Genomic DNA, 72089 nt, shown 5'->3' with positions numbered 1-72089 from the left:
CCAGAAGTAGTGCCAATGAGATCAACAACATCCGAAAGGACCATTTCTGTCTTGAGAACCATCTTCGCCAGGAATGGCCTGCCTGAGCAAATTGTGAGTGACAATGGCCCACAGTATACTTCTGAAGAGTTTCAAGATTTCATGAAAAAGAATGGTATCAAACATTTCAAGTCAGCACCTCACCATCCAGCAACAAATGGTTTAGCAGAACGGTTCATACAAACATTCAAAAAGTCCATAAAAGCAATGACAAAAGAAGACATCTCGCTTCAACACAAAATTGACAATTTCCTTCTGGTATACCGCAATTCTGTCCATACAACAACCAATCAGACACCTGCAATGCTGTTTATGAACAGACAGCTGAGATCTCGCATTGACCTTCTGAAGCCAAACTTGAGGAGAGAAGTGCAGAACAAACAGTTTAGCGGCGTTTCGAGTGGAACATCAAGAAGCTTCGATGTGGGACAGCAGGTACTGGCACGTGATTACCGAGGGGACAAGTGGATGCCTGGAAAGATAGTCACTAGGAGCGGCCCTCTGATGTATGAAGTGGACACTGGCAAGCATACATGGAGACATTATGTGGATCAGCTGTTGAATGCTCAACCAGAAACACCGGAGCAACCAGTACGCCCACCTGATCCTGGAACCAGCTCCCACCATAGTACAGTGACACCCGCAGTTACAGAGGAAGTGCCCCCTACAGAGAGCACTCCACAGGTTCCGAGGCGTAACCCTGAATGACTCAGGGCACCACCGAAAAGATTGGATTTGTGAAGTTCAAAAGAAAAAAAAAAAGTTTCAACATATGTCAACAAGTGTTGCACGGTATACCGATACTAGAGTAGTATCGCGATACTTCGTCATTAAAAACGGTACTATACCCAATTTGCTTAGTATCGGTGCTATAGGACTGAGTGTGTTTTTTTTTTAGAGCAGTATTTCCAAAGAGTGCCACACGGGGGCAGTGTGCACGTACAGCAGTGCAGCGCTTGCCTCCTCTCTGCAGAATAAGAAGAAAACATGTACGATGGCTGCTAATACAAGCAATATTGTGGACCGTCCTCAGCTTGTTGAAAAACTACACGCACGAAGCAAAATATGGAATTATTTTGCATACATTTCAGACAGTCATGGTAACCCCGTGGACACGTCAAAACCGATCTGCAAACGGTGCTTTAAAGCTGTACCAACCAAAGGAGCCAATCGATTCTTTTTACATAAAATGCGCTTTCGTTTGACGCACCCAAGCTGCCGTAATGCACAGAACAGTTTGTAATGCTAAAATGGCAGCTAAAGCAAATGCAGTGTGTTCGAAGTGTGGAAATACTTTGGATTCGAATGACCGTAGCGTGCGCATCAGCACACCTCACTCGACCCTGCTCGAACTGTCTGATCATACTACAATGGATCAATCATCTATGAATACTGAACTCTACTCTAATACTGAAGTTTTAGTTACTTAAAGAGTTAAATTTACTTAAAAGTTGTTTAAAGTATACTTAAAATACACTTTTTGCACTAGCCTTTTTTAACTTCTAAATGTTAATTCCAGAGTGCACTACTATTATTTATGGTAATTTATATTAATGTGCAATTATTTATTTTTCTGTTTTAATGTGGTAGGGACTACACCTTTTATTTATTTGACATTTGTGAAACAAAAAGCCTTTAAAACGAAAATGAGCACAGTATTGGCGCATTTCCACACGGGCCTACTTGGCGTGGTACGGTTCGATATGGATCGATTCGCAACGGAGCGGTACGGTCGCGTTGTGTTTCCATTACAATGGTGGACCACCACAATGTGGGTGGAATCGCTGTTGGCGTGCGAATTGTAGTGTCGTGACATTATTTGTATGCGTCCACAACACCGTACAACAATGGACGAGATGGCGATAGCGGAGGAGTCACTCTCCTGTGACGCAACCTGTGATGACACTCCCTGGCCAATCAGTGTCATGCTGTTCCTCCACGTCACAGAAGTTTTCCGCTTTGGAATGGTTAGAACCTCGAGCGAGTAGGTACGAAAAAAGTACCTGAAGGTATCGGCAAACTTGTACCTGGTACTAATGGAAACACTCACAAACCGTCGCGAATCGAACCATACCGCACCAAGCAGGCCCGTGTGGAAATGCACCATATTTGACTTTGGTATCGAAAATCATATCGAATTTCAATACTTTTTAAAGTATCGTATCGAAGTTGTAATTCTTAGTATTGTGACAACACTAATGTCAACTGAGTAACAGATTGTGTTAAATGCATTGGCAATGTTATGTGTTACTTTAGTTATGTAGCATTAATCTAAAAGTGGAGAAGTGTAGTATATTAAGTGAATCTATTTACTTCAGCGGAACCATTCCCCTAGCTACCTAGTTTACCTATAGTTTATCTGCCAGTGCAGTGATATGTGTAAAAATTGAGACTACCGTTAAGCTAAGTAAAGTCGTGTTCGTTATACCTCTGAGTTGAATCATTTATTTACTATGTTGGAGTATAGACACAACAGGCATATTTTATTTAAAATATTTTTGACATTTTGCACAGTGCCTGTCTGACAGTTCGATATGCGCAATGCGCACTGACGGTTAATGTTCTCTAACTTTTCATTAAAAAATTAATAAGTAAATAAATAAAAGCTGAATAAAGCCAACCCACCGTGTTTATTCATTTATCTGAGTGTTTTAGGTTTTTACTTTGAAGAGGAAAACGTCCTGAATGAGAACGGGATCCCGTTTAAGGTGCTCTAAATAAAAATTAAAAAAAAAAAACCCGATTTGACTATTAGTCGACTAAAGGGAAAAGCTGACGAATCAGATTCGACTATGAAAATCCTTAGTTGAATACACCCCTAGTTTCTACCACTTGCAGCTGTGATACAACACACACACTCACAGAGTTTATAAATTACAAATACACACACATACACACACACACACACACACAGAGTTTATAAATTACAAATACATACACACACAAACACAGACACACTCATAAACAAGTTTATTTTTACATCCTTGGATAGTGTATGTCTGCAGGGCCTCTGTGGGCTTTCTGTGTGCCCTACTGACATGACGAGAGAGAGAGAGAGAGGATACATTTACATCATAAGAATACATTTCAATTTTGCTCAATGCCTGTATAAAGGTGTCACCTGAGGAAACTGGTGGTTATCCCTGTCAGTCCTCCTACACTAAAAACAAAAACTTGGACACACCTGGACTACCAGACTCCAGGAGCTAAGAGATTCAGTCCTGTCTCTGGGTTCTGGAGTTGCAGTACAATCAGTACAATCATTTCCAATCATGTTTAGTCACAGGCTCTATCTAATCTGGTAAACAGATCCTGGATCAGTTTGACTTTTGAAGGCAATCAGTGTGCAGGACTGTGGAAGAGGTCTGAACAGTTTGGCCTGGTTGTGGGTTTCCTGTCTTAGGGTGACTGATCTTTTATATCTCAGACAGGAAATCAGGAGAAAGGGCGTTGGCTAACAAAACATGTTTCAGTGTACCAGTTAGCACAGAGACTCAGCAGGATTACTAATATTGATCAGTGTAGTGTACAGGTAGCCTGGTAGCTGTTTTAGTGTCCTGAACTGCATGTGTGTGTGTGTGTGTGTGTGTGTGTGTGTGTGTGTGTGTGTGTGTGTGTGTGTGTGTGTGTGTGTGTGTGTGTGTGTGTGTTTGTATGCATACAAATGCATACACACAAACATGCACACACACACACGTGTGTATGCATTTGTGTATGAGATGGTAAGTGTGTGTGTTTGCTTACATGTGCAGTTGTGTACGGGACCGTAATGCCATGCATTTGAGAAAATGTAGGTTTACGCATGTGGATTACTACACATAAGTGAGAATGTGAGTGTGTGCATCTGTGTGTATGTAAACATTCATGTGTTGTTGATTCACAAGTTACTGTATATATATAATGATTATATCAGATCCTGGATCAGTTTGACAACTTTAACAAGGCCCAAAAGACATATCGACCAAGTATGAAACAGATCTGAGATCAGTGATAGAGGACAGTGTGCTGTGCATAAGTATGAAACAGATCTGAGATCAGTGATAGAGGACAGTGTACTGTGCATAAGTATGAAACAGATCTGAGATCAGCAATAGAGGACAGTGTGCTGTGCTCTGGTACTGGTCTGGGCTGCAGGGTCTCAGTGTTGGTTTCCTGTGTTAATTTGCAGGAACTCTGTTGTTCACAAACTTTCTCTCTCTCTCTCTCTCTCTCTCTCTCTCTCTCTCTCTCTCTCTCTCTCTCTCTCTCTCTCTCTGTCATACTGTCCTATATCACTGATCTCAGATCTGATGGGTCTTAAAGTGGTGAAACTGATCCAGGATCTGATGTAAACAAAATAAAAAGTGTGAGTAACCACCACATGAACAGTTGCACAGTTGCTCTGTTTGTTTTATTCCAGGTCAAAGGTCAAGCAATCCAGGTGTGTTTCTATGCAAAACTGGTGACAGAGAGATAATGAAGAATATAGACATCCGGCGCCACGCGAGTGGCAGCAAGTTACAGCAGCTCCTGCTCACCGTGAGCTTTTTCTTTTTTTCTCTCTCTCTTTTTTTTCATTTTCTAGTGCCACCAGTTAAGTTAATAGTACTCTTACACTGTCCGTGCACCATGGACATTAAACTAGGGACGTTTGCGCTTTTGTTTGTTTTGTTTGTTTCACTTATTACACACGTGATCGCGGAGCTGGCCGGCGGTCTCTTTGTTTACAGCCGTGATCAGCTGTTAGCCTTTAGCATAGCAAGATCCCCCGTGAGCTACGGAGGAAGCGCTGGGGGTGCCGTGTGGGGGTTCAGCGCCGGGCGAGGAGGAGACGCTACAAACCGGTTCTTCCTTCTGTCATCATGGGGAATGTAAGATCTCTCCCCAATAAGATGGACGAGTTAGCGGCGCTGACCCGGCACCAGAGGGAATACCGTGAATGTAGCCTGATGCTGTTTACAGAGACATGGCTAACGGCGCTAGCTCCGGACACGGTCGTCTCTCTGGACGGATTCCACCTCATTCGGGCGGACAGGACAGCGGAGAGCGGTAAGAGGACGGGAGGAGGACTGGCAGTGTTTGTGAATGATAGATGGTGTAACTCTGGGCACATCACTATTAAAGAGCAAACCTGCTGCAAAGATATTGAACTGTTAGCTGTTAGCATGAGGCCTTACTATCTCCCTCGGGAGTTCTCGCATACTATCGCGACTGTTATTTCCTCTTTTATTCTGTCGTGAAAAGACATTTCTGCTGCTTTCAAGTCCAACTACGAGTGATTGCGTCTGACGGGAGTCTAAGCCCCGCCCCAAATTCAGGCGAGCGTTCCTATTGGACAGTGATTAGATTTCATTCTGTTACGAATACAGCTTCGCAGAGACACACAGTGGAATACAATGACGTTCAGTCGATTGCATTTCAAGGTGGCTTCTGGCACGAATTCAGCGTTTCTTTCTTTAAATACAAATCCACACACACTGGAGCTTTTACTTTTCATTGTGGCATGTTTTCATCACATCAGTGTTTAAATCAATCTCGTGATCATTACATTTAAAGGAGACATTTATGTCAGAAATACCGTACGGTGAAAAGCAATACCTCGGTGCCGTGATTACATTTCGAGCTGTATTAAATGCAATTCTGGCACAAATTCAGCGTTTTGGTTTTGAATGTAAATTCGTGTGTATTGTTTATCAATAAAGAGATGTGCATTGAAATGTAATGTAATAATGCTTTTGCATTTCATTTTGGCATGTATTCTGCATGTTTGTATGGAAAAGCAATGCATTTTGTGGATTGCATTTCCATTTTTGCCTAGTAGAAATTACATTTCGAATTGGCACTGAATCCTCTCCATACACCTGGACATTCCCACCTGGACATTCTCACCTGGTCCTAGGTGTCTGCAGGAGCTACAGCACTCTGTACTGTCTCAGTGTTCTGGAACTGCAGGACAGTGATATTTTATTACTTTAATCAGATCCTGAATCAGGTTTACTGTCAAAAATGGCCTGAAATGTACATATGTGAAATAGAAAACAGATCTGAGATCAGTGATTGAAGGCAGTCATTGTGCAGGGCTGGGGAAGAGGTTTGAGCCGTTTGTCCTGGTTGTGGGTTTCCTGTGTTATTGTGACTGACCTTTTCATTTCCGAGACAGAGCTGAACAGGAACATTTCAACCCCCCTTCAACACAAATCATATACTGAAACGAAACTACAAAGACAGCCATTTTGAAATGTATGACATCACAAGCACAGCCACATGCCTGCCCATAGGGGGCGATAAGGAAGACCTTTAATACGGACAGCGTGTAATAGAGCTCACCTAGCAGAGGACGTGGGGAGAAAGGAAGTTGACTGACTGGAAATCGGATCCAGACGTTTAGAATCCAGACGTGGAGAATTTAATCTACTAATTCCACAGACATCAGTCATCACGCTCATTTATTATCAGGTCATTAATGGTAGTTCATGTTTTTATTACCCATTTTGATTACATTTTACCAAATTTGTGCTCTGGTAGCTCACCCAGTAAAGCAAGGTTCCAGACATACCATTGCTGTCAGGCTGGGTGTGTACTGGTTATAAATTCACCAGTACTGTGGGTTATTCAGAAATACTGTACATGTAGCTTGTATTTCATTTTCCATTCATCAGAAATTAGACAGGGCTGTGGGTCACCTCATTTCACTTCTGAACATGTGACATGCCAGTTACATTCTCATGTTCTAAACAAACCCAGAGATCCCCACATTCATGTCAGATCCCAGCATTTGAACCCGATCTGTACAGGACCGCAGGGCTTCAGGTGGAGGAGATGGCTGACAGGGAACAGACAGACACAACAATTGAAAAGAGGGCAAGAAAACCAAGAAAACAGGAGAAACCACAGATATCGACTAAGAGCAAGTTTGCACACGTGTAACCTACACCAAGATTCATAAAGACCGGGCTATTGTGAAGCTGCTAAGATAGGGTGAAGCCACCTGAGTGGAATTAGACAAACGAGCCTCTGATTGAATTCTGGCTCTGCAGGTACTGCAAGCCACCTGTTGCACATATGGTGTATTGCCATTTCACAAATATCAGTCTTAAAGGCACATTATACAACATCAATAGCCCCCTCAATTGTAATGGATACACAGAAGTGTAATATGGCCAATGTAAAACACAAAACCAAACGTTAGTGAACCTTTAGAAATATTGTGAAACGGCACAATATGAGTATTATAAAAATCTCCAGAGAACAAAACACAACTGTGAGCAGTAAACAGAGTTGTATAGTAACGAAGTAGAACTACTTCACTACTGTACTTAAGTACTAAAATGCTGTATCTGTACTTTACTGGAGTATTATTTTTTTCTCCTACTTTCACTTTTACTTCACTACATATTTTCCATCAGTTTAATACTTTTACTCCGATACATTTTTTACGTGCTGTATAGTTACTCGTTACAATTATAAACATGTTAGCTGGCGCTGTCACCGGGTCAAGCGATCAGGCTGTCTTATGAGAAAACTGCGCATGCTCCGGTCGCGTCTCGTTTTACTCTGCTGCTGCCTTCACTCAACACTTGAGCTTCGTAATCTAGGTTCACTTGACACGTCGTGACTGCCGCAAGGGTCCGCGCGGCAAAGCAATAGCGGTCGCGTCGCAAGGTTGTGCGCCTCTCGATTTTTGTGCGTGCGAAGTTACAAGGTGGAATTCATGCACTTGTACGGCACTTTGAAGGTCTATTTTCAGTATTTTCCAGCACCTTCAGCTTAATTTACATATTTATACAAATACACATATATTCGAAATTATTCCAAATAATTTGCTTTTTATCTCATTAAAAGAGATGGTACCGTGTTTGGTAACAGACAAGAGAAGAGCAGAAGAGCGCAGTAAGCACTAGTTAGGTTAGATATCTTAGCTAACTAAGCTAATTATGTTCATGGCGTGCTGCAGAATTTACTTAACATTAGCTGGCAATAAAGGCGACGTGCTGACTAATCATGTGTCCATTTTTATAGTGTAGTGTTTTTATAGGGTAAGGGCATTTATTGAGGGTAAACGCAGGGCAGTAGGCTCACCCTTAGAATCCGACGGACGGATTTTACGTCCAAAATACACCTCGTTTTCTCAGCTAAATGAAGGTGAATTTGTACTTCTGCGTCAAACCAACGACATAGTGGGACATAGGTTATCTGTTTTTTGTGTATGAAGTGTTAACCCCAGTTTTTTAAGTACATACAGAACACTTGTATTTGTGATCTTTGACGTCTTTGATTTGTAAGTGATATATAAAAACAATTGATAATCAAAGTTTGATGGCTTTCTTTAATTAATTCAAAACACAAATACTTGTACTTTTTACTTTCAGTACTTGAGTAATAAATTGTAGACTAAACTACTTGCAATACTTAAGTACAAAAAATGCTGAATACTTCTGTACTTCTACTTAAGTAAAGTTTTTAAAGAACACTTCAACTTCTACTTAAGTCAATTTTTTGATAGAGTACTTGTACTTTTACTCAAGTATGGGTCTCTAATACTTTATACAACACTGGCAGTAAATATGAAAATATCCTTGTGTAGGAAAAACAGGAGAGAGTTGTAAATAGAAATGAGTCACCTACAGTTCCACCTGTACATAGAAGAGTTCTCTTAACAAATGACATTTATGTCAAATGACATAAGTCTCTTGCTCTCTTGGTAGGTGTGATAAGCCCTTCTTACCTCCAGTGTTATGTAAATGAGGTGTGTGTCAGCTGTTGCTGTTGACACACCTTTCAATACACACCTTTGACTGCCTCATGAGACTGCAAGCTCTCTTGCAAGAAGTCTGCTCATCTCAGGATATGTTTGAGATTTGATTCGTGAAAGGTTGAATTATTGTGAAATTGACACAAACATAATATTTGAATTATAGTGGCATATAAGTGGCATATTGATTAGTCAAAATAGCTCTGATTTTTTTTTACCTTATTTGAAATACTTTTTTTGTCTTTTGAAAAACTGCCACTAGCTAAACATATGGTTACATAAATTTTTACAAAAAAAATCCTCAGCTACTTGAAATAGAATAATATTCTTGAGCAATTTTAACTTATCAAGATGGTACTTTTTGCAGTGTGCCTCTTCCAAAAACATAACAGCCATAACCAGTATACAAAAAGAGGAAATTTAGGAAATCTTACACTGCAGAAAGTAGCATATTCATTAGTCAAAATAGCTCTGATTACTGCCACTATATGTGCCACTATATCCCATATGTGCAACACTATATCCCATATGTGCAACACTATATCCCATATGTGCAACACTATATCCCATATGTGCAACACTATATCCCATATGTACAACACTATATCCCATATGTGCAACACTATATCCCATATGTGCCACTATATCCCATATGTGCCACTATATCCCATATGTGCAACACCAGGGTTTTTTCTTCTCCATTCCATCTGAGTCAATGGATCTACACAGTTCCCACTATCACCCCCCCCCCCCCCCCGTCTACCTGGAGATGGCTCCATATACATAACAAAGGACAGGCCTGGATGGCCTGGTGCCCAGCACCTCGTCGAGCTCTTGGTAGCTAGTAGGGGAGTATGAAAATGCTTGTAGTCCTAGTGTTAAGAGTGAACAGAATGAACACTCAAGGTTTTCACACCTTCAGCTACTGAAGCACAATCATCTCACACTGTTTCCAGGAAACTGGTCTTTCTCAGTAGTTCTACACTCTAGCAGTTCTGACCTCAGAATAAGTACTGAAATCAGAGTTTTGAATTCTCTTCTTCTTGGAGCGTTTCTGTCCTCCAGTCAGGACGTTCAGTGAGGTGTAACAAACCTCATCTCCTCCAGCCTGCTGTGGTGTTAAAACCAAAGTGTTACAAGGGTTCATAAAAATACTGTAAATGTGTGTGTATCCGCAAGTATTTTTCACAGTACCTCCTCAGTTTGGGGATGTTTCTGGATCTGTGATTGGACATTACACTTCTGTTCAACTTCTGCTGCTGTAACCAGTAAAGAAATAATAACAAATCACACAGTCACATTAAAGGTGCACTCTGGAGTACAGAGACACCCACACTGACACCTATAGTGCTGAATTTACACCATCAGTATTTACAAAACTGGACTGTAAAAGGAACGTGTGAACAGTTACATGACATGAGTGACTGTTTGGAACAACCGTAGACCTATAAAAATACATGAAGTGACATTACATTTGTAAAAGATGAATTAATGTTTTGATAACTTAGTTTGAGGTGAATTGGTGTCAGTAAGACAGAAATGCACACAAATGGAGACTGATTAACTACCTGTATGTCTCTTGTGACAGAAGCAGTAGACACAGGTGGAGGAGAGGAGTGAGGAGAGGAGAACACACACAGGACACACAGTGATCAGTAGCGTCCAGCAGACACCACACTCTTGTACAGGAGGGGTGGAGTTCATGAAGACACTACAGTCTAGTTCAGGGAGGTGTTTAAAATCAAAGAGGAAGAAGTACAAATGCATTATTAAAGTTGGAGAACTTTAAAAATAAGAAGCAGAACTTATAAACAAATGGATTAATTCACCATGTCTAGTTCATGTTAATATTGATATTTAAGAAAATGGTTCTTTTGGTTTTATTCTTAGAAATGTGAAAAAATCTACTAATTCAATAACTAAACTTTGTCATATTTAACCATTTATATAGTAATTGATGCAAAAAATCAGAATTTTTGAAAATGATTTAATAATTATAATAAACAAACAAATAATCATTTGTTTGTCACTGCAGAATCATCAGATCAAACTGAGAAATCTTACCAAGGAGTGAAAGTCGTATAGTTCTGTTTCCATAATAATAAACATCCTTAAGGGTTATAACTCCATTTTCATCTTTAGTAATGTTCCTCACATATATAGCGCAGTAGTACAGACCCAGGACTGACTCACTTATGTTCTTCACCAGCAGGTCATGAGTTTGGTTGGAGGGATTCCACACAAAAGAGTAACGAGGATTCAACCAGTCAGGTGCTGAAATAATCAGAGGAGGATGATTCTCATTTGTGCAGTTTCTAATCCACACTGGATTAAGTCCACTATTCCAAACACAGTCACCGTGGAGAGTTACGTTGTCTCCTCGTCTGACTCTCAGCTCCACGTCTGCTCCAGAGATCTTCTGACTGGAGAACAACACACCTACAGAAACATTTAGTGTAAAACAAGGAAGGAGATCTTCAACAGAAACAGACACAACTGTGTGTAAAGTAATGAGGTACGATACAGTAGGTGAGAAGTTCACGTACACGTGAGGGTGATGAGAACGACTCTTGATCCCTCCATCTCAGAGACTGGTGCTGAGTGGCTGATGGTGGTGAGGGTCTATGATGTGGATGTTTGTTCTGTGATCTGATTGGTCCACGTCAATGGAACATTTTTGTCTACAGTGGGTATGGTGGAAATATGTGGTTTAGGTGAATTGTATCAGTGGAAAACTTCTCTGTTGGACAGGAAACATCATAATGGACACACACACACACATCATAACTCATATCACAATAATCGAAAAAGGTTGAAAAGCCAGTTTTTATTAGAATGCCATCAAGATTTACACAAACTAAATACATGAAACCTGTTGGTTACTGTTACATCTTTGAAGCTTATATGTGACTGGTCAACATCTTGAACTTCTCTGCTCTCAACATTAAACAGTTTTCATTCTCTCATTTGTCACATCACCTTTCACTTTGCTTTCAACTCTGTACAAAGAGTAATTTTTAGTAGCAGCATAAACACCAGGAAATGAAGAACAGTTAAAGTTCCTTGAAGCTTCTTTAGGACCAGTTCACTCAGACCAGAATCTTCTGGCTGAAACCTTCACTTTAAACTCTGAGTCCAACTCCCTGAACCATCAGTATGTCTCACTGAGATGTTGATGTGCAGCTATGAAAGTCTGTTTATTACACTAGCAACAAAACCCTCAGGGTGAAAGCTGCATTACACTCTGCATTTCAGCTGTCTGAGTTGGTTTATTTGGTGGAAACCTCTCTGTTCTGAACAAATGATAAAGCTCATTCATATAGAAGAGGTTGATCTATAGTTAATTGGTGTTAAAATCTGTTGTCTTTGGTGCCCCCTCTGGTGTAGAGGGGAAATACAGCACTCCCCACACTCAACACTGAACTGAGATGTTAATTAAATGGTTATTGCTTAGCATTTACTTATCTCATTGTATTAATGGTTGACATTGTATGACATGTGTATGTGTGTTTGACAGTGTGTGTGTGTGCATGTGTGTGTGTGTGTGGTGGGGAGGGGGCTGTGACAGTGATCAGTGTACAGTGTAGTACAATGTGGCAGTGATTGGTGTAGTGTCCTGTAGTAGTGATTGGTGTAGTGTCCTGTAGTAGTGATTGGTGTAGTGTCCTGTAGCAGTGATCAGTGATGTTAATTAAACTCTGAGTTTTTGTTTAGCATTTCCTTATCTCACTGTATTAATTTAATGGTTGACAGTGCATGTGTGTTTGACAGTGTGTGTGTGTGTGTGTGTGTGTGTGTGTGTGTGTGTGTGTGTGTGTGTGTGTGTGTGTGTGTGTGTGTGTGTGTGTGTCAGGGTTGCCAACTCTCACGCATTGAGCGTGAGACACACGCATTTGACCGTTTTCACACGCTCTCACGCCACACTTCCGATATCTCACGCCGAAAAAAAAAAATCTAGTTTATTTACCTCTGATCCATATCTGTGATTCAATGAGTTACTAGTTCGCTTTGGCGCCAACCACCCGCGATCGATAGATTGCGATATAACACTTAATTTGTGTCCATTTTACGCTCCACCCCCCCCTCCCCGCCCCCCGTCAACAACTTACGCTTGCCACCCCCCCTCCGGGTTCAAATCTCACACAAAGCGATCTTCAAAAGTTGGCAACCCTGGTGTGTGTGTGTGGGTAGTGTCTTGTAACAGTGATCAGTGTCCTGCTATTCTGGTAGCTCTCGTATGCACGGCCTCTCTTTCCTGTTTAAGCATTATTGATGTTTGCTGCTTGTGTGTGTGTGTAAGTATGTATGTCTATGAGTGTGTGTGTGTGGGGGGGGGGGGGGGTGTGCATGTACACATACGTGTGAATGTGTGCTTGTGTGTTTGCATGCATACATGCACATTCATGTGCTGTTTACTCACAAGTTCAATCTAATGTTTAAATCAGATCCTGGGTCAGTTTCAACAATTTAACAAGGACTGAAAGACACATCTATCAAGTATGAAACAGATCTGAGATCAGTGATAGAGGACAAGGAGCTGCAGGGTCTCAGTGTTGGTTTCCTGTGTTAATTTGCAGGAACTCTGTTGTTCACAAACTCTCAGGGTGGGGGAGGGTCACACACCACTGTTAGTGTGCACACACACTTTAATACATTTAGTTATGATTAGTTCATCACTGTCAGTGTGCACACACACTTTAATACATTTAGTTATGATTATTTCACCACTGTCAGTGTGCACACACACTTTAATACATTTAGTTATGATTACTTCATCACTGTCAGTGTGCACACACACTTTAATACATTTAGTTATGATTAGTTCACCACTGTCAGTGTGCACACACACTTTAATACATTTAGTTATGATTACTTCATCACTGTCAGTGTGCACACACACTTTAATAAATTTAGTTATGATTAGTTCATCACTGTCAGTGTGCACACACACTTTAATACATTTAGTTATGATTATTTCACCACTGTCAGTGTGCACACACACTTTAATAAATTTAGTTATGATTAGTTCACCACTGTCAGTGTGCACACACACTTTAATACATTTAGTTATGATTACTTCATCACTGTCAGTGTGCACACACACTTTAATACATTTAGTTATGATTAGTTCATCACTGTCAGTGTGCACACACACTTTAATACATTTAGTTATGATTAGTTCATTGGTAGCTGTGTCTCTAGTGTTGCTTGTTTAACAGTGTAAAATTAGTAGAAAAAACACATTATGATGGTATTCTATTCTTGTCATGTAATTCTATTCTTAGGATGCAACAGTGTTTTATTTTGTTGTCAAACCACTACAATTGTAATGTGGGGGTGCGGGCGGAATGACGAGGCACAGACTCCAGCTCGCACACTCAAGCGTCACTTTAACACAGCGTCACTTTGAGTGTATTAATAGGCGCACACACAACACAAACATGGATGTATGACACTCAAACAAAGACGAACACGGGACACTGCGCGAACGCACATTAAATAGATGAACCACATAAACCCCAAATGATGACGAGACGAGCCACAGGTGAGACTGATAATCACACTCCGACACAACCGCACCCACAAAGATACACAAACGTAGACGACTAGACGCAGACGACATAAACACACGGCCAGCGGGGCGGGGTCGGGAGCTGTACTGTGACAACAGTACTGATGAGTTCTTGTGTTTCTACCAATTGCAGCTGTGATACAGCACACACACACTCACAGAGTTTATAAATTACAAATACACACACACACACAAACACAGACACACTCATAAACAAGTTATTTTTTACATCCTTGGACAGTGTATCTCTGCAGGGCCTCTGTGGGCTTCCTGTGTGCCCTACTGACATGACAAGAGAGAGAGAGAGAGAGAGAGAGAGAGAGAGAGAGAGAGAGAGAGAGAGAGAGAGAAGAAAGAGAGAGAGAGTATACATTTACATCATAAGAATACAGTTCAGTTCTGCTCAATGCCTGTATAAAGGTGTCACCTGAGGAAACTGGTGTCCCTCTCAGTTCTGTTACACTACAAACAAACATCTTTATTCACCTGGACATTCTCACCTGGACACACCTGGACTACCAGACTCCAGGAGCTAAGAGATTCAGTCCTGTCTCTGGGTTCTGGAGTTGCAGTACAATCAGTACAATCATTTCCAATCATGTTTAGTCACAGGTTCAATCTAATCTGGTAAACAGATCCTGGATCAGTTTGACTTTTGAATGTAGTCAGTGTGCAGGACTGTGGAAGATGTCTGAGCTGTTTGGCCTGATTGTGGGTTTCCTGTCTTAGTGTGACTGATCTTTTATATCTCAGACAGGAGATGGGAGAGAGCTTCTTGGCTAACAAAACATGTTTCAGTGTACCAGTTAGCACAGAGACTCAGCAGGACTACTAGGCTAATTAGTGATCAGTGTAACGTCCTGAGCTGCACATGTTCTGTTTAGTGTTCTGAGCTGCACATATGTGTTTGTGTTTGCATTCATACAAATGCATGCATACGTGCATATACACACACTTGTGTATGCATTTGTGTATGAGATGGCATGTGTGTGTTATTTGCTTACATGTGCAGTTGTGTATGAGACGGCAACGGCATGAGTGAGAAAAAAAGTGTAGGTTTATGCATGTGGATTACTGTGCATAAGAGTGTGAGCATTTGTGTGTTTGTGTGTGTATGTGTGTATGCATGTGCACATGTGCATTTGAGCGTGTGTGTGCATGTGTGCTTGCATTTGTGTCTGCAAACATTTGAGTGCTGTTTACTACCAAGTTTAATATAATGCTTACATCAGATCCTTGATCAGTTTGACAACTTTAACAATGCCTGAAAGACATATCCATCAAGTACGAAACAGATCTGAGATCAGTAATAGAGGACAGTGTGCTGTGCTGTGCTCTGGTACTGGTCTGAGCTGCAGGGTCTCAGAGTTGGTTTCCTGTGTTAGTTTGCAGAAACTCTGTTGTTCACAAACTCTCAGTGTGGGGGAGGGTCACACACCACTGTTAGTGTGCACACACACTTTAATACATTTAGTTATGATTAGTTCATCACTGTCAGTGTGCACACACACTTTAATACATTTAGTTATGATTAGTTCATCACTGTCAGTGTGCACATACACTTTAATACATTTAGTTATGATTAGTTCATCACTGTCAGTGTGCACACACACTAAAACATTTAGTTATGATTATAGTTTCATTTATTTTAATGCATTGATATATATAATAATCCAGTAAAAAAACAGTAAGACAGACACACACACACACACACACACACACACACACTAGTTCTGTTCCGCCCTCTTTGCTCAGCATGGAAGAATTATGTCATTTTTTCAGATCCTAGATCAGTTTGACGTTTGAAGGCAGACAGTGTGCAGGACTGTGGAAGAGGTCTGAGCTGTTTGGCCTGGTTGTGGGTTTCCTGTCTTAGTGTGACTGATCTTTTCAGATCTCAGACAGGAGAGCAGGAGAGAGCTTTGTGGCTGTCAACACATGTTTCAGAAATTTTGGTTAAATTTAAAACTTTTCCTGTGCATGCTCCACTGTGTGTGTGTGTGTGTGTGTGTGTGTGTGTGTGTGTGTGTGTGTGTGTGTGTGTGTGTGTGTGTGTGTGTGTGTGTGTGTGTGTGTGTGTGTGTCCCACTATCCCAGGATACGCCATGATTGTGTATGCAGTGATGTAGTAAAGGTGCTGTGCTGGTGAATGTTGGGTTCTGTCCATTTGAGGGATTAACTGCACGTTTGTTCAGTCTAACTAACGCAGGCTGTGAAGAGGCAGACACAATCTCTGAGAGGAGCGTGATTTATTAAAGGGCACTGCGTATTCAGGGTCGTATAGACAGGTCAGGTCCGTAAGATTCACAAAACCGACACAGACATACTTGAACACGAAGAACAAGAACAAACCGTAATCCACACAGAAATACCAAAGTACACAGGAGATAAGAAGCACATTCATACCAACAGTCAACATGAATGATCCGTAAAACCAGAGGTGGAAAGTAACTAATTACATTTACTCACATTACTGTAATTGAGTACTTTTTATGAGTAATTTGTAATTTTCTGAGTAGTTTTTGAAATATGTAATTTTTACTTTTACTTGAGTACATTTTGACCCAAGTAGTTTTACTTCACTACATTTGAACGCCCCCACATTACTGAGTAAAAAAATATTGATGGTGAAAAATTAAATGCGGGCAGAAATTTTAACTTCTGAGTCCCAGAACTGAAGGCTAATTGCATGGCCTTGCCTTGCACACGCCCTTTCCATTGTCTCATAATCAGGTCGTAATCTGGTGCACTTTTTTTCCAAAAGGATTCAATCTATCAGGTTCTGTGGGATCCTGTGGACATTTTATTGTGAAAAGTGGAATCCTGTGGGCACTGTATTTTGAATAGTTGGATCCTATGAGCGTTTTAAATATTGGAATCCTGTGCGCATTTTGTTTTATTTTGAGATGTGGGATCCTGTGGTCATTTTATATTTTATTTTGAGTTGTGACAACCTGTGGGCATTTTATTGTGAATAATGGGATCCGGTGGGCACTGTATTTTGAATAGTTGGATCCTGTGAGCACTTACTTTTAAATTGTGGGATCCTATGATCATTTAAATTTCTTTATTCTTATCATAGTGTTGGCCTTTGGACAATAGGACTGGAAATAGTTTGGACTTTATGGTACAGGTTGTGACTGTCCTTGTTCTGTGAGGTAGTATGTTCCTGAGCCCAGCTGATCTTTTGCAAGTGTGGATGTGCACTTAAATACACTTTGAAATCGATTAAAACTTGTGCTGAATTTGGTTCATGATTCATCCATGCATTAAATAACTGAAAGTAACTAAGTAACTTTTACTCAAATTACATTTTAAATGAAGTAATTTTGTACTTTTACTCAAGTAAATTTTGAGATGGGTAATTTTACTTTTACTCTGAGTAGATTTTAGGCAAAGTAATGATACTTTTACTCAATTACAATTTTTCAGTACTCTTTCCACCTCTGTGTAAAACGCTAGACAATCACAGGTTATATACACTCACATATTCAACAAGAACACCTGAAAACACTAACGAGGGGGAAAGGTTACAAGTCACCAGGTGGGACTACGAAACACACATGGCTAACAAAACATGTTAGCCTACATGTTATGCCATTAAATGTGGGCCATTATGCCAGACAGAGGTGGGTAAGAACGCGTTACATTTACTCCGTTACATTTACTCAAGTAGATTTTTGGACAAAAATGTACTTGTAGGAGTAGTTTTAATATGAAAGACTTCTACTTTTACTTGAGTAAATATGTCGTGAGAAAAACGCAACTTTTACTCCATTACAATCGGATTTGCGCCGCGCGCTACCGTTGCTTTGGTTTTGTAAATAATTCGTCTTTTCAGTGAGAAGACTGACCAACGTCTCGTCACCCGAGTACGAGTGACCAATCAAATGAAGCCGGTCAATCACATGATCACATACGCAAACTTTCTCCACCGTAGTAAGAAAGTGACAGAAAAACCTCCCGAGCATCTCTGACCTCACATACAGCCAATGTTTACATTAAAAACGTGTAAAAAGGACAGCTATATAATGCGCTGCAGGGTTGCCAAGTTTTCAAGATCTCTTTTAGTGAGATTTAAACCGGGGTGGGGGGTGGGGATTTGGGTGGTGAACGTAAATTGTTGACCGGGGGGGGGGGGGGGGGGGGTGTGTGTGTAAAATGGACACAAATTAAGTGTTATATCGCGATCGATCGATCGTCAGTGGTTGGCTGACGTAGGTAGTAACTCATTGAATCATAAATATGGATCAGAGATAAATAAACTAGATTTTTTTCGGCGTGAGAAATCGGATGTGTGGCGTGTAAGCGTGTGAAGACAGTCAAATGCGTGTGTCTCACGCTGCCAATCGTGTCTGCAAACGTGTGGACATTTCAGCCTACAAGAACTCAACATCAAATATGAGGAAACACGATGCGATAAGTTTGCTGTATGTATAATTTTGTGTAATGCTATATCTCTGAGGCATAACGTTTGTATGATGTAATTATTAAATGTAACGCAGTGCAATACTAAAAACCAGTGTATAGAGTGTATACACTAGCAATATATGATGATTAAGTCTGCTACAAATTGATTCAGTTGGTGTCAAGTTGTAGCTACACGTATTGGCTGACAGTTTCATCAGTTAGTGCCTTTGTGGAACACATTAAAGTTACACAGGCCTAATAATTAGGAACAAACAAAAATACATATTATTTATAATAAATAATTTATATACATAGTATTTATTTATAATAAATTAGTTTTATCATTAAAAGTTATTGTTTCCCGTAATTCAATTTCCCATGATGTAATTTACTGACATGAGACAGTACTCATGCATTTACTCACTACTTGAGTAGCTTTTAATCAAAGTACTTTTTAACTTTTACTCAAGTAATTTTTTGGGATGCATACTTTTACTTTTACTTGAGTAACATTTGGTTCAAGTAACAGTACTTTTACTTGAGTAAAATTGTTGAATACTCTACCCACCTCTGATGCCAGATAAATATGCAGTTCTGTCATTCTTTTGCATGAGCTGAGGTATAAAATTATGCACTATGTAAATGTCTGTTTTGTAGCTCAAATTAAAAAACTAGGATATGTTTTAAAAATAATCCCCATGTGGGACCCACTGGGGCCTGCACCTATAACCCAGATGGTCTTTATGTGACACCTGAAGCAATAGGGTGGACACAAATGCTGAAAATTAGATTTATTAAAAGGCTTTTGGGTTTGCTTTAACAGATTCTGACCTCAGTTAACCAGTTTCACTGTCTGTCTATGCAGATGATGTTATTGTGATAGTCAAAACTCAAGCTGATGTTGATCATTTACTTGACACCGTGGAATGTTTTAGTGAACTCAATATAGGCAAATGCTAGGGGCGCCGTCTGTCCAGGGGGGCGCTCGCGTGAATACATTTTTTTTTTTTTTTGTTTTTTTTTTATACAAATGAACAATTAATAAATGTGAAAACAAGCAAAGTCCACATAGTCATAATTTCATTGTTTAATAATATTAGTCAAATTAATAATTTTTATAATAACAACACACGACACCTATCACCCGCGCGCCAACCCGCCCTCCCCCGCGCGCTCTGCGCACCTCGTTACTGTTTCTCTGTGGGGAAAAAGACACCACAGAGTGAGTGACATCTCCCCGTAAAGACGTCAAAAAGGCAGAAGTCCTCTGGTGCCCAGGGTAGTAAAAGGAGAAAAGTGGAAGAAGAAAGGCGACAAAAAACAGGTAATATAATGGTAATATTTAATTTGATAGATATTATTTAATGATAAATATTTTAATTTAATTTGATAGATGTAAATGCACTTTATATAGTGTAACTCTTTACTTTTTTTTTATAAAGATTTGGGATTTGGGCAGCACGGTGGTGTGATGGTTAGCACTGTCGCCTCACAGCAAGGCGGTCTGGGTTCGATTCTCGGTCTGGGCTGCTCTGTGTGGAGTTTGCATGTTCTCCCTGTGCCTGCGTGGGTTTCCTCCGGGTACTCCGGTTTCCTCCCACAGTCCAAATACATGTGTGTTAGGTTGATTGATCACTCTACATTGCCCGTAGGTGTGCGTGCGTGTGGGCCATGTGCTGGACTGGCGACCTGCCCATGGTGTACCCTGCCTTTGCCCGGAGATGCTGGGATTGGCTCCAGCCCCCCTGTGACCCCGACTAGCAGGATTAAGTGGTTCAGATAATGGATGGGATGGATTTGGGATTTTAAAGGATTTTATCCTGCACTGGTCTGTTGATGTGCAATAAATATCAAAAGTTAAACACCTTTCTGACCTACTCATTTCAACTGACTGTGAAAACTGCTTTTTCAAAAAATCCTTATTCATTGGCATATAACTTTTTTTTTACTGTAATGCAAATAGTTACTTTGCCTGGTAACGAGTTACTTTTATTATAGAGTAATTCAGTTACTAACTCAGTTACTTTTTTGTGTGACATTTGGGCGAAGCCAAGGACGAGACAGGAATCCTTGCTTTCACTTTGCCAAACGTGACGTTTATTTGACATATATAGCGCAATAGCACACGGAGAAACTCAGACACGTAAACACAACGTGCAGACTCAGACAACGACGAGCACAAGACACTGTGTGAACGCACATTAAGTAGACAAACCACATTAGTCCCACGTGATGACGAGACGAGCCACAGGTGAGACGGATGATCACAAGACATAACCGCACCCACGGAGATACACAGACGCAGACTAGGAGTCGTAGACGACGTGAACACATGCCCAAAAGGAAGGGGCCAGGGTCCTCAACGTGACAGACTCCCCCACCAAGGGCACTACCAATCCCGGGATGCCAACAGGACCGAGTGCGACCGAGTGCCCCAAACCCACATCGATGAGCGGATCCGAAGCGCTCAGTCCCGCGCCTGGGAGGTGACCGCCCTCGGCGAAGAGTCCGCCACGAACCGCCTAGAACACCCTCCCTGGGAAGACTGGGGAAAACACGTTAGACACACTCAATGGCACGTTCACAAACACACAAACTGGTACATTAACACACAGAGGCACAAAAGGGAAAAAGGGATTAGGCACACATACGGGAAGACATACGAACACCGGAACAGACACACATGTAACAGGCGCCAGGCTACGCACCAGGAGGAGAGCTGCCAGTGGGGAGAACCCGGGAGCTGCGGGAGCTGCAGGCGCTGCGGTGGGCGGTCCTCTCCCCGCCCTCGCCGCAAACCCTCCACCGGGTGCAGCGCAACTGGTGGATGCGTCAGGTGCAGCGCGGCTGGTTTCACCAGTAGCCCCCGAGGGGCGTGCCGCAGGACGATTCCGCCCACGCTCTCTCACTCCTCTTGGCGGAGCCCGCTGGCGCTCCTTCCTCCCTCCGGGTGTGAGCCTTCCTAGCCTGGCAGTGGGAGCGCCGTCAGCGACTTCCATCTCCTCTTCCTCCTCACTGCCCAGGCTCCAGCCCATGGACTCCACTGGACTCTCACTTCGGGAGCAGTCCATAGTGCTCCCCTCGGAGTGGTAGGGGGGAGCGCTCACCTCCGGGCTGTTCCTCCCCTTGACGGTCCCAGCGGAGCGCTCAGAAGGGGGCGAACTCCCCTCATCCTCTGTGCATAGCTCGCTGTCCGTGCACTCGGAAATACCCGAGCACACGGACGGCGGATATTCTTCTTCTTCGCCGGAGCATAGAGAGGGGGGGTAGTCGTCTTCCTCTTCCTCCTCCTCCTCCTCCTCACCGTATATATATTAAGAATCAAGCTTTAAGAATCAAGAAAGGCCAGAGCACACTTAATTGCTGACCTCAGACCTGTTTATATACACTTTTTTTTCTTTTTTCTTAATTCTATTTAGTGTTTCTGTTTGTCTCATGATATTCACCCATTACACACTCTTGCCAGGTCAGATGTATCAACATTTCTCACACGTGACTCTCACATGATGCTCACACGTGTTGCACTGAGTGACTGTGTCTCAGTCCTGCTGCTCAGTGATACTTAGCTCTCCGATCCTCACTAGAGCTCTAATAATACTCACTGCAGGCATGATGACAACTACTGTTTTTATATATATTTCAATATTTGTGTCACGTAGGGCTACGCCCCCTCTCCTCGCTGTCACTCCAGTGTCTCTGTTCCTCATGGTTCTGTTGTTCCTTGCCCGTTAGCCCCGCCCTGCTTGTCTGTCTCCCTGATTTCTGTCTGTCTGCCACGCCCGTGTCGTAATCGTCCTCGGCTGTGTCTTGTTAGTTCCATGTACTTATAGTCCCTGTGTTTCCCTAACCCCTTGTCGGTTATTCGTTCTCTCGTGGTTTGTTCCAGTTTGGATTGCTGTTCTCCTGTGGTTCGTGTGCTCTGTGTTTCCCTGCCTTGTTCGCGTTTCCCTGTTTTCGTCATGCCTGTTTATCTATGTTATTCGAGTTGCCCTCCCGGTTTGACCCATGCCTGTCCGTTTACCCTTGGTTTTGGAAATCCCTTGAATAAATCTCGCTCTCCTCAGCGTTTGTGTCCGCCTCCTCGCTCCGCAGAAAAAGTCTGACTAAAGTTGTCATCAAGTGTTTTAAGGTTTTGAGGTCATTCCTTTCTTTGACTTCCTGTTTATTGCTTAAAAAGCAAAGAAAGAGAAAGAAAGAGAGAGAGAGAGAGAGAGAGAGAGAGAGAGAGAGAGAGAGAGAGAGGGACAGACATTTTCCACTGATGCAAACCAATCAGGTGAATGCTGTCATAATAAATGACCAATAGGAAAACAATGACTTCTTTCCGTACGTCTTTGTGGTTCTTTCTTATAACCAAAAAAAGTAAATTTACCACAGACACTGACCAGACAGATCTGGGTGTCACTGGGTGACAGAGACGTCCGCTGTCATCAGACGGCCACCAGTGTCTGACATGAAGACTCCAGCAGTGACTCTCGTTGCTCTCGTATGTAAGTACAGACATCTCCAAGTCTTACATCAAACATGCTGTGTGTTTTCTTCCTCTGTGTGTCTTCTTCTCTCACACGCACACCCACAACCACACAGAGCACACCTTCTCATCCCGGACACTCCTCCCATCTCAGTCACCTGAGTTAGCTTTGTCAGTTCAACTACAGTGGTTGAACATTCACATTGACATGAAATACAGATGTGATTTATCTCATCCACTGCAGGATGAAGAACATCTGGAGGAGATTTGTTACTCCTCATTGGACATACTGAGTAGAGGACAGAAACACCCCAAGAAAAGGACAGTCCAGAACTCTAATTTCAGTACATATTCTGAGGTCTGTACTGGTAGAATATAGAACTACTGAGAAAGATTCTTCAGAAGGTAACAGAGTTCTGGAACCTCTGGTCATCAGGTCTTCAGAAAGAATTCTGCAGATTAATTTTACAGAAGTAACGCAAATAGGTTGGACATGACTTATGATGATTATCTCAATAAAATGCATCAGTTCATTTCATGACTTTTAATCTTTTTAGAGTTGCTATTTAAAACATGAATAAAGTGTCATTGTTTGATACTGAACAATTTGCAGACTGAGTCGTTGAGACCATCCAGCATGTAATCCACTGTGGCCTGATGGGATATTTCTAGTTCACTGTGGCCTGCTGGGATTATTCTAGTCCACTGTGGCCTGCTGGAAGAATAAGATGGTGTTCTCGAGGAGTGTCACAGGTTACCCAGGTTACCCCTAACAATGGGCACTAAAGAGGAGGAAATTGTGCCATGGGATGAATCGTCCACCTTTCCTCTGGCTACCGGAACCTAGAAATGACTTTCAGTTCTCTTTTAGTGCCTGACATGGACATTAAGCATGTTGTGAGCATTATAACAGCTTGTAGTTTTGTAATCAACCCAATGTTAATGCCTTAAGGTCTGTTTACGAAGTACAAATATTCATGCGCTGGCTCAAAGTAGTCACCTTAACCGTGTGCAGTAAACTGCCAGATGTTCAACCACGGACTGAAATAATGTGACAATGTCACATAATGAAAGTCAGTGTCCTCGGCATGAGCACGTCAGCGTATCAAAGCAAAATATCGATGCCAGTGACTGGAGTTTATAAACACCATCACTGCTGTGGTGACTGGAGTTTATAAACATCATCACTGCTATGGTGACTGGAGTTTATAAACTTCACAATCACTGCTGTGGTGACTGGAGTTTATAAACACCATCACTGAAAATGTGAATGAAATGTAAATGTGCCATATTTGTCAATTGTGATTTTTCACCGCAATCAAAATTTATCCTCCGCATTTACCCATCTGTGCAGTTAGAACACAAACACACGCACACACACACACACACACTAGTGATTACTAGGGGGCTGTGGTGCACACATGCCCAGAGCGGTGGTTAGCCCTAGTTTGGAGCATTTGGGGTTTGGTGCCTTGCTCAAGGGCGCCTCAGTCATGGTCTCAGGCCTGGGAATCAAGTTGTAGTAAGCTCTTATTGTGTACAATAAAGTAAATTAATCAGAAAATTAAATAGTAAATTAATCAGACAATTTCACTGCCTCACTGAAATAATCATTTAATGTGTTTCCACTTAGCCTAGATTATATAAACATGCATTAAATGTTGCGCTGGAGTTCTTGGGAGACGGCAGCGTTGGCATTACTGGAAGATATTGATAATGGCCGAATTCGCCGAGAGCGCGTTTTATGTGACCATTATGATTTTTTAGCCCATGATGATGAGTGGCTTATAAGCCATTTCAGATTTCCAAGAACTGTCCTCTTGTGTTGGGTCCAGTTTTGGAGAGAGAAACGCGAGGAGTCGCGCATTGCCAGCGACAACGCTTGGCTTCCTGGCAACTGGCTCGTTTCAAAGAGAACTGGCAGACCGGTCTGGGATATCCCAGTCATCTTTGAGCTGGGCCATGCCAGCTGTTTTGGATGAGATCATCTGCATGTCAGCTAGTTATATAAAGTTCCCATATGAAGCGGTTGACCAGGCAAACATAAAAGCACAATTTTCAGCGATAGACAATTTTCAGTTTCCTTAATGTCAAATCAAATCAAATTTATTTGTATAGCGCTTTTCACAAAACATGTTGTCACAAAGCAGCTTTACAATTTTTACAGGATTTACAAGATTAACTATGTTATGGGTCCAAATCCCTAATGAGCAAGCCAAAGGCGACAGTGGCAAGGAAAAACTCCCTATGATGGAGGGGAATAGGAAGAAACCTCGGGAGGACCAAGACTCAAAAGAGAACCCATCCTCCATTGGGCGGCCCATTTGCACAGTCAGTGGTGCGCAGGGTGGTTCTACAGTTCTACAGCAGTAGTCACAGTTCTTGTTGCCCAGCCAAGTAGTCACAATCCCTTCGGTGCAGATGGTGATCATCTGGTAGGAGCTAGCATGGGTGTTGATATTGTCAATGTAAATGTCTTGTGATGAATGCCAGGTTTTCATTCCGTGTCAGAGCAATGATATTGGTATTGTAGGCTCCGACTGCAGTGTTACTCCCCAGCTGAACCTCGGAGAAGAAAGATACGTGATCTGGTAAATATGTAACAGATTAATCAAAGGCCAAAGTAAACGGATAAGTCTTTAGTCGAGATTTAAACATTGAGACCGTGTCTGAGTCCCGAATAGAGGCAGGAAGATTATTCCACAGCTGTGGAGTTTAAAAGAAAAAGATCTTCCACCTGCTGTGATCTTTTTGATTCTAGGAATAGTTAATAACCCTGCGTCCTGTGAACGAAGTGAACGTGCTGGGTTGTAATGTTGAATGAATGTTTCAATTTATATAGCGCCTTATCTAGATACCCAAGGCACTTTACAATTGTTAACACAGCTACGTTACAGACAACCAATCACACACCGGCGAGAAGCGGCAGCCAATTGTAGCATACTCTCTACCGGGATCCACAGCCCCTTGGGGGACTGAATGGGGTGCAGGAAGGGGAGAGAGGACAGACCCTAGTGGCAGAGCACCATCCACCACTGGGCACACACACATTCATGCACACACTCAGACAACAACTTGTTTTTATTGAACAGAGAGAGACACAGACACACACTCAGGGAGAGACACAGACACACACTCAGGGAGAATTTGTCTTTTTAATTTACCTAACCTCCATGTTTTTGGACTGTGGGAGGAAACCGGAGATCCCAGAGGAAACCCACGCAGACAACATGGAAACTCCACTTAGATAGGGACTTGAACCTAAGACCCCAGTGCTGAGAGGCAAACGTGCTAACCACCAAGCCACCGTGCCGTTCAATAAGTTCACTAAGATACTCTGGGGCTAAGCCATGCAGTGTTTTATATGTTAATAAAAGTATTTTATAGTCAATACAGAATCTAATTAGCAGCCAGTGTAATGACGATAGTACGGGACTAATGTGATCAAACTTTTTAGTTTTCGTTAAAACTCACGCTGCTGCGTTCTGAACCAGCTGGAGTTTGTTTATCGATTTACTAGAACATCCAGCTAGAAGACTGTTACAGTAATCTAGACGAGAGGATATGAATGCATGGAAAGTTGTTCCGCATCACTAGTATTTAATATGTTTCTAATTTTAGCAATGTTGCGTAGGTGAAAGAACGCTACCCTAGTTATATTATTAATGTGTGTATTGAACGAGAGATCTGAGTCTTTTGTGACGCCTAAGTTCTTTACCTCTGCGCTGGGGGTTATAGTAAAAGAATGTAGATTCAATGCTACATTATGTATCTTGTCTCTCGCTGTCCCTTGTGGGACACCATATTTAACCTGCACAGATTTTGAGGTTTTATTATTAACACTTACACATTGGAAGCGGTCAGTCAAGTAAGATTTAAACCAGGAGAGTGCAACTCCTTTAATACCTACCGTGTTTTCTAGTCTATCCAGCAAAATGTTGTGATCTACAGTATCAAAAGCTGCACTAAGATCTAACAGTATAAGGAATTCACTACCCTGATTAAAGCTGTTTCAGTGCTGTGGTTCGGTCTAAATCCTGATTGGAGATAATGGCTTAACTGATTGGAAACTGCTTTTTCTAGAATTTTAGAGATAAATGTGAGATTAGAAATCGAGATTCTGTTTTTTAATCAAGGGTCTATATACGGAGCATTTGAATTGTTTGGGTACATACCCTAGGTTAAGAGAAGAGTTAATCATATTAAGTAAGGGCCCTGCAATGGCTGGGAGTAGGTCTTTAAATAGACGGGTTGGAACTGGGTCGAATATACATGATGTAGACTTAGATGTAGAATTAATCAGTGTTGTAAGCTCTTTTTGAGATATAAGATCAAAGCTATTTAGCTCAGTAATATTTTTGGATGCGTAGTTACTATTGTAGCGACTACTACTCCTCGCACTGAATTCCCTAACAGACAGGCACTTGGCCACTCAGGGAGTTTTAGCCCTTTAAGTGACACTGGGGGAGCGGCGCCTGCGCGTGCCAGGGGAGGAGGAGAAAACAGTGCTGTTGTTTGAGTTGCGTGGAAAATAAAGTTTCCCTCCTCTGGATTTCTGGATTAAGCAGTTTCTGCCTCGGTTCCCGAACCCTCTTCACTATTACCTATACTACTGGACAGGGGCGATTTTAGGATCTGGTCTTTAGGGGTGCCCAGCCCCCAGTGCTCACAGAGGCACAATACCAAAGTATTGCGCAGGTGCAGAGCAAGTTTTTTGCATAATATAATATTTTAAAAATGTGTTGAGCCAGGGGGTGCTAAGCAACTTCACGGTGGTGCTCTAGCACCACTAAAAATACCCTAGCCTCGCCCCTGCTACTGGAGTTGGATTGGAGGTTAGGCTATGATGTGTTATGACTCCGTAGTCAGATATTATCTATTTTATTATTGAAAAAGTCACTAGTGTGTGTAAGTGCTATATTAGAACTAGTGTCGTTGATATTTCTTGTTAGTTTTGATACGGTCGCAAAGAGAAATCTAGGGTTATTTTTGTTACTTTCTATTAGTGTCGAGTAATATGAGGCTCTAGCTTTTATTAGGGCATGTTTATATTTGACTACGGCGTCTTTCCATGTTCTAAACACTTCTAGTGTATGTCGACTGCACACACATTTCTATAAAGGCACCATCTGAGGAGGAATTATGCTTATGTACTTTAATTCCATAAACGTGCTGTAAGAAAGACTCTAGCACTGAAGCCTAAAGCTCGGCGTACACTGTGCGATTTTTGGCCCATTTTCAGCCGATTTTTCACTCGTGCGACTATTTTTGCGATCGGGCCGAGTTTCGGCTCAATCGCGTGTCGTGCATCGTATAGTTTACACAGGTAAACGAGGAGCGATTCACACCTCACGACCAACTCCCGATCAGAAATCGCAGCGTCGCAAGAACATCAAACATGTTTGAAATTCAAATCGCTCTTCGTGAGAACGCATGAGAGCGTCGGGTCGTATAGTGTGAGTATATGAATCGTGAGCTGTGAACTTTTAAACCCTGCGATTTAGTCGTACAGTTTGAGCCGGAGCTGAGTACACGATTTAAAATATCGTACAGTGTACGCCCAGCTTAACCCCGCCCCCTTTCGCAGGCAGTTTAGTCAGTTTTGTTCAGAGCATAGAGCATATGTTCAGCTCTGCTGCTTCATGCAAGTTATTGCTTCAGTTGGATCACAGCTTTAAGATGACAGCATGTGAGGAGTTGTGTGCGTACATTCTAACAAGTAAGTGTTATTAAGTGTTGAGGTAACTAGCTAGTAGGTAGTTCCGAAGTTTGTATGTTGTAGTGTTGATGTGCAACTATTGTTAGATTAGCATGCTAATCGCGATTAGCATGCTAAGAGGAAAACTACAAGTCATATTAATTCAGTATGTTAATTAGCCTTATTCAGTGTTCACAGAACACACACACACACGCAATTGAGACTTTTACGCATGTAATCGAAGTGTGAAGTTTAATAAAGAAACTAAAGGAAAGAAGACAATCGCTTCATGGTGTTCTTACCGACACCCCCCATACAACACGCATCCCAATATCAGAACCAGCACATACAGTCCTTTAGACTTCCTCAATTACACGTGCAAATAATCTGTGATGCAAAAATGTGCCTTACTAATGTAGTGGCATGTTGGCCTGGATCAACCCAATGATTCGTACATCCTTACAAACTGCATGGTTGGGATAAGATTACAAGCTAGCAGAGTGCGTGATGGGTGGCTTCTTGCTAAGCAACAAATTTAAAACATTTAAATGAAAGGATTTGACATTTCCAGCTTAGAATAATTCATTTTAAACATGGGTAATTATTAAATTAGGAAATCGCGGCTACGCGCTCAAGACGTGGCTGAAGACCCTTTGTAATCCACAGACTGACCGGGAGCAGAGACACAATTCTCTCCATTCTCACACCCGGTCAGTCGTGGAGAGGGCGATTGAGCAGCTGGAAAGCCGGTGGCGCTGGCTGGACAGGACCGGGGGATGCTCCTGTATCGGCCAGAGAAGGTGTGTCGTATTGTGAGGGCATGTGGGGTCCTGTATAACGTTACGCACAGGTATGCCGTGCCATTGTTGAAGGCGGTGGAGCACCCAGCGAACCCAGAGCCAGGACAAATTAATGCGCAGCCTAACCCAGGTTCCATACAAGCATAACCGCGGGAAGTAGGGGTGTAAAATAAAAATGAATAAAACAAATAACTGAAAAAAAAAATCAAATTGTTACTACTACTACTTTTAATAATAATAATAATCTGGTTACAGTCCTTTCATCATCCACAGCAGCTAAATGGTGACCGAGTGCGCCTGGAACTTCAATTAAAAATGCTTGGTGATGTCATTCAAGGTTCACAGTGCAACAGCGTGCAGGACATAGCAACAAGCATATCTAAGCTCCATCCTCAAAACACGAAGTGTTTTCCAACAAGCTGAAAACTTTATAAAGCTTTGCCTCAGCCTTCCTGTCTCAGCCGCTTCATCTGAGAGAACGTTCGCTTGGAGTGAGATTTGAACCTGTAGGCGGTGGCGAGTGTAAATTTTTGAGGGGTGGGGGGGGGTGGCGAACGTAAGGGGGGGGGGACGTAAAATGGACACAAATTAGGTGTTATATCGCGATCTATCGATCGCTGGTGGTTGGCGCCAGAGCGAACTAGTAACTCATTGACTCATAGATGTGGATCTGAGGTAAATAAACTGGATATTTTTTTTCGGCGTGAGATATCGGAAGTGTGGCGTGAGAGCGTGTGAAGACGGTCAAATGCGTGTGTCTCACGCTCAATGCGTGAGAGTTGGCAACCCTGAGGTAGGACAGTGGTTTGTCCTGCCGCTGTGCAGAGTGCATTTCTCTGTTAAATAGCTGGTGTAGGCTATATGTATCTTGTGTGCTGTACTTGCTGTCAAACTCAGAGTGTAGGGCTTGTATTTGCATATTTGCTGTGACGTTGTAAAGCGCAACACTACCCCCCCCCCCCCCTTTTCAGCACCCCCTAAGCAAAATACCTTCCCGCGGCTATGCATACAAGCAAGGCAACAAATCATAGCTACAATATAAAAAGGTAAGAGACAGCATTCAAATTTTATCAAATTATTTTATTGAGCCGCTGATGCTAGTGAGCGCATCACTGATATTTTTTAGGTGCATTATATAATTCTGCCAGTGTGGATTATTCTGACCCCACAACATTTAAAGCTTCACACTGTCCCACTCAGACCTTTTGTGCTTTGCCATAATGCCAAACATTTTTTCCTTGCCTCTACCTCATTCAGGATCGTCTCCAAATATGAATTTGCATATTTATAGGGGCGTGTCACAGGAGCAGTCAGCCACTCTCTTGATTGGAATGTACAAAAGAAATGTGCGTGGATTCAGGCGTACGCACGGTTTGATACATCCGGATTTTTTTATGCGCAAGCCATTTTCTGGATTTGTACGTACGCCAATTTTCAGTAAGAAATCCACGCAAGTCTTTGTATATTATAAACTTCACCATCACTGCTGTGGTGACTGGAGTTTATAAACACCATCACTGCTGTGGTGACTGGAGTTTATAAACACCATCACTGCTGTGTTACTGGAGTTTATAAACACAATCAGTGCTGTATTACTGAAGTTTATAAACACCATCACTGCTGTGGTGACTGGAGTTTATATACTTCATTATCACTGCTGTGTAACTGGAGTTTATAAACACCATCACTGCTGTGTTACTGGAGTTTATAAACACCATCACTGCTGTGTTACTGGAGTTTATAAACACCATCACTACTGTGTTACTGGAGCTTATAAACACCATCACTGCTGTGTTACTGGAGTTTATAAACACCATCACTGCTGTGTTACTGGAGTTTATAAACACCATCACTGCTGTGTTACTGGTTCTCCAGGAGGCCTGTGATCAGAAACAGTGAATGAACATGAGAGTGAATGTTGGAGTCTTTTATTAAGGTGTCAGTATGTGTGACAACAGTGACAAAAAACACAACTGTATTATTTTCCTCAACAACAAACATGTTAACAAAACAACCCAAACACAACTGATCCTCACTTCCCACCCTGTGCTGGGTCATTTAAAAGCTCATTAAAATGATGTAAATTAAAGTGATTAAAGATGTAATATGTCTTGTTGAACATCAGCAAATTCATTAAAATTATCAATTATCAAATTATCAATTATCAAATTCTCTCCACACATTAACTAGAAAGACATTTAGAAAGTAGTACCAAAGGTCTTAAAGTGAAAGTAAAGAATGAAGAAAATTAATATTCAAGAAACAATGACCATTATCTCAACAATCTAATATAACACTGCTGGAAGCAAATTTAAGCCATGAAATTCACACTAAGTAAATGAATCATAAACGCATGAACATGCTCAACTTCCTGGAGTTTCAGAAGTCTACTCTCCAGTTCTGACCTCAGCGTAAGTACTGAAATCAGAGTTCTGAACTCTCTTCTTTTTGGGGTGTTTCTGTCCATCCTTTGAGAAGTGTATCGAGCTGTAGGAAACCTCATCTCCTGCCTGTGGACACCAACACAAGTACGTTTAAGAGAACTACTGTTAAAAAGTTTAAATAAATATGATAATAGATATGAGTTTATAATAATAAATATTTTATGAGATGACAACTGTGTGTGTGTGTGTGTAATGAAGCGAGGAGATGGATGCAAGTTCAGAGGAATTTGCTGAAAATAAAATAAACAAAAGCCAAATCATACAAAACTAAAACTGAAGACGAACATGAGCTGACATGACTCAGCACTAAACAGGGTTGAGCACTAAGCAAACAGAGGTTAAACAAAATACCCAACAACCAGGTTTGTGAAACACAGTATTTAAATACACAAACAAACAAGACTAAGACACAACTGAAACCAGCACAGGCTGAAACCAGTACGGGCTGAAACCAGTATGAGCTGGAAACTAAACGACGAGGTACGACAGGAGAAACCAAAACAAAGAAGCACATGGAAGCAAAACAGGGTGTTGCCGTGGGAACCGTGACAGCAAAGAAGGTTCAATCATGAACAAATGTAGTGATCAGTGTGTGTGTGTGTGTGTGTGTGTGTGTGTGTGTGTGTGTGTGTGTGTGTGTGTGTGTGTGTGTACCTCGTCTGTATTTCGGTGTTTCTGGCTCTGTGTTTTGCATATCCCTCTCTGAGCAGTTTCTGCATCTGTTGTCATTGAAGGAAAAATATTTCAGCCAGTCACATTCCAGATCCATCCTGGAACTCTGGGAAACATCACTGCTAAAGCCATAATGTCGTCAGTATTGCTCAACATTAATACATTCTGATACTACATACGTATCTGCAGTACATGCATGTAACTAGTTAAACTGACCAGATCCATCAAAAAAGCCAAAGGTACTAAATGAAAATCATTAAACCCAGAGAAACTGAACTGTTGTTAATTAAAATCTTAGAGTAACAATGATGCTATATAAACAGACATGGACACTGATTGAGTACCTGGATGTCTCTTGTGACAGAGACAGTAGACACAGGTGGAGGAGAGGAGTGAGGAGAGGAGAACACACACAGGACACACAGTGATCAGCAGCGTCCAGCAGACACCACACTCTGGTACAGGAGGGGTGGAGGTGTAGGTGGGGTGTGGGATCTTCACAGCAGGGAGAGATGAGTCTGAAATCAAAGAGGCAGTGAAACTGCAGTAATGGGCAGTGACAGTGTTAAAAACTCGAACTTAGTTTAGTAAGAACTTAGTTTAGTAAGAACTTAGTTTAGTAAGACTGAGACTGAAGACTCCAGCTGTCTGTAAGTGTTAAAAGAAAAACCTGTTCAGGAGATCGGGATAAGTGATCTTACCCAGAAGAGACAGACGAATGGTTTTCTTCCCATAGTGATACACATAACGATATTGTTTAGCTCCATTTTTATCACTAGTAATGGCAGTCTCACGTACAGCACAGTAGTACAGACCCAGATCTGCTTCAGTGATGTTCTTAACACGTAGATCATAAGTACTGTAGGAGGGATTAAACTCAATAGAGTAACGTGGGAAATCAGTAGATGTGAAACCCTGAGCTGATATATTGAGAGGGGGCTGATGCCCATGTGAGCTGTTTCTCAGCCAGAAGATCCTACGTCCTGTCTTCCAAACACAGTCTGAGAAGAGAGTGATGTCATCTCCTTGTCTGACTCTCATCTGCTCCTCTCGTCCAGAGATCTTCTGACTGGAGAACACCAAACCTGCACCACAAACTCTTTTACACTACAAGGTGTCATGGCCACTTCCGCACTTACAACACTGAGTAACTCATAGGAGATTCTGAACATGCCCTATGAGTGGAGACTGAATGAGATCACTGCAGTTGAAGTGTTTCATCCAGGCCTTCAGAATAAATGGCCTCGTAATTGTGTTCAATGTAACAAGATGTAAAGGTGACTTACACATGAGGGTGAGGAGGGCGACTCTCGATGTCTCCATCTCAGACGCTGGTGCTGACTGGCTAATGGCGGCCGGGGCTTTTAGGTGGATGTCTGTTCTGAGAGTTGATTGGTCCACGTCAATGGAACATTTTTGTTGTGTGATGGGGTTCAGTTTTGTGGTTTAGGTGACAGTGATCAGTGGAAAATATCTCGCTGTTGGTCAGCAGTCGTCATGGGTGACGCTTTGATTGATCAACGTGTTTTCATTGGCTGGTGGCGTGTACGTTTCTTTTAACTGATGTGCAAGGGTTTTAAGTTTAGGAGATAGGAGCGAATCAGAGGAGCTGCGGTCCAGTAGGCCACGCCCACACCCAGTTTTATCCAATACAACACAGCACCACTGAAGCAAAAGTTACGTTTAGTGTAAGTGCATTTGATTGGAGGGATCTCACTTATAAATATCTTTGACCAATTCAGATTGTGTAAAATGTCATGTAACAGCGCTTTGTAAGCTGATCCCAGGTCAGTTTAACTACACTGACTAAAAGGGAAGTTTGTATTGTTGTACACAATGTAAAGCAGCTGTTAAAGGTAGACAGTCATGGCCTGGTGGTTAGGGAACTGGTCATGTGACCAGAGGGTCGTGGGTTCGATTCCCAGACCTGAGGCCATGACTGAGGTGCCCCTGAGCAAGGCCCTTAACCCTCAATTGCTCACTTGTATAAAAATGAGATAAAAATGTAAGTCGCTCTGGATAAGAGCGTTTGCCAAATGCCGTAAATGTAGACAGTGTGGCCTGAGCTATGGGGGGCGGGACTTCCTGTTCCTTTAGCCACTTGCAAGCGTGCAGGTTTTGTGCAGTACAGTAGAGATGGAGCCTTTACTCTGGTTTGGAGATCAGAGCACATTTTTTTTTTCAAACTTACACACACACACCACAGACACACACACAAAACACAAATATCTTTCACTTCCTGTATGCCTTCCTGTATTTACATTTAGTTATAATTAGTTCATCACTGTCAGTGTGCACACATACTTTAATCAGACAGCACAGACGATGCAGTCCGTGAAATGCACACTTTGCAGAGATATGCAATCATACATTTTTTATTTAACACATTTATATAAACACACCAACAAATAAGAGATTGCATTAAAGAAACATGAAAAAACTGTTTGATGATGTGCACACACACTCGTGTGAGATTTCCTGTTAATCTTTGTCAGATGCTGCTCTCCATGTTGGCTGGAAATGTGACTACACAGTTCATCTGATAACACAGATATGTTGGCCTCTGTCTCAGTGTGTGTGAACAAACACTGCAGAACTGTGTGTCTGAAAGAGTGTGTTCTTCCACAGTGGGGATTCTGTTTCTATCCAGGTCCCCACATGACTAGTAATGTAGAGTAGCATTAGGCTAACAATCTACACTTGGTAAACGTTTGTTTACGGTTAGATTTTGGTTGTGTGTAGGAAACTGAGGTTATGTAAATAACCTCTATATGTATGCATGTTCTCACCAGAACACAAGTTTCTCCCTCTGCTGCATGCGCTCTTCATGCTGTTTCTCCTTTTGTCTGAGCTTTTCTCGTTTGAGCGGCAGCCAGTGCAACAAGCTCCACGCTGCACCCACAGGTATTTTGTGATGTAATTGTTCCGGGTGGATCTCTCTCTCTGGCCTGAACACAGGAAGGCCCTGCAGATGCCTCAGGACTGCTGTTACATGAAGGTCCTGGGTATGCAGTTTCAGGCCGGGAAGAGGGAATCTCACCCAGACATATATCCATACCCCCTGGTATCTCTTCAGTAGCTGTGGGGCCCAGTATCTCAAGTGCCTTTTCCTCCTCAACGGTAAGGGACATTTGACCTCCACCAGTCTTAGCCCTCTCTTTTCTTAGTTCTGCCCCTTTTTTCTTATCTCTACACCCAATCTCTTAATGCCACTTCAGGCACTGATATTATTTGCAATATCGTCCCATTTTTGTGTTTTTTTTTTTTTCAGAATTTAAGTAACTTCGTTGCACTTCAGAAAATAAAATACCTGTTTTTCTCCACTTCATCCACCATTTGGCTCAGTTCTGTCGACAGAAAATTTCGTTTCCTTTGCTTGTTAGCCATGGTTTTGAATGTCGTGTGAAAGGTTAATTGTGTGCCCTATTTATACCCTTGATATACGATCGGTCAGAATTGCAAAGGTAATAATTTTAGAGTTCTTCTCATTTTTTTCTTATATTTGACATTTCAACACGTAGTTGTTAGTTTTTTTTTTGTTAGTCATTTTCCCAATGATACTTTTGTGTCGTAATAATGAAAAAATGTATGTAAATCGTAGGCCTGAACAACATTTTAATACAAGGTTCTTTATTTAAATTGCCTTCGCAACGTAACCACGCATGAAGCTGTGATCACGCAGAACAGACTGTCCTTGTACATGAAACATGAGGGAATGTCATAAATGCAACAACATTACACACACATGGCAGGGAGATTCAGACAGAGTGCAACTACATAAACTGACACGGGGTAACTTAAACTAACAGCACACATAATCAAACCCATAATCAATAAATACAGGCACAGACATATATCGACATACCAGCAATACCGGAGCCGCAAGGACTCATGGGAAGTAGCGCCGTCCCCCATTGGACCGACGCTACAATATGTTTTTTAAACGGACATTTAAAGAGACCCACGTGCGTCAGGTGTTTTCATCACCAACTTCAAAGCTGGATTTCTCACAATTGGCTGCATGTAGATGGCTAAAAATCGGTATGCATGTAGATGGGATAGGAAGTATTGGATTTATCTGGTTTGTTTGGAAATCCGTCAATGATTAATACGTGATTTATCGCTATGTTTGAGCTGGGCCTGCAGGGGGCGCTTCTGTAATGACAATGTTGCCATAGTGATGGTAGCAGCAGTTTAGAGTCAACAAATTAAAAGGATTGTCCAAAATGATCTGTACACGTGACTCATTTTTAATCCTTTTAATTGATTTTGATAATGTTTGCATGACAGTAACGGATATTGTATAATGTATGGGTATTTTTTATTGGTCGATGGTTAATCCAAAAAGTGAAACAGAAATAACAGTGAGAATTACAGCCAGAAAAATAATCCACAAAGTGAACAAATACAAACTGTAAAATCCAGAAATCCAGAGAGTCCAGGAACACAAACACATTCATACACCAGACAGGAGTATGACTATGACTATGAATATGGATGTTAACCTGTATGACCAATCATACATGTTCTACAAACCTCCATGTGGTCACATGACCAGGTCCAGCATAATATACAATAGTATCTGAAGCTATAAGGCCTTTATACACGACAGGCACCAAACCACTTACTGCTTCACCTGTCAGTCTCTGCTTCTCATATGACAGGACCAAACCACTACACAGCTGGTAAAACCACTTACACATGGAAGTTATGCTTGTGTATTTCAACCAAAGGGGAAAACAGACATTTCAGCACCATGGACAGCGCCAGAGAGCCTCTGTCTCGCACTTGATGAAAGGCAGTCATTGTGCAGGGCTGTGGAAGAGGTCTGAGCTATTGGACTGGTTGTGGGTTTCCTGTCTTAGTGTGACTGATCTTTTATATCTCAGACAGAGCTGAACAGGAACTTTTCAACCCCCCTTCAACATAAATCATATACTGAATATTAGGGATGCACCGAAATGAAAATTCCTAGCCGAAACCGAAAACCGAAAATGAGGAAACCAAGGCCGAAAACCGAAACACCGAAATACATTATGCCAATTATTAGTAACATTGGATTTATGGCTAACCTCACTAAAATCAAGGCATTGCTATTCAAAGAATAAATCAACTACAAAATTTGATTTGAAAATATTTATTTAGCACTGACATTACAGTAATGCATATTATAAAGTAAAATTAGTGGTGGGCCGTTAACGGCGATACCGCTGACAACGGCCGACCACTAATTAAATTAAACTCACTTGCAGACCGTTTTTATCTGAGAGGATAAATATATGTATTTTATACGAGTTAAATTTAATTATAACTGACTGGCCTAAAAGATAAATATAAATTCTCTCATAAAAACGTGACGTGAGTTGCAACAACATTAAACAGCTCAGGTAAACACACTTCTGAGAAATGTCGTCTGCTCGGCAAAACATAACGGGGCTCAATGTGCTCTATTAGCCTACGAAATCCCTACGACAGAGAACGGCTGATCGTCTAAGGCAACGAGTTCCATAATTTTTGGTGTAATGTCCTTTTGCCTTGGCGCCATCATTGGAAAACTTTTTTGCTAGCTTTATCCAAATAAGCGCGTGCAGGTGGCGATTTTTGCTTGCGTCATCACAGCACATTGTTTCGGCCGTGTTGTTTCGGTGATGAAAGTATTTCGGCCGAAAACCGAAAATGCAAATTTAAGCCATTTCGGCCGAAAATTTTCGGTGGCCGAATTTTCGGTGCATCCCTACTGAATATATACTTCCTCCCACAAGCCATCAGACTCCTCAAAGCCAGACACTAAACTGATGGACTTCTCCTCCATACACACACCCACACACACACACCCAACCACTTATCCCTGAGAATGTGAAGGCACTTGCACCACACACATTACACACACAATTTGCACTAACCAAACCTACCTCCTACACTTCTCTGTCTAGTGAAGAATCTGTTTGCACTCTGTATATTGTATATTGTACTGTCTGTATTGTGTTGTACTGTCTGTCCGTTGCATTTGTGTCCTATCTGCACTGTGTTTTATGTTGCACCATGGTCCTGGAGGAACGTTGTTTTGTTTCACTGTGTACTCTGTATGTAGTTGAAATGACAATAAAACCTCTTGACTCTTTACTTGAAACTAAACTACAAAGACAGTCATTTTGAAATGTATGACATCACAAGCACAGTCACATGCCTGCCCATAGGGGGCGATAAGGAGGACCTTTAATACGGACAGCGTGTAATAGAGCTCACCTAGCAGAGGACGTGGGGAGAAAGGAAGTAGACTGACTGGGAATCAGATCCAGACAAGCTGCTAATACAGGGTGAAGACACCTGAGGGGAATTAGACTAACAAGCCTCTGATTGACTTCAGGCACTGCAAGCCACCTGTTGCACATATGGTGTATTGACATTTTATGAATATCAGTCTTAAAGGCACATTAAACAACATCAATAGCCCCCTTAATTGTAATGGATAGGCAGAAGTGTAATATGGCCCATGTAAAACACAAAACCAAACGTGAGTGAACCTTTACAAATATTGTGAAACGGCACAATATGAGTATTATAAAAATCTCCAGCGTATAAAACACAACTGTAAATATGAAAATATCCTTGTGTAGGAAAAACAGGAGACAGTGTTGTAAATAGAAATGAGTCACCTACAGTTACACCTGTACACAGAAGTGTTCACTTAAGAGTGAACAGAGTGAACACTCAAGGTTTTCACACCTTCAGCTGCCGAAGCACAATCATCTCACACTGCTTCCTGGAAACTGGTCTTCCTCAGTAGTTCTACACTCTACCAGTTCTGACCTCAGAATAAGTACTGAAATCAGAGTTCTGAATTCTTTTCTTCTTGGAGAGTTTCTGTCCTCCAGTCAGGACGTTCAGTGAGGTGTAACAAATCTCATCTCCTCCAGCCTGCTGTGGTGTTAAAACCAAAGTGTTACAATCAAAGGGTTCATAAACATACTGTATATGTGTGTGTATCCGCAAGTATTTTTCACAGTACCTCCTCAGTTTGGGGATGTTTCTGGATCTGTGATTGGACATCACACTTCTGTTCAACTTCTGCTGCTGTAATCAGTAAAGAAATAATAAATCACACAGTCACAATACAGGTGCACTCTGGAGCACAGAGACACCCACACTGACGCTTGTGCTGAATTTACACCATCGGTAATTACAAAATGGACTGTTAAAGGAACATGTGTGAGCTGCAGGTCTTTCTCCAGCGCAAGGCTGATCAGTTCAGGACAGTATCTGCACCACCCACATCTCCACATGAATACAGATCAGCACGGAACACGTACAAACTATGCTCAGAGCTGCAGGATCGTGGGACTGGGATGGTTTAATGGTGCAGGATCATGGTGCTGGGATGGTTTAATGGTGCAGGATTATGGTACTGGGATGGTTTAATGTTGAAGGATCATGGTGCTGGGATGGTTTAATGGTGCAGGATCATGGTGCTGGGATGGTTTAATGGTGCAGGATTATGGTACTGGGATGGTTTAATGGTGCAGGATTATGGTACTGGGATGGTTTAATGTTGAAGGATCATGGTGCTGGGATGGTTTAATGCTGCAGGATTATGGTACTGGGATGGTTTAATGCTGCAGGATTATGGTACTGGGATGGTTTAATTAATGGTGCAGGATTATGGTGCTGGGATGGTTTAATGGTGCAGGATCATGGTGCTGGGATGGTTTAATGGTGCAGGATCATGGTACTGGGATGGATTAATGGTGCAGGATCATGAGACTGGGATGGTTTAATGGTGCAGGATCATGGTGCTGGGATGGTTTAATGTTGAAGGATCATGGTGTTGGGATGGTTTAATGGTGCCGGATTATGGTGCTGGGATGGTTTAATGGTGCAGGATTATGGTACTGGGATGGTTTAATGCTGCAGGATTATGGTACTGGGATGGTTTAATGGTGCAGGATCATGGTACTGGGATGGTTTAATGGTGCAGGATCATGGTACTGGGATGGATTAATGGTGCAGGATCATGAGACTGGGATGGTTTAATGGTGCAGGATTATGGTGTTGGGATGGTTTAATGGTGCCGGATTATGGTGCTGGGATGGTTTAATGGTGCAGGATTATGGTGCTGGGATGGTTTAATGGTGCAGGATTATGGTACTGGGATGGTTTCATGGTGCAGGATTATGGTACTGGGATGGTTTAATGTTGAAGGATCATGGTGCTGGGATGGTTTAATGGTGCAGGATCATGGTGCTGGGATGGTTTAATGGTGCAGGATTATGGTACTGGGATGGTTTAATGGTGCAGGATTATGGTACTGGGATGGTTTAATGTTGAAGGATCATGGTGCTGGGATGGTTTAATGCTGCAGGATTATGGTACTGGGATGGTTTAATGCTGCAGGATTATGGTACTGGGATGGTTTAATTAATGGTGCAGGATCATGGTGCTGGGATGGTTTAATGGTGCAGGATCATGGTACTGGGATGGATTAATGGTGCAGGATCATGAGACTGGGATGGTTTAATGGTGCAGGATCATGGTGCTGGGATGGTTTAATGTTGAAGGATCATGGTGTTGGGATGGTTTAATGGTGCCGGATTATGGTGCTGGGATGGTTTAATGGTGCAGGATTATGGTACTGGGATGGTTTAATGCTGCAGGATTATGGTACTGGGATGGTTTAATGGTGCAGGATCATGGTAATGGGATGGATTAATGGTGCAGGATCATGAGACTGGGATGGTTTAATGGTGCAGGATCATGGTACTGGGATGGATTAATGGTGCAGGATCATGAGACTGGGATGGTTTAATGGTGCAGGATTATGGTGTTGGGATGGTTTAATGGTGCCGGATTATGGTGCTGGGATGGTTTAATGGTGCAGGATTATGGTGCTGGGATGGTTTAATGGTGCAGGATTATGGTACTGGGATGGTTTCATGGTGCAGGATTATGGTACTGGGATGGTTTCATGGTGCAGGATTATGGTGCTGGGATGGTTTAATGGTACAGAGCTATGCTGACTGGTTCAACACCGGGATGTTTACAACTCTACTTGTTGATCTCGGTCTTGTTACTAATGTTTGGCATTTGAATATGTGCTGTTGGGTTTTGCATACATAACAATCACTAAAACAATCCAGATGCTGGAGATGTTTAGTGACATAATTATGCTGAGAACCCACCACAAACACTTTCATAATCACTAGAACAACACATGGAAAAAGAAACATTAACCGATCGTTAGTAGCCTGACATGACATTAGTAACTGTTTGGTACTAGTGTGGAAAAGAAGCTTGTGTTAAATATTGATGGCAGATCTATAAAAGCACATGAAGTGACATTATTATATTATATTTAATTACATTACATTACAATTAATGTTTTTAATCAATTATTTTGAGGTGAATTGGTGTCAGTAAGACAGAAATGCACAAAAATGGAGACTGATTGAGTACCTGTATGTCTCTTGTGACAGAGACAGTAGACACAGGTGGAGGAGAGGACTGAGGAGAGGAGAACACACACAGGACACACAGTGATCAGCAGCGTCCAGCAGACACCACACTCTGGTACAGGAGGGGTGGAGTTCATGAAGACACTACAGTCTAGTTCAGGAAGGTGTTTAAAATCAAAGAGGAAAAAGTACAACTACATTATTAAAGTTGGAGAACTTTAAAAATAAGAAGCAGAACTTACAAACACAAACCCATTAATTTTGCAGGTCTATTTTGTGTTAATATTGAAATTTAAGCAAACTTAAATATGAATGTGAAAAAAATTTACTAATTCAATAAATAGTAATTGAATTAAATAGTCACATTTAACCATTTATATGGTAAATGATGCTAAAAAATCAGAATGTTTGAGAATTCTAGTAAACAAACAAGTAATAATTTACTTACTACAGAATCATCAGATCAAACTGAGAAATCTTACCGTGGAGTGAAAGTCGTATTGTTCTGTTTCCATAATAATAAACATCCTGAGAGATTATAACTCCATTTTCATCTTTAGTAATTTTCGTCATGTGTAGAGCGCAGTAGTAAAGACCCAACACTGACTCACTCATGTTCTTCACCAGTAGGTCATGAGTTTGGTTGGAAGGATTCCACACAAAAGAGTAACGAGGATTAAACCAGTCACTCAATGTTATAATCAGAGGAGGCTTATTCTCATTGGTGCTGTTTCTAATCCACACTGTATTAAGTCCACTATTCCAAACACAGTCACCGTAGAGTGTGACGTTGTCTCCTCGTCTGACTCTCATCTCCACGTCTGCTCCAGAGATCTTCTGACTGGAGAACAACACACCTACAAAAAACATTTAGTGTAAAACAAGGAAGGAGATCTTCAACAGAAACAGACACAACTGTGTGTAAAGTAATGAGGTACGATACAGTAGGTGAGAAGTTCACGTACACGTGAGGGTGATGAGAACGACTCTTGATCCCTTCATCTCATAGACTGGTGCTGAGTGGCTGATAGTTGTGAGGGTCTATGATGTTCTGTGATCTGATTGGTCCACGTCAATGGAACATTTCTGTCTACAGTGGGTGTAGTTTAAATTTGTGGTTTAGGTGAATTGTATCAGTGGAAAATTTCTCTGTTGATCAGGAAACATCATAATGGACACACAAATCATATATCATAACATCACATTATATCTCATAAAAGGCTGAAATGCCTGTTTTCATTAAAATCCCATCAGGATTTATACAAACAAAATACATTAAACCTATTGGTTACGGTTACATCTTTGAAGCTTATATGTGACTGGTCAACATCTTGAACTTCTCTGCTCTCATATTAAGCAGTTTTCACTCTCTCATTTGTCACATCAAATGAGGGCAGTCGTGGCCTGGCGGTTAGGGAACTGGTCTTGTGACCGGAGGGTCATGGGTTCGATTCCCAGACCTGAGGCCATGACTGAGGTGCCCCTGAGCAAGGCTCTTAACCCTCAATTGCTCACTTGTATAAAAAATGAGATAAAAATGTAAGTCGCTCTGGATAAGGGTGTCTGCCAAATGCCATAAAATGTAAACATCACTTTCACTTTGCTTTCAACTCTGTAAAAAAAATATATACACTGCCCAAAAAAATAAAGGGAACACTTAAACAATATATAAACACAATATAACTCCAAGTCAACCACACTTCTGTGAAACCAACCTGTTCGGTTAGGAAGCAACACTGATTGTGAATCAATTTCACCTGCTGTTGTGCAAATGGAATAGACAATAGGTAGAAATGAGGCAATTAGCAAGACCCCCCCTATAAAGGAGTGGTTCTGCAGGTGGGGACCACAGACCACTTCTCAGTATCTATGCTTTCTGGCTGATGTTTTGGTCACTGAAGGAATATTATGTCTTTTATACTCATCATGTATTCAAAACCTTGTGAACATTGTGTCCTCTCCTATGTTCTCTGTGACCCTTGTCATCTTACTTTACCCCCCCTGTCTCACTGTATGTGAAAGGTCCTTTCACCCTGTATGAGAAAGGTCTTAGTATGCCAACGCAGGCTTATCATTTCCTTTCAGGTATTGTGCTTCCTGTCCACTATGCGACATGCAGAAGAATTATGCTCGGTCTGCAGAATTTTCTTGCTTGTGAGAAGAAGGTGTTATTTCCATATAGGGTAGAATTTATTGCCTATGTTAGAATAGCCTCATTGAGCCCACCCTGCTGCTTGCGTGCACAGGGATGGTCTGTGTATGTATAAATGAGAGGAGCGCCCTCTCATCTTTGAACATTTGAGATACAGCCTGCCTGTGTGAATAAACTCCTCCTGTTTACAAGAGAGTTGTTTGTTCCTCAATTGTTCCGGGAGCTCCCCGCCACACACTTCTCTGCAGAGTGTTACACTCAATTGAAGATTAGTACCAGGTGATCCTCCGTGACCCTCCGCTCATTGCCGAACACAAGAAGTTGCTTTCTACTGAGAAAGAGACATACCTTTACAAGTGGTGACCCCGACGTGATCCCTTCTCTCAGGTAAGACACAAATTTGATTTTTTGACTGCCTGATTGACGGGATCACTAATTACGAGGGAGCGAGTCTGACCTTCCCCAGGGGAAGGAGATGGAGAAGTTCTCGAGAAACCATCGGTTTTCTCTTGAGAAACGTAGTTACAAGTAAAATAATTTGTTGAATTATATTACACGTCTGCAAAAGAGAAGTGCTGGTTTTTTTGTTGGTCTTATTGTCTGTCTGTGTATCACCGCCGTGTGATAAGTATATTACTGTACATCATGGGTACGTCATTCCCTAAGCCTGAACTCAATGAAACCCCTGCACAGTGGATGAATAGATGCGGACTCGCGTACTTTGTTACACCGTATCTAGATAATTTAGCTGGATGGACAGAGTCCGTCCCGCAGATACCGTCCTACCCGAGACAGGGTACGTTCGATGCCGGGTATCTGTCTAGTGCTTACCGTATGATACACGAGTCGTTGGGAGATCCCGAATGGGATTACCCTTATATGGAGGAATGTTATAAATGCTGGTATGATATGAGAGAGCCCTGGAATGAGGCAAAGAAAATATTTGTTCCAAACTCTGTGTTGAAAGCCATTCCTAAACCTAAAGTTAAAGTCAACGCGAAATCTATTCAAAACCTTGTGAACATTGTGTCCTCTCCTATGTTCTCTGTGACCCTTGTCACCTTACTTTACCCCCCCCTGTCTCACTGTATGTGAAAGGTCCTTTCACCCTGTATGTGAAAGGTCTTAGTATGCCAACGCAAGCTTATCATTTCCTTTCAGGTATTGTGCTTCCTGTCCACTATGCGACATGCAGAAGAATTATGCTCGGTCTGCAGAATTTTCTTGCTTGTGAGAAGAAGGTGTTATTTCCATATATGGTAGAATTTATTGCCTATGTTAGAATAGCCTCATTGAGCCCACCCTGCTGCTTGCGTGCACAGGGATGGTCTGTGTATGTATAAATGAGAGGAGCGCCCTCTCATCTTTGAACATTTGAGATACAGCCTGCCTGTGTGAATAAACTCCTCCTATTTCCAAGAGAGTTGTTTGTTCCTCAATTGTTCCGGGAGCTCCCCGCCACACACTTCTCTGCAGAGTGTTACACTCAATTGAAGATTAGTTTCAGGTGATCCTCCGTGACCCTCCGCTCATTGCCGAACACAAGAAGGTGCTTTCTACTGAGAAAGAGACATACCTTTACAGTCACTTTTGAATGTTGGTGGTCCTTTCACACTCGTGGTAGCATGAGACGGACTCTACAACCCACACAAGTGGTTCAGGTAGTGCAGCTCATCCATGATGGCACATCAATGCGAGCTGTGGCAAGAAGGTTTGCTGTGTCTGTCAGCGTAGTTTCCAGAGGCTGGAGGTGCTACCAGGAGACAGGCCAGTACACCAGGAGACGTGGAGGAGGCCGTAGGAGGGCAACAACCCAGCAGCAGGACCGCTACCTCCACCTTTGTGCAAGAAGGAACAGGAGGAGCACTGCCAGAGCCCTGCAAAATGACCTCCAGCAGGCCACAAATGTGCATGTGTCTGCACAAAAGGTTAGAAACCGACTCCATGAGGATCGTATGAGGGCCCGACGTCCACAGATGGGGGTTGTGCTCACAGCCCAACACCGTGCAGGACGCTTGGCATTTGCCAGAGAACACCAGGATTGGCAAATTCGCCACTGGCGCCTTGTGCTCTTCACAGATGAAAGCAGGTTCACACTGAGCACATGTGACAGACGTGACAGAGTCTGGAGACGCCGTGGAGAGTGATCTGCTGCCTGCAACATCCTTCAGCATGACCGGTTTGGCAGTGGGTCAGTAATGGTGTGGGGTGGCATTTCTTTGGAGGGCCGCACAGCCCTCCATGTGCTCACCAGAGGTAGCCTGACTGCCATTAGGTACCGAGATGAGATTCTCAGACCCCTTGTGAGACCATATGCTGGTGCGGTTGGCCCTGGGTTCCTCCTATTGCAGGATAATGCTAGACCTCATGTGGCTGGAGTGTGTCAGCAGTTCCTGCAAGATGAAGGCATTGAAGCTATGGACTGGCCCGCCCGTTCCCCAGACCTGAATCCGATTGAGCACATCTGGGACATCATGTCTCGCTCCATCCACCAACGTCACGTTGCACCACAGACTCTCCAGGAGTTGGCAGATGCTTTAGTCCAGGTCTGGGAGGAGATCCCTCAGGAGACCATCCGCCACCTCATCAGGAGCATGCCCAGGCGTTGTAGGGAGGTCATACAGGCACGTGGAGGCCACACACAATACTGAGCCTCATTTTGACTTGTTTTAAGGACATTACATCAAAGTTGGATCAGCATGTAGTGTGTTTTTCCACTTTAATTTTGTGTGTGGCTCCAAATCCAGGCCTCCATTGGTTAATACATTTGATTTCCATTGATGATTTTTGTGTGATTTTGTTGTCAGCACATTCAACTTTGTACAGAACAAAGTATTCAATGAGAAAATTTCATTCATTTAGATCTAGGATGTATTATTTGAGTGTTCCCTTTATTTTTTTGTTCTGAAAAAAATGATAAAGCTTATTCATAAAGAGGTTGATCCATGATAAATTGATGTTAAAACTTGTTGTCTCTCTGGTGCCCCCTCTGGTGGAGAGGGGAAATACCGCACTCCCCACACTCAACACTGAACTGAGCTGTAGAGTTTTTGCTTAGCATTTGCTTATCTCATTGTATTTATGGTTGACAGTGTATGTGTGTATGACAGTGTGTGTGTGGGAGGGGGCTGTAGCAGTGATCAGTGGAGTGTCCTGTAGTAGTGATCAGTGTAGTGTCCTGATATTGTCCTGTAACAGTTATCAGTGTAGTGTCCTGTAGTAGTGATCAGTGTCCTGTTAGTATCTTGTAACAGTGATCAGTGTCCTGCTAGTCTGGTAACTCTGGTATGCACTGCCTCTCTTTCCTGTTTAAACATTATTGACGTTTGCTGCTTGTGTGTGTGTGTGTGTGTGTGTGTGTGTGTGTGTGTGTGTGTGTGTGTGTGTGTGTGTGTGTGTGTGTGTGTGCTTACATGTGCAGTTGTGTATGAGACGGTAAGTGAATACGTGTTTGAGAAAATAAGTGTAATTTTATACATGTGGATTTATTGTGTGTGTGTGTGTGTGTGTGTGTGTGTGTGTGTGTGTGTGTGTGTGTGTGTGTGTGTGTGTGCGTGCGTGTGCATGTACACATACGTGTGTGAAGGTGTGCTTGTGTGTGTGCATGTACACATACGTGTGTGAAGGTGTGCTTGTGTGTGTGCATGTATGCATGCTTGTATTAATGTGTGTGCAAACATTCATGTGCTGTTTACTCACAAGTTCTATATAATGCTTGAATCAGATCCTGGATCCGTTTGACAAATTTAACTAGGACTGAAAGACCCATCTATCAAGTACGAAACAGATCTGAGATCAGTGATAGAGGACAGTGTGCTGTGCTCTGGTACTGGTCTGAGCTGCAGGGTCTCAGTGTTGGTTTCCTGTGTTAATTTGCAGGAACTCTGTTGTTCACAAACTCTCAGTGTGGGGGAGGATCACACACCACTGTTAGTGTGCACACACACTTTAATACATTTAGTTATGATTAGTTCATCACTGTCAGTGTGCACACACACTTTAATACATTTAGTTATGATTAGTTCACCACTGTCAGTGTGCACACACACTTTAATACATTTAGTTATGATTAGTTCACCACTGTCAGTGTGCACACACACTTTAATACATTTAGTTATGATTAGTTCACCACTGTCAGTGTGCACACACACTTTATTACATTTAGTTATGATTAATTCACCACTGTCAGTGTGGACACACACTTTAATACATTTAGTTATGATTAGTTCACCACTGTCAGTGTGCACACACACTTTAATACATTTAGTTATGATTAGTTCACCACTGTCAGTGTGCACACACACTTTAATACATTTAGTTATGATTAGTTCACCACTGTCAGTGTGCACACACACTTTAATACATTTAGTTATGATTAGTTCATTGGTAGCTGTGTCTCTATTGTTGCTTGTTTACCAGTGTAGAATTAGTAGAAGAATCACATTATGATGTTATTCTATTCTTGTCATGTAATTCTATTCTTAGGATGCAACTGTGTTGTATTCTGTTGTCAGATCACTACAATACTGATGAGTCCTTGTGTTTCTACCACTTGCAGATGTGCTAGAGCACACACACACACTCTCACAGAGAGTTTATAAATTACAAATACACACACACTCACTCATAAACAAGTTCATTTTTACATCATTGGACTGTGTATCTGCAGGGCCTCTGTGGGCTTCCTGTGTGCCCTACTGACATAAGAGAGAGAGAGAGACAGAGAGAGAGAGAGAGACAGAGAGAGAGGGGGGGGGGGGAGAGAGTACATTTACATCATAAGAATACAGTTCAGTTCTGCTCAATGCCTGTATAAAGGTGTCACCTGAGGAAACTGATCCCTGTCAGTCCTGTTACACTACAAACAAACATCTTTATTCACCTGGACATTCTCACCTGGACACACCTGGACTACCAGACTCCAGGAGCTAAGAGATTCAGTCCTGTCTCTGGGTTCTGGAGTTGCAGTACAATCAGTACAATCATTTCCAATCATGTTTAGTCACAGGTTCTATCTAATCTGGTAAACAGATCCTGGATCAGTTTGACTTTTGAATGTAGTCAGTGTGCAGGACTGTGGAAGAGGTCTGCGCTGTTTGGCCTGATTGTGGGTTTCCTGTCTTAGTGTGACTGATCTTTTATATCTCAGACAGGAGATGGGAGAGAGTTCGTTGGCTAACAAAACATGTTTCAGTGTACCAGTTAGCACAGAGACTCAGCAGGACTACTAATATTGATCAGTGTAGTGTCCAGGTAGCCTGGTAGCTGTTTTAGTGTCCAGGGTTGCACATATGTGTGTGTGTGCATATATGCACATCTGTGCATGTACATGCGCACATGTATGTGTATGTGTGTGTTTGCATTTATACAAATGCATGCATACGTGCACATACACACACTTGTGTGTATGCATTTGTGTATGAGATGGCATGTGTGTGTTTTTTGCTTACATGTGCAGTTGTGTAAGCAACCTCCTCGGTAAAAAAAAAAAGTGTAGGTTTATGCATGTGGATTACTGTGCATAAGAGAGTGTGAGCATTTGTGTGTTTGTGTGTGTGTGTGTGTGCACGTACACAAGCGCATTTGAGCGTGTGTGTGTGCGCATGTGCATGTGTGCTTGCATTTGTGTGTCTGCAAACATTCATGTGCTGTTTACTCACAAGTTTAATATAATGCTTACATCAGATCCTCGATCAGTTTGACAACTTTAACAAGGACTGAAAGACATATCTATCAAGTACGAAACAGATCTGAGATCAATGATAGAGGACAGTGTACTGTGCTCTGGTACTGGTCTGAGCTGCAGGGTCTCAGTGTTGGTTTCCTGTGTTAATTTGCAGGAACTCTGTTGTTCACAAACTCTCAAGGTGGGGGAGGGTCACACACCACTGTCAGTGTGCACACACACTTTAATACATTTAGTTATGATTAGTTCATCACCGTCAGTGTGCACACACACTTTAATACATTTAGTTATGATTAGTTCACCACTGTCAGTGTGCACACACACTCTAATACATTTAGTTATGATTAGTTCACCACTGTCAGTGTGCACACACACTTTAATACATTTAGTTATGATTAGTTCATCACTGTCAGTGTGCACACACACTCTAATACATTTAGTTATGATTAGTTCACCACTGTCAGTGTGCACACACACTTTAATACATTTAGTTATGATTAGTTCACCACTGTCAGTGTGCACACACACTTTAATACATTTAGTTATGATTAGTTCACCACTGTCAGTGTGCACACACACTTTAATACATTTAGTTATGATTAGTTCACCACTGTCAGTGTGCACACACACTTTAATACATTTAGTTATGATTAGTTCACCACTGTCAGTGTGCACACACACTTTAATACATTTAGTTATGATTAGTTCACCACTGTCAGTGTGCACACACACTTTAATACATTTAGTTATGATTAGTTCACCACTGTCAGTGTGCACACACACTTTAATACATTTAGTTATGATTATAGTTTCATTTATTTTAATGCATTGATATATATAATAATCCAGTTAAAAAACAGTAAGACACACACACACACACACACACACACACACACACACACACACACACACACACTCTGTTCCGCCCTCTTTGCTCAGCATAGAAGAATTATGTCATTTTTTCAGATCCTAGATCAGTTTGACGTTTGAAGGCAGACAGTGTGCAGGACTGTGGAAGAGGTCTGAGCTGTTTGGCCTGGTTGTGGGTTTCCTGTCTTAGTGTGACTGATCTTTTCAGATCTCAGACAGGAGAGCAGGAGAGAGCTTTGTGGCTGTCAACACATGTTTCAGAAATTTTGGTTAAATTTAAAACTTTTCCTGTGCATGCTCCACTGTGTGTGTGTGTGTGTGTGTGTGTGTGTGTGTGTGTGTGTGTGTGTGTGTGTGTGTTTGTGTGTGTGTGTTTGTGTGTGTGTGTGTTTGTGTATGCAGTGATGTAGTAAAGGTGCTGTGCTGGTGAATGTTGGGTTCTGCCCATTTGAGGGATTAACTGCACGTTTGTTCAGTCTAACTAACGCAGGCTGTGAAGAGGCAGACACAATCTCTGAGAGGAGTGTGATTTATTAAAGGGCACTGCGTATTTAGGGTCGTATAGACAGGTCAGGTCCGTAAGATTCATAAAACCGACACAGACATACTTGAACACGAAGAACAAGAACAAACCATAATCCACACAGAAATACCAAAGTACACAGGCGATAAGAAGCACATTCATACCAATAGTCAACATGAATGATCCGTAAAACCCTAGACAATCACAGGTTATATATACACTCACATATTCAACAAGAACACCTGAAAACACTAACAAGGGGGAAAGGTTACAAGTCACCATGTGGGACTACGAAACACACATGGCTACAAAACAAAATGTAGCCTACATGTTAAGCCATTAAACATAACATTAGGCATATTTAATGGGGCTTCTGTTTAGGACATGACTTACTATTAACTGTAAAAATTAATCACTAAATAACTAACAGTACAAGTTTTTTTTTTTTTTACCAAAGCCTTTAGCAAACCTTCTCTAAACCTAACTAGCTAATTAGTGAGCTAACCTAGGTGACTACTGAGTAGTCTAGTGTTTGCTAAGCTAGGTTAACTCACTAGCTTAGGCTAGCTAGCCCAGCAACATAGAAAATGTGCACTTATGTTTCATTCATCTGGGTTACTATAGATGGTTATCCGAGTGGAAAACTACAGTTAACCAGGGTTGCCAACTTTTGAAGATCACTTAGAGTGAGATTTCCTCTTTTGGGCTGGGGGGGGGTGTGTGTGTGTGTGTGGTATATATATATATATATATATATATATATATATATATATATATATATATATATATATATATATGGCAATGTAATCTGTCGACCGGGGGGGGATGGGTAGCGAGTGTGTAAAATGGAGACAAATTAAGTATTATATCGCGATCGATTCTTAGTGTTGACTTTTAAACTTCCGCAGTAGCTGTAGCTCAACTCAATAGTAGCCCAAAAAATCGCACCCCGTGACCCCAGAATTTTTACCCGCGGCTGGATTTTCAAACAAGCCCAATTTGGCGTGAAAACCACGAACCTGGCAACTCTGACCGACGGGGAGTAGCTGGCTCCACCTTCTGTCTCCTCCTCTCCCAAGTCCTCACTTCCAAACTCTTTCTCTGGAGGGGTCACGCCCACCATCCCCGCATACACCACCAACGGGTCCTCCGGGAGGCGTGGAGACAACGTACTGGGAAACCCTCGTCTGCCAGCCGCCAGGGGAGAGGAGTCCCTCGCTGGGCAGCCTGGCGGAAGAGCTCCGCTTTTGACTCCTCCTTTGCCTCCCGTGCGTAACGCAGCAGGGACGCACATACCGGGTCCCTCTCAAGCTCCTCCTCTGTCACGTGAGCATCGTGGCGTCGCACAGGGGAAGAGGGGTGGTGGTGTCGGCTTGCCCTCTTCCCCTTCTTAGCACAGGATGAACGACCTGGCATCTTTACTGTTTCTGTAACGAGGTGAGTACAGAGACGTACACATCACGTAAGAAACAGAGAAGGGAGGACCCAAGTGCCAGTTAGTAAAAAATGCAGAGCGCAAAAATAAGGAGTGATAACGCACACACACACACACACACACTCCTGAGCAATAAACAAAACTAGAGAAAATAAACACTACGCGCAAAAATGAAAAGGAAACTAAACCGTGCGAGCACGGTAGAACTACAAACAGAAACAACACGGAAATATCAACGTGTAAGCAGACAAGATAATACCGTGAATAATAACAATGCGGAGATCTCAACACGAAAAAATATTATATATCTTATAACAATAATAAATGCAAAACAAAGAGCGCAGAAGAAACTCAACGTGTGAGAAAGCAAAACTTAGGACACCAGGGGAGAGCAGCAGGCGAACAACGGATAGGAAGAAAAAACAGCTTAGGGAAAACTTGAGAGAGGCCAGATAGCGGCGCAGGAGGTAGATACTCAAATAAGTAACAGGGGAATGAAAGAGAGAAAGAGAGAGAGAGAGAAGAAGGTGGCGAGACACCTTGCAAATGCAACAATATAACAGAGAGAGAGAGACGGGCTGAAAGCGCAACAGCATGAGACCAAAACGATTCAGCAGTGACAGTTTCGGCTCGTCTTTCTGTAACGTGGTGTGCGTGCGGAAGGACGAGGCACGAAATCCAGCTCGCACACTTAAACGTCACTTTTATTGAGTGAACAAACAGCGCAGACAGCACACGTATAACAAACACAAACGTGTGAGACTCAGACAAAGACGAGCACGGGACACTGCGCAAACGCACATTAAAAAGACGAACCACATAAACCCCAAGTGATGACGAGAGACGAGCCACAGGTGAGACTGATAATCACACTCGGACACAACCACACCCACGGAGATACACAGACACAAACGACAGAAACACACGCCTAAAGGGGTGGGGTCGGGAGCTGTACTGTGACAGAGCCCCTCACCAAGGGCACTACCCGTCCCGGGGTGCCAACAGGACCGAACGCCCCGAACCCACACCGATGGGCGGATCCGGAGCCCTCAGCCCTGTGTCTGGGAGATGACCGCCCTCGGTTGAGAGTCCACCACGAACAGCCTAGAACACCCTCCCTGGGAAGACGGGGGAAAATACATTAGACACACATAACGGCACGTTTACAAACACACACATCGGAACATGAAATGCGAGCGGCACAAGAGGGAAAAGGGGGTTCGGAAAAAACACGGGGACAGACACAAACACGGGTACTGACAGACATGAGCTGCCAAGGGAGAAAACGCTCCCTGCCCTCCAGGCGCTGCAGGGGCCGGTACTGCCTCCGCCTTCGGCACAGATCCCCCGCACACGGCAGACGCCCCAGCAGCTCTCTCGGTGGGCGCGCGACCCAGAGACTCAGCAGGACTAATAATAGTGATCAGTGTAGCTGTGTTAGTGTCCTGAACTGCAGATATATGTGTGTGTGTGTGTGTGTGTGTGTGTGTGTGTGTTTGTATGCATACAAATGCATGCACACATACATGCACACACACACGCACACACTTGTGTGTATGCATTTGTGTATGAGATGGCATGTGTGTGTTGTTACGCATGTGGATTACTGCGCATAAGTGAGAATGTGAGTGTGTGCATCTGTGTGTCTGCAAACATTCATGTGCTGTTTATTCACAATTTATATATAATGATTATATCAGATACTGTGTTAATATTCATGAACTCTGTTGTTCACAAACACTCTCTCTCTCTCTCTCTCTCTCTCTCTCTCTGTCATACTGTCCTATATCACTGATCTCAGATCGGTTTCATACTTGATAGATGGGGCTTAAAGTGGTGAAACTGATCCGGGATCTGATGTAAACAAAATAAAAAGTGTGATTAACCACCACATGAACAGTTCCACAGTTGCTCGGTTTGCTTTAGTCCAGGTCAAAGGTCAAGCAATCCAGGTGTGTTTCTATGCAAAACTGGTGACAGAGAGATAATGAAGAATATAAAACCGCTGTGATACAGCACCTCAAAGACACTTAATCTTCTACTAATGTTAATATTGTGATATTATGAGTTATGGTGTGTGTGTGTGTGTGTGTGTGCGTGTGTGTGTGTGTGTGCGTGCGTGCGTGTGTCTTATGATGTTTCCTGTCCAACAGAGAAGTTATCCACTGATACAATTCACCTAAACCACAAATTTCTACGACATCCACTGTAGACAGACATGTTCCATTGACGTGGACCAATCAGATCACAGAACAAACATCCGCATCATAGACCCTCACCACCATCAGCCACTCAGCACCAGTCTCTGAGATGGAGGGATCAAGAGTCGTTCTCATCACCCTCACGTGTACGTGAACTTCTCACCTACTGTATCGTACCTCATTACTTTACACACAGTTGTGTCTGTTTCTGTTGAAGATCTCCTTCCTTGTTTTACACTAAATGTTTTCTGTAGGTGTGGTGTTCTCCAGTCAGAAGATCTCTGGAGCAGACGTGGAGATGAGAGTCAGACGAGGAGAAAACGTCACTCTCCACGGTGACTGTGTTTGGGAGAAAGGACTTAATCCAGTGTGGATTAGAAACTGCACCAATGAGAATCATCCTCCTCTGATTATATCAATGCGTGACTGGTTTAATCCTCGTTACTCTTTAGTGTGGAATCCCTCCAACCAAACTCATGACCTGCTGGTGAAGAACATGAGTGAGTCAGTGCTGGGTCTGTACTACTGCGCTCTACACATGACGAAAATTACTAAAGATGAAAATGGAGTTATAATCTCTCAGGATGTTTATTATTATGGAAACAGAACAATAAGACTTTCACTCCACGGTAAGATTTCTCAGTTTGATCTGATGATTCTGTAGTAAGTAAATGATTACTTGTTTGTTTACTAGAATTCTCAAACATTCTGATTTTTTAGCATCATTTACCATATAAATGGTTAAATGTGACTATTTAATTCAATTACTATTTATTGAATTAGTAAATTTTTTTTGGTACCCTCCTGTACCAGAGTGTGGTGTCTGCTGGACGCTGCTGATCACTGTGTGTCCTGTGTGTGTTCTCCTCTCCTCACTCCTCTCCTCCACCTGTGTCTACTGTCTCTGTCACAAGAGACATACAGGTACTCAAGCAGTCTTCATTAATTGTTCAATGCAGTGTTCAAAAATCGTAATTCAGTATTAGGTGATGTACAGAACTGTGATGGCCACCTGTTGAGTTTTATTTAATACTGATAATCACGGTCCCCTTCATTGCTTTACTAAAGAGGCAGGGATGTTTAACACCAGGACCTCTGTTCTTAGGGTCTTTAACACACTTCACAGTGGTGGTGATGGTTCTCTGTGGTTTGTTTCCTCAGGCTCCAAGAAGACAAATGAAAATATATTTCAGGTAGATGCATTCGCATTACACATAAGTCTTATTGAACTTATATGCTAATCTATTTATTCATGAGTCTACCCCCTCTCCTTCTCTCTCTCTCTCTATCAGGTGATCTGTGTTGAGGAGCATCAGTGTGAGTGGAGTGTTAATGGGGAGATCTGTTACCACACTGAAATCTCCTACACACCTCTGAGATCTACACTCAAATCAGACTAAACATGCAAATGCACCCCCCATAAACACACACACACACACACGACTTATTGTAACTCTGTCTTGGTTGGGCTCCCTACCAGGAGTCTAAAAAAGCTCCAGAATGTGCAGCGAGAGTTCTCACACGCACTAGAACATGTGAACACATAACCCCAAAGCTGAAAAAATTGCACTGGGTTCCAGTACAATCTCGAATACAGTCATGGCCAAACGTTTTGAGAATGACACAAATATTAATTTTTACAAAGTCTATTGCTTCAGTTTTTATAATGGCAATTTGCATATTGTCCCGTGGTTCCCGCCTCCCCCCTGTCAGTCATGTATTTTGGTTTGTTCTCTGTGTGTTTGAGTGTCTTTTATTTTGAAATTCTTAGTTGTCTCTGTCTTCACACCCCTGCCTTGTTCTCCGCCTCTTGTTATTGCCTTCAGGTGTGTCTTGTTGGGTTCCTTGTTTAGTGAGTGTATTTAAGTCCTGTGTTTGGTCTCTAGTGTTGTCGGATATTGTGAGTAGTAACTTGTAAGTTCTGGTTTTGTTCTTGATGTTTGCATTCTTGCTCTGTGCCCTCATCACTGTAATCACTGTAATTACTGTGCCCTCTCCACTGTAGTCACTGTATTCACTCTGCCCTCTCCACTGTAATCACTGTAATCACTGTATCCTCTCCACTGTCTCTCTCACCACTGGCCCACTGCCACTGTATGTTAAAACAAAACATAATTTACAGTTCATTCAAGCTTAGTAAATACACTTCAATTCAGAGAGATGACTTAAAGTGCTACAAGATATTCTTAATTTATTAAAGAAGACTGTACATCGTGCACATAAGAAAGACACAATGCAAATTTGTTTTTCAAAATGTTATCGGAATCGGAATCAAACTTTATTGTCATATATTGTACGAGTACAAGGTATGGAATTAGTTTCCCTTGGGGCCCAGTGTTAAAGTACCGGGAGCCCAGAGCAGCCTCAGCAACTGGTGCGATGCCAGCTCAGCAGGTTGAAGGCTTCTGTAATTTGTTCTTGAAAAACGTTAGGGTTTTTCACATTTGAATGGACCTTTCTGCCATATCTCATTTGAGGTTGAGATTTCTGCCATATATCTCATTTGAGGTTGAGGTTATGAGGTAATAATGTCCTACACCATGATGGACATTATTACATCTTTTACTTTTCTTTATTTCTTTCTGTCTAAATTGTTGTTGTTGTTGTTGTTGTCATGGTGACTGGTGTTGGCCAGAGGAGGATGGGTTCCCCCCCTGAGTCTTGGTTCCTCTCAAGGTTTCTTCCTCATGCAAAAAAAAACTAGGGAGTTTTTCCTTGCCACTGTCGCCCTTGGCTTGCTCACTGCACTGTAAAAAACAGAACTTAAAATTGCTCACCTTACTATGATTTTTAGTTTAGCTGAGCCAAAAATAATTAATTGCACCATAAACTATAACAAAGTAATTAGATCGGCTTACTTTATTGAGTTTCTTGTTAAAAGTTGATCTGACCTTACAACCTGCATTGTCAAAACATACAAATTGTAGTTGAACCCTAGTTTAAGGCCAGGCCAACTCCTCTGCGCATGCTCAATTTGACTCCTTAGTTGAGAACGGGGCGGGGTTTGCGATTTCGACTCCGGACAACTTGAAATGGATTTCACCTGCAGCAAGCAACGACATACGCTACTCTGAATTAAATATTAACGTCCAAATGTGTTTTGTCATTTGTCTTATATGACCCAACTTCAGTTAGCTATTCTTAGATTGAATTTAGAGATTTATGTACATGTGAAATACATACCAGTCAAGTTTAGTATTTAATAATACGAGACATTTCCCGTATCTGACGTAATCGCGTATCCCGTAATTTGCATAATCGGTTATTTGCATATAGCTGCAATCGAGGCTGTAGGAGAGACGAAAACATCTTTGGAGTGGCAAAAAGTGAAGAAAAAACACCCCAAATATGTTTTGAACTACAAATGTGACTAAACCCGCGAGTTTTCAATTGTTATTTTTTTTAAAAGCATTCATGTGCCGCGCCAAACAGAATTCTGTCACTAGCCTCGCGAGAACTGCCACCTGCAGTAGTCTGGGTAGCAGTTCTCGCGAGGGTAGTGACAGAATTCTGTTTGGCGCGGCACATGAATGCTTTCAAAAAAATAACAATTGAAAACTGAAAATACGGGAAAATACTGGAAAATAAAAATACAGGATGACGCCAGGACAGAGCGGTAAAATACGGGACTTTCCCGGCCAAAACGGGACACTTGACAGGTATGGAAATATACATTATCTGAACAAGATATTGTAGCGTCGGGGTGACGTCATTACCCATGAGCCCTTGCGGCTCCGGCCCTGTTATGCGTATTATGTGGTGTTTATGTCTGTATACTGTTATATATTATTGATTATTAATTGTGTGTTATTCGTTAAGTCACCCCGGTCCATTTTCTAATGTACATGTGCATTATCCGAGTTTCCCCCTCCATGTATGTGTAACGTTGTCATCTTCATGACCTCCCCCTATATTTTCATGTGTAAGGCTAAGTTAGTTAAAGCCTCGAGTTTGATTTAATTGTGCCTGTGAGTGCCAATTTTCTTGCGAGGTGAAAATAAAACCTCTGTTCTTGATAAGAATGGACGTGTATGTGGCACCATGCCACAATATAATAAGTTAGCACAACTTTAAAAAACTTGGAACTCCTGGTATGTAACTTACATGTTGAGGTTCATATACATGGGCAAGATAAATTATCTGAACAATATATAGTAAGTTAGCATAACTTGAATCATTTGGAATTATTTGTAGGCAATACTTAAAATCTGAAGTTTATATACCTGTGAAAAATAAATAATTGGAACAAGAAATAATAAGTTGGCTTAACTGAGTGAATTTCTTAAAAACTTAAGAGTTTGAGTTGGGATCAAAACTCAAAAATCGAGTGCAGTAAGTTGCCTTGAAATTTTGAGTTTTCTCAACTTTTTCTTTTTTACAGTGTGGGGGCTAGGACTCAGACACTTGTAAAGCTGCTTTGTGACAACAACTGTTGTAAAAAGTGCTATATAAATAAAATTTGATTGATTGATTGATTGAAGAAGAAGAAGATGGTGACGATCATGATGGTGATAATGATGATAATGATGGTGATGATAATGGTGCTGATGATAATGATAATGATAATGGTGATGATAATGGTGCTGATGATAATGATAATGGTGATGATAATGGTGCTGATGATAATGATAATGGTGGTGATGATGATGGTGGTGATGACGATGAAGATGATGATGTTAATGATGATGATTATGATGGTGATGAAGATGATGATAATGATGATTATGTTGATGATGATGATGTCATGATGATGATGATGAAGGTTGTTCAGGATGAACTGGAGTCCTCCGTTGTGATGCCAGAGGAATCATCAGATCTGGTGCACATCTTCACTTTTACACTCAGCCCTGATTCCAAACTACAGAAAACTGATTCTGCTCGGATGAAAAACCTTGAAATGGTTCTTTATCTTATAAAGGTCTGCATGTAATAACACGTCCATATAATAATATGATTATTATCATCAGCAGCTTTCATGTTCGATTTCTTTTCCATCCGTTTTGTTAAATTCTTCAGTTGGAGACTCTTCCTAATACATTGTGGATTAACGAGGTGTTCTTCACCAGTGCAGATGGAAATACCAGGGCAGTGGCTACTGTTAATCACATTGCTCTGCTTCTGCTGCCCCCTGGTGGCCTGTAGGTAACAGTGCACCACACTGTCAGTCATAATAATAATAATAATAATAATAATAATAATAATAACCATTTTATGTGATCTTCAGTCACACAGTATTGTGCAGGATAATGAGGTAACAAGCTGAATTTCAGGTGCTGTATATTTACCTGATCTTGTTCAGGTTAAGGCTGTTCCCTCTGGGTAATGTAGTCCCTCAACTGATGTGTGTCTCATGAGGAAACATCCCCCCTTGTGTTCACCGCTGTTCCCTCTGGGTAATGTAGTCCCTCACCTGATGTGTGTCTCTCACGAGGAAACATCCCCCCTTGTGTTCACCGCTGTTCCCTCTGGGTAATGTAGTCCCTCACCTGATGTGTGTCTCTCACGAGGAAACATCCCCCCTTGTGTTCACCGCTGTTCCCTCTGGGTAATGTAGTCCCTCACCTGATGTGTGTCTCATGAGGAAACATCCCCCCTTGTGTTCACCGCTGTTCCCTCTGGGTAATGTAGTCCCTCACCTGATGTGTGTCTCATGAGGAAACATCCCCCCTTGTGTTCACCGCTGTTCCCTCTGGGTAATGTAGTCCCTCACCTGATGTGTGTCTCATGAGGAAACATCCACCCTTGTGTTCACCGCTGTTCCCTCTGGGTAATGTAGTCCATCACCTGATGTGTGTCTCATGAGGAAACATCCCCCCTTGTGTTCACCGCCGTTCCCTCTGGGTAATGTAGTCCCTCACCTGATGTGTGTCTCATGAGGAAGCACACCCCCTTGTGTTCACCGCTGTTCCCTCTGGGTAATGTAGTCCCTCACCTGATGTGTGTCTCATGAGGAAACATCCCCCCTTGTGTTCACCGCTGTTCCCTCTGGGTAATGTAGTCCCTCACCTGATGTGTGTCTCATGAGGAAACATCCACCCTTGTGTTCACCGCTGTTCCCTCTGGGTAATGTAGTCCATCACCTGATGTGTGTCTCATGAGGAAACATCCCCCCTTGTGTTCACCGCTGTTCCCTCTGGGTAATGTAGTCCCTCACCTGATGTGTGTCTCATGAGGAAGCACACCCCCTTGTGTTCACCGCTGTTCCCTCTGGGTAATGTAGTCCCTCACCTGATGTGTGTCTCATGAGGAAACATCCCCCCTTGTGTTCACCGCTGTTCCCTCTGGGTAATGTAGTCCCTCACCTGATGTGTGTCTCATGAGGAAACGTCTCCTCTTCTTGCAGATGAGGAAGATGAAGAAGCAGGTCATCAGAAGGAGAGACGGCACAACCATCATTCTGGTGATGACTGCAGGTACTGGAGAATCTGAAACACACACACACACACACACACACACACACACACACACACACAAATGCATGCACAAACGTACACAAACGTGGACGTGCACACACAGACACACTCACGCATGCGTGCGCACACACACACACATAGTTGGTATGTCAGGCTCAAGTGATCATAACCTCACAGTATTTTAAAGTTTTTTGCATGCATGAGGCTCTAATTTTCATAACATTAGCAAAACACCATAAAGGCTTTAACACACACACACACACACAACTTTAATAACAAATTACCTATGATGTTCACTGAAAGTGTCTCACTCTCTGAGGAGAACCTTTGGACGAACTCTCCTGATTCTAATTCATTCTCAACAAGGAACAATTCACTTTCAAAGGTCACTGTGTTCTGATAGACGCATCTGTAGTTCCCCTGGTGATAATCATCTGCTGCAGGAAACAGGAAGGAGGCTGAGTGATTGACAGCTGGGTGGGCGTGGCTAATGTTGTTCCAGGGCAGTGTGAGGTGGAAGGACCCTCCTGGGTACTGGGGCTGAGTGGAGCAGGTGACGGTGAAGCTGTGGCCCCTGAACACCGCTGGCCCCTGGAGGTCCCTGGATGGTCTTATGGGAGCAGAGAAGGAGACGCTGGGCTGGACCAGGAGATCTGAGAAGATGCAGAAAAGACGTAGAAGAAAAAAGGAAAAAATCCATGATAGACTTCAGTGTAAAGTCGTCTAGGAGGACCCATAAATGCTTTAGTGTCAATCTCCTGAGTTACCTGAGCAGATCACACCAGCCTGGGCCCTGACAGTAAACACAGAGAGAGAACATTCCCTCAGTGCTGCCTCTGTGCCCTCACAGACGGCTGCCAAGCCACACTCCGCTTGGCTAGGCATTCCCCAAGGGGCCGCAAGGGCGGAGCCGCAGTTCAGCTGCCTGCAGACCACAGCGCTGGAGCTCATGGTCCATTTAGACGATTCCACCTTCTTCCACGTCCCACCGTGGAACATCTCCACTGCCCCCTCGCAGGGACTGTTCCTGCCCACCAGTCTCACGTCAGCAGCTCCTGGGAACACAAACCACACAACTGCGCTAGCTGCTCGCGAAGACAGAAAGAAACATAGAAATACATATATTCTCTCACATTAGTTTGTGTTCTTTGGCACCAGTCATGGTTTAGATTTGCCCCTAGACATGCATCCAGTCACCACAAGATTTTCACATGGAATCTGTTCATTTTACCAGTTTAACTGTTTACTGTCCACCAACAAAATGTATTTATTAATATATGTAGTAAATATGAACTATTAAATTACTACTTTGGATTACTCTTTTGGATTACCTTTTTGTCTAGATTATTAGATTATACCACATATGGGTGTGCAGATATCTTGTTCTTGTAGTATTATTAAGATAATATTTACACCGGCCTATTTTTTTCCAGACTTGTGTGCTAAAAGTTCCCCACTGATTTCGGGTCTGTGTTGCAACCCCGGGCCCATGCTGGGGAATGGGTGATTAGGAGAGTTAAGAAACCACAAAACTGTTCTCAGATCATGGGGAACATGTTTAAGTTCTGGTCAGCACCAGTACTGCGGGGATGGACCTCACCCAGGGCCCCACTCACCTTAGAGATGAGATAACAAAACTTTGAGCAAGCAGGAAGCAGGTGCAGTAGTGACAGGAAGCAGTTGCAGAAGCAACAGGAAGAGACAGTGTAGTGGGGGCTTTCTAGCAGAAGAGACGCTTGAGATGTTTTAGGAACACAGCATTTGCTATGGAAACTGCTCAAAGCATCAGGATGTGATCCTGCACTAGGCCACCACACTGTTCATGGACCTGCACAGGTGTAAATGTCAGGGTATGGTCAGAGTAAGGTCAGGGTAAGGTCATGTGAAGGTGAGGTGACAGTCATGGTAAAGTCAGGTGAAGGTCAGCTGAAGGTCAGGGTAAGGTCGGGTGAAGGTCAGGGTAAGGTCAGGTGAAAGTCAGGGTAAGGTCAGGGTACGGTCATGTGAAGGTCAGGGTAAGGTCATGTGAAGGTCGAGGTAAGGTCAGGTAAAGGTCAGTGTAAGGTCAGGTGAAGGTCAGAGTAAGATCAGGTGAACACACTGCAGGAGGAACAGCTTGCGCTCAAGCCGTTTGTGCTGTCAGAGCCCTTTGGGGTTTCCAAGTGCCCACAGGTCAGTGTGTGGTGTACTGGGATGCTCGTTCATGTCTTTGATGTGACTAGTGTTGAGCTGGGGGGGGGGGTGAGGCCAGCTGTGGGTAAATCTCCCTTTAATTTTAATAGCATTGATCTACGTGTGTCTGATCATAAAGCTGTGTTTTTGATTTTCCACTGTCACGACCTCTGCGAGGGCTGCACCAATCACACCAGATTACATTTCGGAACCTCAAAAGTGTTAGTCCACTGGCTGTTATGGAGATGTTCAGAAAGAGGACCAGTAGCGAACCGTGAACATTATCCCTGGGCCCGCTACCACCCCCCCCCCCCCCCCCCCCCCGAAAAAAAAATTGTTTCCTCTCCTAATTAACTGCAATAAATAAATAAAAAATTGAGACGACAGTACAGCTTTAAAAACGCAATAAACAATAGCATCTGTACTAGATAACTTCTTAAGCAAAATAAGGTTCCAACAAATTAAGGTTCACAGCTCCGTGTTCCTCGGGAGCGGAATATGTAAACGACGCGCACAAGGACATCAAAGGAATGAATCGAAACTAGCTAGCGGTGGTATACTAACGACAGCTACCTTCGCCACAGCGGGCGGAAATTATCATACAATTAAGCCCGCCCACTAAGAGGGAAGATATGATTGGTCAATTTTGCTGTCATTTGAAACTGGTATTGCGCTGAATTATAACTGCCAGGCCCTCTGTAAACGAACAGCGGGCATCACAGTGCTGATAGGGGGAGACACAGGCTCACAGGCTTCCACTTAACCCCTCACCTTCCAACACAGATTGACTAGACATGGGTGAATAATTTATTTGCTTATATTTTTGTAATTGTTTAGATGTCGATTGTCAAACTGTAAGTAGATAAAATAAAATTGGATAAATTATATTATATATATTTATGTTTTAATATGTATTTAATATTTTAGGCCCTCTGAGAGGGCGTAGAGGGCCCTGACGGTTCACCACTGCAGAGGACTATACCTGATTGTTTAAACACGGATCTGCTAGTGGCTCACTATGATGAAACTCTGTCAGTTATTCTGAATCACGTGGCACCTCTCAGAACTCGCTCTGTGTCTTTTTCTCAGCCTGCTCCCTGGTATACTGCTGAGCTGCGCAAGATGAAAGCTGTTGGCCGACTGGCTTTTAAAGAGAACTGGCCTGACTGTGCATGCTTGTGCTTACAGTGATCATGTCCTGCTTTACAAGGAAAAACTGCAGGAAGCTAAAACACTATATTATACTGATGTTATTCATAGTGCCCACGGTAATCCCAGAGCTCTGTTTCAAGCTGTTAATAGGATACTCGGCCCTGTGAAGAGTTTTCCTATGGATTTTTTCAATCATAAAATAGACACAGTATACGCACAGTTTCAGCCTACTGTGAATGTGTTAGACACATCACGACCATTCTCGCGGTCCAGTAGCAGTTATTTTACTGCTTTTGATGCGGTAGATCAGCAGTTTGTTGCAGAGCTTGTTATGACCTCTAGGGCAACATCCAGGGATGTCAACTGGATCCCATGCCAACACAATGGGTGAAAGCCTGTTCTGCCTCTGTCTGTCCTCTTATTACCATGGTCATTAATGCTTCACTTAGATCAGGAATGGTTCCGGCATGTTTGAAGCTGGCAGCCATCACTCCAGTTCTCAAGAGGCCTGGCTTAGATCCCGAGAATTTTGAAAACTATAAGCCCATTTCGAATCTTCCATTTCTCACTAAACTGCTGGAGCGAATAGTAGCTGTGCAGTTAAAGGAACATATTGAATCCTGTGATCTGTTTGAGGTCTTTCAGTTAGGTTTTAGGAGAAATCACAGTACTGAAACTGCTCTTGTCAGGGTGGTGAATGATTTGTTGATGGCAGCTGACCAGGGACTGCTTAGTTTGCTTATTTTACTGGACCTAACTGCGGCATTTGACACAGTGTGCCATAGCCTATTGCTATCTCGGCTTAAACATGATTGGCATAACTGGGACTGCGTTAGCATGGATCACTTCTTATCTCTCTGACAGGCAACAGTTTGTTTCTATTGGAGGTTTAAAATCGGACATTTGTTCTGTTTTACATGGAGTCCCCTAGGGCTCAGTCCTTGGACCTTTGCTTTTCATTCTGTACCTGCTTCCTAATGATGTTCCTGGGGGACATCATTAGGTAGCATGGGCTGCAGTTTCACTGCTATGCTGATGATGTGCAGATTTATATCTACACCAAACCTGCCCATAGCTTGCCTCCTCTTGCCTTGTTGAGCTGCTTAACAGACGTTAAGGCATGGATGATTGAAAACTTCCTGAGTTTAAACAACAGAAAGTCTGAGGCCATCATAATTGCTTCTCCTACTTAGGAGACTGTGGTGACACTACTGTTAGTATTCCGGGTTTTGTTCTTAGTGTGATCCAAGATGGCACCTGTGTCTGTGGCTTGCCGTCTGTCTCCAAATTTTGGTTGTTTTCCTGTTGTTTTTGTCGCTAATTGTGCCTATTGCCAACTCTCTGCTGGTTTATGATCGCCAAACTCTCCTAAGTATTCGTAACTTATGCAAATTTTGTGAACGGGTCAGTGAAGATAAACAGGAAACTTTTTACTCTTCGCCTCTGTTAAACATACTTACGGCTTACCTGCGCCGTTTGCCTATTCCATCTAAACGCAGAAGGCGCAGATGTCGTGGGAGACGCAGCGGCAGGTTGATAAAACTAAAAGCCAAGTTGGCTTGCTCTTCTGTCGCTGGATTTACTGGGTCGGCTTGTTGCCGTCTTACTTCTTGGCGCTTCCTGGATCCGATCGCCTCATCCGTGGTCCCGCTGGTTGGCTCGCTTGAGGTGCGGCGGATGGGTCTCTACTTTCCCTACCTCTGCGGGCGCGGGGTGAATCTGCACAACCTGCGGCCCCTCGCCCGGGTCCAACATATGGCTGACGCCTCTACTCCGGTCAAGATGGCCCTGGTAAATGCTAGATCTCTAGCCAACAAAACATTTATCCTGAAGGATTTCTTCATCTCCCACGGTTTGGACTTCATGTGTATTACTGAGACATGGATGACTGTCGGTGAGTCCTGCGCTTTTTCGGATCTTCTGCCACTCGACTGCACTTACTTGAATTCTCCGAGGACGTCAGGACGTGGTGGAGGCACCGCGACTATTTACAAGGAACGATTTAAGTGTAAACAGGTCAAACTGACGACTTCTTATTCCAGCTTTGAGATAAGCTTATTTGAACTTTGCTCCACCCTCCCGGTTCTGTGTGCTGTTGTATACAGACCACCGAGGTACAACAAAATATTCATCGGTGACTTTGCTGACTTCCTGGCAGGAATAATGCCGAACTATGATCGGGTTTTAATTGTTGGCGATTTTAACATTCATGTTTGCTGCCCATTGAAACCGTTGGCCAGAGATTTTTTTACATCTCATTGACTCTTTTAGCTTTGTTCAATCAGTATCTGCCCCAACACAGGAACAGGGGCACACTCTTGATCTTGTTTTAACATATGGTTTAACTCTTTCTAACTTAGAGGTCTACGATGCTACTTTTTCTGATCATATGCCCATTGTTTTCGACATGCCGTTAACCTGTCATATGGAAAAACCTCGTATTCCTATGCAGCACTGTCGTGTTTTTAACACATCCACTGCCGCTCAGTTCTCCGCGGCTTTTACCGATGCGATCAGCCCTCCTGAGGCCCCTAGCCCTAACTTCGATGTGGAGGTGCTCATCTCACGGTTCTCGTCTACCTGTCAGACGGTCTTAGATATTGTGGCTCCGCTAAAAATGAGACTCTCGAAACCTCAACCTGAGCCCTGGATGAATGACGATACGTGCGCCGCTAGGCACAAGTGCAGTAGAGCTGAGCGAAAATGGAAGAAGGACAAATTGCAGGTGTCTTTCCAATTGCTTCGCGATAGTTGGCGTTCTTATCAGAAAACTGTAAAAACTGCTAAAACCAAACACTTTACATATTATTGATTCAAACCCGCATAATCCCAGTGTTCTTTTTAAAATGGTAAATTCAGCTTTAAATGTACCACAATCCGCTCCCCTGGAGTGCTCGATTGAAGTATGTGAGACCTTTAAGAGCTTTTTTATCAATAAGGTTGCTGATATCAGGGCCCTCATTAGTTCTCCTTATTATGACTCTGATATCTCTGTTACATGCTCAGCTGTCTTTGACCAGTTTGAGCCTGTTAGTTTGTCTTTTTTAAAAGATATCATTGACCATTATGAAGCCTGCTGGGTCCCCTGATGACCCCATTCCACCTCGCCTTCTTAAAGAGGTCCTGCCCACTCTAGCACCATTTGTGCTGACTATGATTAATGGATGCTTAGCTAGTGGTACAGTGCCTGCCTGCTTTAAGAGCGCAGTAGTGACCCCACTCATCAAAAAACCTGGATTAGACTTATTAAATCCTTGTAATTTTAGGCCAATCTCAAAACTTTCTTTTATTTCTAAAGTCTTAGAGAAAATTGTCTACTCCCAGTTGAATTAATTTTTAATCAAATACAACACTGGTTTTAAACCCCACCATAGTACCGAGTCCGCTTTGCTGAGGGTTTTTAACGATGTTCTTTTATCTACTGATTCCGGTCACTGTGTTGCTCTGGTGCTGTTGGACCTAACAGCAGCCTTTGATACAGTGGACCATCAGATCCTCGTGTCTCGCTTGGAAAATTGAGTGGGCATTAAGGGTGTTGTTTTAGATTGGTTTAGATCCTATTTATCTGGGAGAAGTTTTTGTGTCCGCATCGGAGCTGCTGAGTCTGGAGTAGCACCGCTTACATGTGGAGTGCCCCAGGGCTCTATACTTGGTCCTCTCCTCTTCTCTCTCTATCTATTGCCATTGGGATCAATTTTTAGAAGACATGACATCGCTTTTCACTTTTATGCTGATGACTGTCAAATATATGTGTCTCTGAAGCAGGAAAATGCATATTCTGCAAACCATCTTTTAAAGTGTATTGAGGATATCAGGGTATGGCTGTCCGCAAATTTTTTGCACCTAAATGATAATAAGACTGAGGTCGTGTTGTTTGGGCCTAGTAACACCTCCAAAATTAACGTTGATCTGGGTCCTTTAAGTCAACATCTCACACTGACGGCAACTGACCTGGGTGTAAAATTGGACACTGATCTTAAACTTGATGCACAGATTAAATCAGTTGTCAAGTCGAGCTTTTATCATTTAAGACAATTGGCCAAAGTGAAGCCATTTCTTTCTGTGCATCACTTTGAGATTTTAATCCATGCTTTTATGAGTGGACCAGACTTTACTTACATTTACATTTACATTTATGGCATTTAGCAGACTTACCCGACTACAGTTGGTCCAAAATGCTGCTGCTCGTCTTTTAGTTGGCGTCAAAAAACGCGACCATATTACGCCGATTTTAGCCTCACTTCACTGGCTCTCAGTTCATTTTAGGATTGATTTTAAAATTTTGCTATTTTGTTTTAAATGTCTTCACGGCCTCACCCCTCCTTATTTGTCTGACCTGCTCCACCCATACGCCCCCTCACGCTCACTCAGGTCAGCCGCTCTGTCATTATTGGCTGTCCCAAAAACAAAGAGGAAGCTGAGAGGTGATCGTGCCTTTTCAGTCGCCGCCCCAAAACTATGGAACGATCTTCCCCTGTACATCAGGCAGGTCGAATCACTTTCTGCTTTTAAATCCTCTCTTAAAACATATTTATTCTCTGCGGCTTTTAACTCAGTCTGAGATGTTGGCTCTTATTTGTTTTATTGTTTTAATAACTGTCCTGTGTGTGTGTGTCTTTGTGTTGTATGTGTATACACATGACTTGTTTGCTTCTTGTTTTTAAATTTTGTTTTTAGTTGTGTACAGCACTTTGGCCAATAGCATTGATTTAAAGTGCTTTATAAATAAACAAAGTTGAAAGTTTGTTGTTTCTACCTCTGCTGAGGTAAGAAATCTTGGAGTCACATTTGACTCTACATTATCTTTTGAGTCACACATCAAAAATACATGTAGGGCAGCCTTCTTCCACCTTAGGAGTATTTCTAGGATTCGCCCTTTCCTTTCTTTTGCTGCTGCTGAGACCTTGATCCATGCGTTTGTCACATTACTCCAATGCTCTGTTGTATGGCCTCCCTGCGCGGGCATTGAGCAAGCTGCAGTATGTGCAGAATTCAGCTGCGAGGGTGCTTACCCATAAAAGATCTTGGGAGCATATTACCCCGGTTCTGTGTCACCTTCACTGGCTTCCAGTGGAGTATCGCATCCAGTACAAACTGCTCATGTTGGTTTTTAAATCCCTTCATGACCTTGCTCCTTCCTACTTAAGTAGGTTACTCCAGCTATACTCCCCGATGCGTACACTTGCTTGTGGTTTTGCCCTATAAGTTGAGTTCCACTGGTAAAAGAGCATTCTGTGTCGCAGGTCCAATGCTGTGGAATGGGCTCCCTGATGAAATGCGGGCTTGTACATCTATAGATATTTTTAAAACAGGACTTAAAACTCATCTTTTAAAATTAGCATATGGATGAGATTTTTAGATTTTTATGTTATATTGTATTTTTATGCATATTTATTTGTATTTTTAATTGTATCTTATTTTTCTTGTGTTGTACAGTGTCCTTGGGTGTCCAGAAAGGCGCTTTACTGTCACGTTACAGTCCCCGAACCCTCCCTTTGAGGCGTGTGTTCACGTCGTCTACGACGTCTGCGTCAGTATATCTCCGTGGGTGCGGGTGTGTCTTGTGATCCGTCTCACCTGTGGCTCGTCTCGTAATCACGCGGGCTTATGTGGTCTGTCTATTTAATGTGCGTTCACGCAGTGTCTTATGCCCGTCGTTGTCTAAGTCTGCACGTTTGCGTGTATTTAAGCAAGTTGCCTGTTGTTAAGCAAGGATTTGTGTCTCGTTCTTCACGCTGTACCCGACGTCACATTTACAAATAAAATGTTATTATTATTATTAATGTCCCATTGGTCAACCTCAAAAGTATACTTTCAGCAGCATGAAGTGAAAATGACCTGTAAATTAAAAGCAACAGCTGAAGTGTGAGTATGTATCCATAACAACCAAGGATGTTAGAATGATTATGTATCCATAACAACTAAGAATGTAAGAATATGTATCCATAACAACCAAGAATGTCAGAAGCTGACGGTATCTGACCTGTATCTACAGAAATTTGATAGTGTTTTACATTACAGGAAAACATCTGAGATACACACACACACAAACAGGTGCGCACACACTTTTTACTGAAAGAGATCATATGAAAGGTTTTCTATATGCAGATGCATTTCCAAAATATATTATATTAATATATATTGTTAGATTTATCAGGGTAATTAGTAGAAATTAGATATAGATATTGGGGTCATTGGTTAGATTCAGATGAGTAATTAGAAATAAGACATTCTGTTTATCTGATTATTTAATGATTAGTTAGAAATAAGTTTGATATTGAGCTCAATATTTAGATATTCGGATCTACTCCGAGACAGGAATCAAATGACATTTTCTAAATGTGACATTTTTATGCACATATAAAACAGCATCTTTTTAAAATAACAAATAAAATCACAATAGAAAATGGCTTGCAGAATTAGGCAGCTGTTACTGATCAGTAGAAAAGTGCGTTGTTTGCTCAGAGGTTAATCGTGCACCTATCTCCATGATGACACTGCAGATGGTCATGCAGTAATATGTTTTACCTGCTCTGAAACGTTTCTGCTCATTTTACCAGGTAACACGTCTAGATCACAGACGTGTGCGCCAGCATGTCCCTGGCCCTCCCAGTGTGCTGACTGGGATCTGCTCCTGGACGCCCAGCCCAGTCCGTCCAGCACTGGTGTCTGAGTCCTACCTGCACTGGAGCAGCTGAGCACCAGGATCAGAACAGTGAGCATGTCTGGACCTCTGTCCTCCACCAACTGATCTCTGTCCTTCTGTCTGGACCCTGTCCTTCACCGGCTAATCTCTGTCCTTCTGTCTGGACCCCGTCCTCCAGTGGCAGCAGGCTGTCCTTCTGTCTGTAAGACGTGAGTGTGTTATGTTTATTTGTGTCCAAACATGGCAAGTGTCATTATCTGATGTCTCTCATTTTCTGCAGAAGTCTGTTATGACACAGGAAACATTACTGATGAAGATGGAGATCTGTGTGTGTTTTGAGTCATACATAAAGGTGGCAGCTGCCAATGTCAGCAGTGCTGTAAAGTCCAGGAGAGGCTCCATCACCCCACACTGACCCCTCACAGGAACATCCACACACGCTGCTCATCCTCTGGGGGTAGACGACTACACAAACCACCCCAGCAAAGTGTCAGTGGCTTGGGCTGGAACGTCACTCTTTAGATAGTGACCTGGACAGCACTGGGGTCACTGT

At 42.5% G+C, this 72089-nt stretch overlaps 3 protein-coding genes and 1 long non-coding RNA gene across 4 annotated transcripts; 1 reads left to right on the top strand and 3 right to left on the bottom strand.

The window, feature by feature from the left end:
• Nucleotides 1–6540: 6540 nt before the first annotated feature.
• On the bottom strand, nucleotides 6541–11340 carry LOC143527358 (uncharacterized). The gene is made up of 5 exons (XM_077022523.1): nucleotides 11317–11340; nucleotides 10964–11209; nucleotides 10339–10488; nucleotides 9965–10029; nucleotides 6541–9881 (listed from the first exon to the last, which is right to left on the bottom strand). Exons 3-5 carry the CDS (start codon nucleotides 10472–10474, stop codon nucleotides 9750–9752), a joined length of 333 nt encoding a protein of 110 aa, XP_076878638.1. The 5' UTR covers nucleotides 10475–10488; nucleotides 10964–11209; nucleotides 11317–11340; the 3' UTR covers nucleotides 6541–9749.
• A 20355-nt stretch (nucleotides 11341–31695) lies between these two features.
• On the bottom strand, nucleotides 31696–34160 carry LOC143527350 (uncharacterized). The gene is made up of 5 exons (XM_077022510.1): nucleotides 34124–34160; nucleotides 33539–33922; nucleotides 33182–33355; nucleotides 32820–32884; nucleotides 31696–32231 (listed from the first exon to the last, which is right to left on the bottom strand). The coding sequence occupies exons 1-5, from the start codon at nucleotides 34158–34160 to the stop codon at nucleotides 32109–32111; spliced, it is 783 nt and encodes a 260-aa protein (XP_076878625.1). The 3' UTR covers nucleotides 31696–32108.
• A 5439-nt stretch (nucleotides 34161–39599) lies between these two features.
• Nucleotides 39600–43271, bottom strand: LOC143527344 (uncharacterized). Its single transcript, XR_013134087.1, has 5 exons — nucleotides 43252–43271; nucleotides 42769–43143; nucleotides 42288–42437; nucleotides 39847–39911; nucleotides 39600–39758 (listed from the first exon to the last, which is right to left on the bottom strand). It is a non-coding gene; the product is annotated as an uncharacterized LOC143527344 (long non-coding RNA).
• A 1410-nt stretch (nucleotides 43272–44681) lies between these two features.
• On the top strand, nucleotides 44682–57891 carry LOC143527334 (uncharacterized). The gene is made up of 7 exons (XM_077022491.1): nucleotides 44682–44825; nucleotides 55106–55299; nucleotides 55408–55488; nucleotides 55606–55782; nucleotides 55967–56077; nucleotides 56315–56346; nucleotides 56446–57891. Exons 2-7 carry the CDS (start codon nucleotides 55263–55265, stop codon nucleotides 56551–56553), a joined length of 546 nt encoding a protein of 181 aa, XP_076878606.1. The 5' UTR covers nucleotides 44682–44825; nucleotides 55106–55262; the 3' UTR covers nucleotides 56554–57891.
• The last annotated feature ends 14198 nt before the right edge of the window (nucleotides 57892–72089 follow it).

The sequence above is a fragment of the Brachyhypopomus gauderio genome, chromosome 1 (assembly GCF_052324685.1).
Source record: "Brachyhypopomus gauderio isolate BG-103 chromosome 1, BGAUD_0.2, whole genome shotgun sequence".
Taxonomy (NCBI): Eukaryota; Metazoa; Chordata; class Actinopteri; order Gymnotiformes; family Hypopomidae; genus Brachyhypopomus; species Brachyhypopomus gauderio.
The sequence above is the reverse complement of the archived record's forward strand: the minus strand, read 5'-3'. Positions and strand labels throughout refer to the sequence as shown.

What these genes read in the sequence shown, in the direction of transcription:
- LOC143527358 (XM_077022523.1), bottom strand. Translation starts at nt 10,474, where the DNA reads ATGAACTCCACCCCTCCTGTACAAGAGTGTGGTGTCTGCTGGACGCTA. An exon ending in CTGTCACAAGAGACATACAG is followed by an intron (nt 10,030 to 10,338) that starts GTAGTTAATCAG and finishes TACTGGTTACAG; the next exon opens with CAGCAGAAGTTGAACAGAAG. An exon ending in AACATCCCCAAACTGAGGAG is followed by an intron (nt 9,882 to 9,964) that starts GTACTGTGAAAA and finishes TTAACACCACAG; the next exon opens with CAGGCTGGAGGAGATGAGGT.
- LOC143527350 (XM_077022510.1), bottom strand. Translation starts at nt 34,160, where the DNA reads ATGGAGACATCGAGAGTCGCCCTCCTCACCCTCATGT. An exon ending in CGCCCTCCTCACCCTCATGT is followed by an intron (nt 33,923 to 34,123) that starts GTAAGTCACCTT and finishes TTTGTGGTGCAG; the next exon opens with GTTTGGTGTTCTCCAGTCAG. An exon ending in CTGTCACAAGAGACATCCAG is followed by an intron (nt 32,885 to 33,181) that starts GTACTCAATCAG and finishes CAATGACAACAG; the next exon opens with ATGCAGAAACTGCTCAGAGA.
- LOC143527334 (XM_077022491.1), top strand. Translation starts at nt 55,263, where the DNA reads ATGGAGGGATCAAGAGTCGTTCTCATCACCCTCACGT. An exon ending in CGTTCTCATCACCCTCACGT is followed by an intron (nt 55,300 to 55,407) that starts GTACGTGAACTT and finishes TGTTTTCTGTAG; the next exon opens with GTGTGGTGTTCTCCAGTCAG. An exon ending in AGAAAACGTCACTCTCCACG is followed by an intron (nt 55,489 to 55,605) that starts GTGACTGTGTTT and finishes GTTACTCTTTAG; the next exon opens with TGTGGAATCCCTCCAACCAA.